The following is a 72,089-nucleotide window of genomic DNA, read 5'->3' on the forward strand; positions in this document are numbered from 1 at the left end:
ATTGACATCAGGTTTAGCATGTTGGATTTTGTTGGTAGGTAGCCTAGGTATAGTGATCTATGTACAGTAGGCCCTTTATATCTAAACATTCTGCATCCATGGATTCAACTAATCTTGAATTTAAAATATTTTTAAAAATTCAGATGTTTCAAAAAAGAAAAACTTGAATTTGCTGTACATAAACAAATATTTATACAGCATTTCCATTGTATTAGGTAATGTAAGTAGCCTAGAGATGATTTAAAGTATACAGGAGGGTATGCATAAGTTATATGCAAATACTACACCATTTGATATAAGGAACTTGAGCACCTGCAGATTTTGGTAACTGAGGGGGGCTTCTGGAACCAATCTCCTGTGGTTACCAAGGGACAACTATATTGATAGAATTGTTATTTTCTGGGTAGCTTGAATTAGTTTTTAAGTTTAAAGATTTTCTTTTACTTCTAAAAATGCTGATACAGATAGACCCAAGTAGGTTAAAAATCAAACTAACCATAGAAGTTATATTTTATAAATATATTTGATGAAATTTTTAATAACTCTTAGTGGGAAAGTGATTCCCTTATCTGGGATACAATGTATATTCAGACCTATGTCAGTCAGGAAGTTCAGAAAGTCATATTTCTGATGAAAGGCACATTTTCTTATAAAGGGGTCCATTCATAAGAAAGCTGAATAGACATTTTTCCAAAGAAGACATATGGATGGCCAACAAGAATAGGTGCATAAAGAAATGTTCAACATCACCAATCATCAGGGAAATGCAAATCAAAACCGCAATGATATATCACCTCACACCTATCAGGATGTCTATTATCAAAAAAAAAAAAAGACATAACTAGTACTAGCAAGAATGTAGAGAAAAGAGAACTATTGTGAGCTACTGGTGGGAATGCAAATTAGTATAGCCACTATGGAAAACAGTATGAAGTTTCCTCAAAAAATTAAAAATAGAACTATTATATGATCCAGCAATTTCACTTCTAGGTATTTACCCAATGAAAATAAAAATAGTAACTTGAAAACATGCACCACAATATTCATCACAGCATTATTTATGATAGGCAAGGCATGGAAATAACCTAAATGTCCATTAGAGGATGAATGGATAAAGAAAAGAAAGTATGATATATAGACATCTCTCTCTCTCTCTCTCTCTCTCTCTCTCTCTCTCTCTCACACACACACACACACACACACATACACACACACACACTGGAATATTATTTAGCCGTAAAAACAGAAAGAAATCCTAGCATTTACAATAGCATGAATGAATTTAGAGGGCATTATGCTAAGTAAAATAAAACAGAGAAAGTAACATACTATATGATCTCATTTATATGTGGAACCTCAAAAAAACATATATAAAACTCAGTAACAGAGAGAATTGGTGGTTGCCAGGGTCAGGAGAATGGGGGAAATGGGTGAAGGTGTGCAAAGGGTATAATTTTCCAGTTATATGATGAATAAGTTCTGAGGATGTAATTACACCTTGGTGACTATAGTTAACAATACTGTATTATACACTTGAAAGTTGCTAAGAGAGTGGGATCTTAAAAGTTCTCACCTCACAAAAAAGGTAATTACATGAGGTGGTAGACGTGTTAACTAACCTTATTCCAGTAATCAGCTTGCAAAATGTATACATATATCAAATCACCATGTTGTATACCTTAAACTTACACAATGTTATATGTCAATTATATCTCAATAAAACTGAAGAAAGGTAAAAAGGAAGGAGCTTGTTCAATATATAACGGGAGAAATAATAACTTGCGCTTCTGACACAGTCCTTGGATCAGACTGTCAGAGCCAGAGGTCTGATGCATAATTGCTTTATCACAGATACCAAACTCACCACTGTTTGCCCATGAAAGTCAGTGGATTCTGGCTACTCACATGAAAGCAGAGGATGGGCAATCTACTATTGACCTAAGGAGGCTGTATGAATGCAGTGATCAAGAAGAAAGCAGGAGCTGCAAGACTACCAAAACAAACAGCTTTCCTTCTCTCTGCAGGCATCTATGCAAAATGAATCATTCCTGAGATGGTGATCAATGTTTTATATTCTTCTACTCCTTCCAATAAAATTAAATTTACATACATTTAGTTACTTATGAGTTCTTACTACCTTCTCAAAGGATAGTTGACTATTTATGAACGTGGTCAGTGCTGTGCCTTTTACATCTCTTTAATGGCACTGAAAATGGTAAAAACATGAGACATTACTGTTTTTTTTTCTCCATTTGGTGGGCTTTATTTATCTTAGATGACCCTGGGGGTGGGAGGCTGTGATTTGACAAACAGACCCATTCCTGTCCTCCCCACTCCTTCCCTTCCAATGACTGGTAGAGGTGTGGTCCCTACAGCTTTTAACACAGCAGCCCCATGGGAACTGTGCTGTTCGTCAGCGGACACATTGATCTGGAGTGAAACTTACAGGATACAGGATAGAAGGTTATTGGCTATTCTGCCTCATAACTTTATGTAGTTTCATACCCTGTCATTTTAACTACCTGATACTGTTATTGAATCATGAATCACTTCCCTTGAATACTTGACAAGAATTGGATTCTGTTTAGATATTTCTAACATAAAATGGTGATGTGCAGATGTGTTCATGTTAATAAGTTGTCACTGAGCCTTATTCCTTGGGCTTTGTGTGTTTTGAGTGTTTGAGGTAATGATGTAAATGATATTAAAAACAAACAAAACCATGAGAGTCAAGCAAAATCTCAGTTCCCCTCCTTATCTGAGTGATCTAATCAAGATTGTTAATCTCTCTAAATCTCAGTTTCATCATCTGACAAATAACTAATTATCTGCCTCAGAGTGTGGTTGTAGGGATGAATCAAGTTTATACAGTTAAAATACCTAATGCTTAGTAAACACTCAACAAATGATAGCCACCATTAAATATTTTTAATTTCACATTGATATATCAATAATTGACAAGTACTACACAACCAATCTTCCAATTTACTAATATGTTGATAAATTAGTAAGCTCTATAACTTTAATTAATTACATGTTACATATGAATTCATTACATACTTTCTCAACAATCACCTAACTCAGATAAAATATAATTAAATTGCATTTTCTTAAATGTTCTCTTAGAAGATTGCTAGGAATAGGTATAATGTAGCGGAAACGAGAGATAACTAAGAATAGAAAGTAATCCATAGAGATGTTCAGGTATTTTCAACACATGAATCCCACAAATGCTCAGTTTTACAAAAGCCAACCCTGACTTAGAGCCCATTATGGTGGCAATACACACACGCCATTATAAATAAAATATCAATCTTCTAATTCCAGAATATGAGTTTGCTTCTGTATCATTTTAAGACATATTTTCATATTTTCAGGTACTAGATTTCAATGATAATAGGTTTTACAGGTTTTCTTTTTAATCTTTCTCTAATACTAAGTTTTTATTTAACATTATAAATAAATAATATAAAGTAGCATATATTATAATATTATAACTTGACTAGTTAAAACATACTGATGAATTTATCAATTTAATAAATGCATCCTAGGTAGTTTTTTAATGGATGCATTTTTGAAAATTATGAAAAATAATAATCCTTGTACAAATAAATGAGGCAGTTGGTATATTGATATTTTGATTTCTTCTATCAGCATATTGTCAGGCTTCCTTAACAGCCAACTGCTGTATTATTCCAGAAAAGGCTCCTTTTATTTGGATATCTTTCCTCCAATTTATGCAACAACTTAGGCATCTAAAAATATAAGACAAAATACTTGAATTTAAAAAATAACAATTTAGGAACAAGACAGATTAAGATGATGCACAAAAAGATGGACAGTTCTCCTGATCTGAATGAAGGAAAAAGAGACTTCTGAATCAAATTTCATTCCAGGAGGAGGACAAGGCCTTGCCTACACAGGAATTACACATCTTTGACTTTGGCAAAGAACAGTTGCCACTGATACAGACACTAGGCATTATCAGAGATGACGGACTTGGGAAAACATAGTTGCATGGGTTAAGAACAAGGTGACCAAGAGTGGCAGGGAAGAGCAAAGTGGGCATTCCTGATAACTTATTCTTTGATGAGTTTCATAAAAATAAATTTGTCTCTATCTCAGGAATACAGTTAAGTTCCTATAAAATATGATCTATGATCAATGTTTCAACAAATGAACTAAGATATGTGCTTTCCTGTCCAAGGCCTAATTGTCATAGCACAGTTGTGCACTCACAGCAAGACAGTCAAATGAGAAATGGTGGTGATGGGACCTGACAAAATCCACAGAGCTGGGCAAGCATGGGCACAAACTCTGAGGATGACAGAGTCTGGGAAAGCAGGGCATGGTGACCAAGGGATTGTGCAATCTCAAGCACAACCAGGGTAATTAATAAGTACTCAATTTCCAAGGAGCATCAAATGTGTCAACGGGTGGGTGAAAAAAGCAATGAGAGAATTTGGGGATAGTGATATCCTAACACCCAGATTAGAAATAGGTAAGAGGGAGGGCTGCTGGATCTTATGGACTCAATACCCAGGAAGGAAGAAAAGCTCCCATGGTTTACAGCGTCTGTGGGGAAGATGCATGATTTTTGCATAAAATATAAAGCAGTGATCAATAGAGAAGACCAGTACTATAAATTGAGGCATTTAGAGTGATTCTGGATTCAGGAAATCAAGTGCAATAAACCTATTTACTCTCTGCAGAGGGAACTGTGATGGAAGAGCCAAGAGAGAGCCCTTGAAATCAGAGAAAGAACAGATATTGCAGATGAGTTTTACAGCAAGACTGGCTCAATGACTTGCTGAGTCAGCATAGTTGAGAAAGGTGAGCCAATGCAAAGACTCAGCCCAGCTGAAAGGGATAGATTGAAATACTTTAAATTCTTTCCTAATTATAATATGTGCTTATCAAAGAACCAGGATATGGCCTATCTGGGAAGGTAGGTATGGAATCTACAGGCTGATAAATCCAAAGCAAACAGTGTAAATAATAGATCTGAAATGCCAAGGTCCTGTAAGCAGCAAGATTAGTAAGCTTATCTGTGAAGAAGCTGGAGCTGGCAGATGCAGGAAGACTGAGATATAAACCAATGTAGATAGTATGACAACTCCACACAGATGCTTTACACGGACACAGTGAAGACTATGCTACATCAGCTGAGAATACTGGATGCAACAGTGTCTTTATGTTAAGTTGGAGGAGAAAACACAAAGGATGCTGTTTCCCTGAAAGAGAAACAGAGCTTCAGAGTTTCAAGGGTTCTTCAAATAAGTCAAGGTAGACCTCTCAGATGAATATGTGGATTTGGCATGAATACATTCCGAGAAGTTGTTTAAGAGCTATGGCATGCAGATATTGTTCCTTCCCTTCTAAGAGCATCTTAACTAACCCGCCACAGGCTGCTTCTTGGTACACTTAGACTGTCACCTCCCCATCTTATAGTGAACTCAGAGCTTTACCACATTCTCAAGGTCAACTTCATGTGATACCTCTGTGTGTGTGTGTGTGTGTGTGTGTGTGTGTGTGTGTGTGTGAAGAAAGAAGCAAAAGAAAATGCTTCTGCTAGAGAAGCTAGAGAAAGAAGCAAAAAGGAAAAGTCCGAGTGAATTAAAGACTGCCAATGTATGTAGCATTTTATCTTCCATAATTTTTGACAATTCATTAATCCTATTTTTAGAACTGAGCTTGTATATTGATGGTTTTGGGTCAATATTAATGATCAGAGCAGCACAACCACACCTGGGGGAAGACTAAGAAATGACAGTGAAATCAAAGTGGGCACCACCACAGGAGCAGTTTGGACTAAAGAAAACTTCATTGTATTTCAATGGGGGGCTTATTTGTCACTTCTAATTAAAGCACTGAAAAAGAAGAGTAATTTTTTTCCAAACTGCTAAGCCCCCATATCCAGTAACACCATATTAATCACCATTTGAGAATATTGCAAAGTATTCAAAATTCAATGCTTCTTTTTCTCTAACTTAATGTGTGTCATTGTCCAATGGCATATTTATTTTGATCTACACCGGTATTTATCTTTGATATTTTATGTACTTCCTTAAAAATACAAATATTGGAGTTCCTGGTGTGGTTCAGTGGATTTAAGGACACCATGTTGTCTCTGTGAGGATGTGAGTTTGATCCCTGGCTCAGTGGGTTAAGGATTTGGTGTTGCCACAATCTGGAGCATAGGTCGAAGATGCAGCTTGGATCCAGTGTTATGGCTGTGGCGTGGGCCCCAGCTGCAGCTCTGATTCGACCCCTGGCCCAGGAATTTCCATATGCCACAGGTACAGCCATAAAAAGAAAAAAAGTGCAAGTATTATGAATTTCATCATTATGACTCATGTGTTACTAACCATCGAATGATCATTCAAGTATTCAAGTTCATCTTCACAGAGAACATTCTTCTTTAGAATACATGGTATGTCACCAAAAGTATACAAAAATAACAGATTTATACAAATGTAACAAAGAGGGGGACCAAGTAAAGTTTAGAAAATGAAGAGTTTATCTATTTTAAGATGAAATGTTAAGGGAGATGAGAAAAACATGAATGGTGATGTACCAGAAGGTGCTCTATTCCTTTAATTTAAAGTAATAAAATATGCATTTGGTGTAAAGGTGTAATTGAGAATGAGAAGAGGGTATTAGGAAAGAAACTGAGGCTGATATTATTTACACCTTTTAAAGAAACTGGCAAAACTTTGAAATGATTACTAAAATATACCCCATCTACATAACAGATACTACATACCAGATACTAGATCAGGATCCCTATATTTCCTGGAATTGGAGACAAAGTCTCCAATAACACCTTCAGAGAGAAAAATAAAAATAAAAATATACCAGGAAAGGTATATAGAACTTAATTCACATTAATGTAGACAGACAAGAAATAATTAGGACAGAAGCCCTAAGAAGAGAAAGAGGAGATTTCTATATCAAGTTAGATCTCACCTACTTTATCATTTTGTCCTAAGCTGCCCCAGATGACCAAAAACTCATGGGACTTGAGGAGCAATTTGAATAAGGGTGGACACATTTGGCAATAACTGGATTTCTTAAATGCAAATATGTAATGCTATTTATTCCTACATATTTATTATTCATTTTCACTTAACCATAAACAAGTATAAAATCCATTTCTGACATGAAAATGAATTTTGTTTATTTTACTTTTTAGTCAATACCTCTCACTGTAAAGTTCCTAATAGGGAGTCTAGATTGAGTAATTGCTGAGCTAGAACTTCTAACCATACAGAATTTGAATATGCAGCAATCACATTTTTATAAGCAATTTTAATGTCAGAAGAAGTTTATGATGGTTTCTCAAAGCAACATACATTAGAATTGCCTCATGGGCACAGGGTAAATTAGATTGAACCAAAAAAAAAAATCAGTGGAAAAATAGAATGCAAGTATATTTGGAAAATGTGACTTGTAAAAGTATTAATCTTTTTTTCCCAAGATTCATGTCAACTATTTTACTTGTTGGAATAATTGGGTGAGGAATTTGTAAGATGATAGATTTTATTTTAAGCTAACAAGAGGTTAGAATCATACAAAATTTCATAATAGCTCCCTTTTTATTGGCATGCACAAGCAATAGAATCAATATGGGCCTTTATTTTTTCAGATTGCCCTGAGGAATTCTTTCACTTGAGCCTCTTTGCTGTAGAAGGCTTGCACAGAATTAGCTAGCAGTGGGTCCCAAATTCCACCCAATCATCTCACCAATGGGTGTTGACTGGGATGATGTCTAGGTTGCTGTAACATTTAGAGAAAGCCTTTGACAGGTTATACCATGAAGCGCATACATGAGATTCAGATAATTTTTATTTCCGGATATAAGCACAGTGATCTATCCCGCTGTATATAGACTCAGTTCTGATAGATAATCTCTTAGGAAATGCTAAGGATTCTGAGTTCTCTGCTACATGTGTTTCCTATAAACCCTGAGGACATTAGGAGATACCTGTCATTCAAGCTTATTGATTTTGTTTTTTTAAATGTAAGATATCCCTCTTGATTAACAAGGAGAAATTAACTTAGGCCACCAAAGAGGAATGAAATAAAGAGTGGTCCACTGATATTATCTAAGTTCCCATTAAGATGAAATCCTCCACTGCCCCTGAGGAGCTTGGAGGCAACAGGGTGAACAAGGACAATCATGTTAACAGTGTCAACTCAGGTCAAGTCTTCTAACATAAAGAATATTCGGAAAAAAACAATAGCTTAATTTATGACACTAGACAACTTACTTTTCATCTTTAATCCCCAGCTTCCTTGTCTGGAAAAATCCAAGTAATGAGAGTGCTATTGTGAGGCTTAGAAAGATTCCAGTCAATGGTGCTTATATATATGAAAACCAACACAAATGTAACACACAAAGAAAAAAAATAGGTAAAATGTTACAAAGCAATAAAAGGTATAAATCTAAAAACAATAATATCATTAAAATACAGAACCTAGTGGTTAAAGAGAATTGAAAAAGTCTGAAAATGCATGTTTTCATGTCAGAATGAAATTTTCTTCATTTCTGATTTCAAGCCCAGGCTCACAAGGATACATTAGGTTGGAAGGTATGTGGTGGTAGAAAACTAAGTAGCATAAACTCACATGGCAAAGCCAAGGACAAAATCAGGATAATTTCCCCAACTACAAAAATAGAGGCCCATTAATCAAATGCTCAACAAATATTTAATGAATACCCACTGTATATTCAGCAGCGAAAATTAGCAGATCACTGCCTGCTCTAATTTTAACTCATAATCTATTGGAAGATGAATACAGTATTTTTTGTTGTGGACCTTATAGGGTTATGGGAAGAATAAAAGAAATTCTATTCTTCAGCTTACATCTGTGATTTAACATATGTGCTCTCTCTTTCATTTGGAATCCTAGTGTCAACCAGTGTGTCTTAATACCATATGGTGTGTGGAAAGAATGCATCTATGTCTCAGTAATCTACTCAATAGAGAAAAGTCAATTTATGGCTCTAAGATAAATCTAACACTGGACTATACAGTGTGTTGGTTTTGAGCTTTGCTATGAAAATTACTCTTCATTGTGAAAAGGAAAGAAAAACTTCAAAAAAATCTCTTGTTGAATTATAAATGAGAATAATTCATTTTCAATTATGTTCTTTTTGAATATAGTGGCTTATAGAAAGAACAAAAACTATCCACTTGGCTTACATTAGTCATTGATAAAATTAAATAGATCTATTTCAAAGTAGATTTTCCCACGGTATTCATCAGTAACAATGCAAGTCTTCTGGCTAAATGGTCACCAAAATTGTAAGATTGAAAAAGAAGGAAAATTATCCACAGCATAAATAATGGTTCTTAAAATGCAAAAGTTGAAATTAATTTCTTAGAATGTCATGAAGACAATGAAAAATTGGAGGAGATAGAATTTCATTAAACAAAAGCAAAAATTATCATTTAGTTGTTGAATGAAGCTTTCCAGTGGGATACTATTAATGCAGAGAAATGAAGGTAGTTTAAAAGGAAAAAAAAAAGTCTCCTTTGCAGATTTAGAGCATTCTTCAGTTACTAAAAGGTAGAAGAAAGGAGAAAAGAATTTCAAAGAACTAATGTTTAATATTTCACCCTTCCTTGGGCTTGTCATTTACATATATTTAAACCAGCTTTCTCCCATTGGAGGTATATATTGAGGGAGTTTATAGAAAATCCAAACTAAAAATTTATTTTTCTTTAGAAATATTTGGGAAAAACTAAGGGCAAAATAGGATTTTGACCACTACAAACAGAACTCAACTTATGTTAAACTTCAACCCAAGCAAAATCTAGAGAAATGTAATAAAGTAGACAAGTAAGCCAGATATCCAACTTGGCCCTCACTATCTTCAAGTCTTTATTCAAACTGTAACTTCACTAGAGGCCAATGGTGACTATATAATTTAATACTATAACTTGCCCCCCCACCCCCACCCCAGCATCTCAACCCCTTTATCCTGATGTTCTGTTTTCTTTATTCCATAGTATTTGTGAATTGAAACCATCAACATACAAAGAGTTTACCACCAGGACTGAGACCTGAGGCCCCAGTATGAACATGATACAAAACATTTTTGCCTCAGAAGATAAAACTGTAATCCAATAAATAACTTCATTATTTGCTTCAGGAAATACAAACTGATAGAATCTGACAGTTTGCCTATCTTGGCAGCTCTCTCTCCTATCAGGCAATGGATTGTTCACATCTATCAAACAAAAGTTTACTTTCTAAGACTCTCTTCTACCAATCCTTTTATATAATAGATTCTATACAATCCCTCCATCCAAGGATTCCCTACCTTGAAAGACACCGCTTAAGCCACATGGTTCCAGGCCCAAACATTATAACCACCCTTTATGGATCAGCAATTTTTTGAGACACTACCAAAATTGTGTCAAGATGGTATTCTCCCTACTGCAGTAGGTCAAAAAACCTTAACTTTGCTTAATCAACAGGTTTTCACCTGGTCTTTCGGAGAGTCAAGAGTCAATACAGACATCACCTTGAGACATAATATACATTATTTATTTATCATGTTTACTGTTTATTTTAAGCCTCTCTCAATTATGAGGTGAATTCCATGAAGGCAGAGACCTTGTCTACTTTGTTTAAAGATATCTTCAAATATCTAGTATAGTGTTTGTAATTTAGAAGATATCTGATTGTATTTTTGTTGACTAAATGAATAAAAGAATAAATGAATGACAGGCATGTCCTATAACATTCCACCCAATATTCTCATTCTTCTCAAGTACACTTGAAATATTCTCCAGAACAGATAACATGTTAGGCCACAAAACAAATCTTAACAAATTTAAGAAGACTGAAATCATAACAAGTATTTTTTTAACCACAATGGAAAACTAAAAATTAATAGCAGAATAAAAATTGGAAAAGTCATGCATATCTGGAAATTAAACAACATGTTTTTGAAAAACCAACAGGTAAAAGAAGAAATTTTTAAAAAAGAAAGAAATTAGGAAATATCTGAGACAAATGAAAGCAAAAATACAACTTAGCAAAACTTATGTGATGCAGTGAAAGCAGTACTAACAGGGAAATTTATGGTGATAAGTGCCTACCTTAAATAAGAAGAAAGAACTCAAACAACTTAACTTTATACCTCAAGGAACTCAAAAAAGAACAAACTAAGCTAAACTTTATAAGAAGGAAGGAAATAAAGACTACAGCAGAAATAAATAAAATAGAGAATAAGAAACAATAGAAAAATTGACAAAACTAAGATTTGGTGTTTTAAGAAGATAAAATTGACAAGTCTTTAGCTAGACTTATAAGGGACAAAGAGAAGATTCAAATAAATAAAATTAGAAATGAAAGAGGAGAGGAGACATCACAACTGATGTCACAGTGTAAAAACAGTCATAAAAGGCTACTATGAAAAACTATACTCCAACATGAAAAAGACAGTAAGTATGAACAGATCTATAACTAATAGAATCTGAATCAGTAACCAAAAACCTCTTGAAAAAGAAAAGCCCGGGGCCAGATGGATTCACTGGTGAATTCTACCAAACATTTAAATAATTAATGCCCATCATTCTCAAATTCTTAGAAAAAACTGTAGAAAAGGAAACACTTCCAAACTCATTTTATGATGCCAACATACTACCTAAAGCTAGACAAAGACATCACAAGAAAAGAAGACTACAGACTAATACCCCTGATCCACATAAATGCAAAAAATCTTCAATAAAATTATCAAACTCAATCCAATAGCAAAGTGAGAGGTTCAAACACTATGACCAGGTAAGATTTATCCCTGAAAAGAATGATTCAACAAGTGAAAATCAATTAATATGATTAATCATTAAATTAACAGTATGAAGGATAAACTCATTATGATTCCATCTTGTTAGATGCAGAAAAAAATCTGACAGAATTCAATGTCCTTTCATGACAAAAATTCTCAACAAGCTAATAAGGAAATTGCCTCAACATAACAAAGGTCATATATGGAAAGCCCACAGCTAATATCATTCTCAAAAATGAATAATTAAAGCATTTCCTCCATACAACATTGTAAATGTACTAAATGCTACTGAATTATAAACTTTAACATGGTTAATGGTTAATTTTACATTTTGTGAATTTTACTCAATAAAAAAAATCTATAGAAGGAAAAAAAAAAGATAAAGAACAAAGCAAGGATGCCCACTCTTGTCATTTCTATTAAACATAGTACTAGAAATCTTGGCCAGAGAAATTGGGCAAGAAAAAAAATGTCATCAAAATTGGAAAGGAAGAAATAAATTGTCTCTATTTCTAGACGACATGATCGTACATAGAGAAATTTCTAAAAACTCCATTGAAAAAAACTGGAAGGATAAATTCAGGAAAGTTGGAGGACATAAAATCAACACACACACACACAAAAAAAAAATCAGTTGCATTTTAACACACTAACAAAGAAGTGTCCAAAAAGGAAATTTAAAAAACTATATCACTTACAACAGCATCAAAAAGTAGAAAATACTAAGGAAAAACTTAACTAAGGAGATGAAGGATTATACATTGAAAACTACAAAACATTGATGAAAGAAATTAAAGACACAAATAAATGGACACATATGTGTTCATGGATTGGAATTCTTAATATTGTTACAATGTCCATAATTTTCCCAAAACAATACAGAGATGAAATTCCTATTAAGTTTCCATTAGGATTTTTTTTATGGATATGACACTAAAATTCAAGCAACAAAATAAAAAATAGACAAATTGAATTAAAGAGCTTCAGTACAATAATAACAACAACAAAGAACAATCAAGAGAGTGAAAAGGTAATCTATGGAATCAGAGGAGATATTTTCAAATCATATATCTGATAAAGGATTAATTTCCAAACTATATATGGAACTCCTACAACTCAATAGCAAAACAAATCAACAAAAACTAATAATTTTTAAATGGGCAAAGGAGTTGAATAGACATTTCTCCAAAGACGAAAAACCAGTATATGAAAAGTTGTTCAAAGCCACAACTAATCATCAGGGAAATAGAAGTTAGAGACACAATGGTACACCACTTCACACCTGTCAGGATGACCATTATCAAAAAGGCAAGCGTCAGCAAGGATGTGAAGAAATTGGAACCCTTGCATGCTACTGATCAGGATAAAAAACAGTATAGTCATTATGGAAAACAGTATGGACACCTCCCCCCAGGTTATAAATAGAACTATCATATTATCCAGCAATCTCACTTCTGAGTATTTATCCAAAATAAGTGAAATCAGGATCTCAAAAAGTTATTAGGACCCCCATGTGCACTGTAGCACTTTTCACAACAGTCAAAATGTGGGAACAACCTAAATGCCCGTTAACGGATGGTTAAAAAAAAAATGGTATATGCATACAGCAGTAAATTATTCATCCTTAGCAAAGAAGTAAGTTCTTCAATATGGAATTATATACATGAACCTTGCAAATGTTATGCTAAGCGAAATAAGCCAGTCACATAACTGCAAATAAGGCATGATTCCATTTGGAGTCATACTCATAGAAGCAGAGTAGAATAGAGGTAACCAGGAGCTGGGGGTGGGGGTGAAACAGGGAGTTGCTCTTCATTGGGGATAAACTTTCAATTACATAGGATGAATAAGTTCTAGAAATCAACTATACAACATTGTGCCTGCAGCTTACAATATTGTAACTTAAAATTTTGTTCAAAGGTTAGATCACATATAGATATTCTTACCACAATAAAATCAAGTTAAATTTAATTTAATTTTAAAAATTAATGAATGAGTAGACTGCCCACAGACTGTACTGCGAATCAGGGAGATGAGCAAAACACATAAGAGATATTGTCCTGCCTTACTTGTAAAACTTACCATCTCTTTATAATAGCACCTTGGACGGTGTTTAATGGGCACCAAGTATTATTCCAAATATATCCACATACATAATCTCACTTAAAACTCACAATGACTCTCTAAAGAGGGTGATATTAAAAACATGTATTAACAGATAGAACATCATGTGCGAGGAGAGATGCTGGTCACAGTGCTGGTCAGGACCCTGGAGCAACTAAGCAAACAAGCCCTTGCAGAAGCATTAGGAAGAGCAAATTTGCACTGAGGCCTTGAGAGAAAAAGAGTCCTTCAAGGGGCTTGAGGCCGTGGCTAATTATCAATCTGTGGAAGCATTTCAGTGTTTTAACAAATAGTATATAGGTATATATCAGCTGAGAATCAGCCCTTGAGATTGGCAATATTATCCCCATTTCTTAGATGAGGGAATGAGGCCCCAGAGAAATGATTGATTTGTCCAAAGTCACATAGCCATGCATCAGAGGAGGTAATACTGGAACTTAACACAGTCTGAAACCAGATCATCCACACTACTATGCTATACTGCCTCACATTTACAAAATAATAAATAGCTTTAAAAACAGTGAATGGTTATCCAGGAACTAATGGATTCCAGGCACTGTGGAAGGCAAGATGTAGAGGGATTTAAACATAAATTAAGCAGAATTTGAGAACAGGTAATGGTTCTAGCAAAAAATGCGAAAACTCAGGAAAGACCGTAACTAAGAGATAGAGATTTTTCTTCAAAAAATCAAAGGTGAAAATGTACTGTTTGCACATATTATCTGAATAATTGCTCCAATTTTCCATTATTTTGTATCAGAGGACAGTAGTTTGGAAACAGGAATTTGTGAAGTTTCCAGTAACATCCCCAGGGATGTGGCAGCAGTAGTTCCAACTGCACGTTGGCCAATTCTCTTTTCATTGTGGAAGTAGATGATTTGCCATGATTGGTGACAATTGCTAATGACAACAGGAAGAAACTGGTTGGGTCATGCCATGAACCCTCCTAAAGTCACAGTGGAGGAAAGCAGATAAAACACTTCCCACTCATTTTTTCCAGCCCCCAATCATCCCACAAGGGTACGCTTCATGGAGTTGTCTTCAACCACCTGGTACTGGTTCCCCATAGAGCTCTTCCCAGGATTTGGGTTCAAGGCTCCTGTAGACAATATTCATGTAAAATGGATCAGTATCACCCCCTAGAAGTAAAATATAGCCATTGCTTTCCATTGCTAGATTAAACTTTCCTTATTAAGTGGCAGTTTGGGTTTACTATACCCCTTTCAAACTGTTTTTAAGATGACGATAGGCTTAAGGTGATAATGACACTGATTTTCTTTCAATTAAAAGAGATTTGAAAACTACAGATGTAATTTCCATTAGTAGCTTCATGACTTCTTCAACATAATATCATTATAGCCAAAAGTTATAAAAGTTTATACTAATATTAAATAAGATAAAAATCAGGAATAGTAATTTCAATACGATGAGTCATTCGATCAACAAGTAGCAAACTGGAAAACAATACCAACTGAAACTGAGAAACTAAATCCCATAACACCAGCTTTCATTTCAAATGTTCTCCAGGTGGCTGCTAGCCAATTTGCCACATGAAAAAAGCCTGACACTTACTGGAAAACAGACTCCAACTATTAAAAAAAAAAAAAAAAAAGATGGGGGACACTCAGTAGAGAATACACAATGTTGTGCTAAAAGGCTATGTTATTTTGCCAGAAAAGAATTCAATCTGTGCGCGAAATACCTCTTCCCACGTCTTTTGATCTGATGTAGCACTTGTCCAAATGGATGGGCTCCCTAAAGGGAAAACCCATTTCAAACACTGAAGAGCTTGAACAAATGCGAAGCACTCAACCTCAGGCTTAAATATCCCAAATGGTCTCTTGCTGGTAACATGAGAAGAAAATCTGTGTTTCACTCAGAGAACAGCTTTCCTGGTTTTTCTCTTCTGTTCCATTTGTGCATTGATATGAAGATCAGTCATCGACTTGAATGTGATTTATAATCTTGATGCAAACAATGAGACATTAACCACTTTCTGGCCATCTAAAATTTGTATTCAGACTCTTCTCTTTTCAGGGTATAATCACAATCCCATCAGTATTCGAGGGATTTGTGCACACAGGCTGCCTCTGTCAAAATTGTAGCAAGTTAATGTATTCAAATATGGCTTGGTTGTGCAAATTATTGCCCTAGAAGGAAGATGTAACTTGGTATTTTGACATATGCTGTTTTATATGGAGTACAACATCTTTTTTCTTTTCTTTTTTAAAGTCTTTTGGTTTCAACTTAGTGGCTTGAAGATTTGGGAAATGAAATTAAACTTTAAAAAATAAAAGAGAAAAAGCACAGAAATGCTGATCTAAAGTTGCAAAGAATGAAAGGCAGAGACCAAAATAACTATTGTACTACTTACGTGCATACAAGAGGAATGAAGGTTTCAGTCGTGAGGAGTCTTTTCAAAATTTATTCACTTCCCAAGACTTAACAACATGTATTATTTCTTTCATCACTTTGCCAATTTTCTTCAAAGAAAATTATGACTTCAAACTCTTTACACATCCTGTAACCTCCATAAGCTTAGTTTACTCATGAGGAAAATGGGAATAACAATGCCTAGTTTGTGGGGTTATAAGAGTTTGAAATAAAGCATGAAAATCACCTAACAGTGCCTGGAACAGAACAGAACTCACCTCATTTATTATTATCCAAAAACTGTATCTGGAGGTACAAATTTGAAGAAAACACTGAGGCAGTTTTCATACAAATTCAGACATAAGAACATATTTTCTTGCAGATTCGAGGTAGTTGAAGAAAATGTTTAAACATTTATTTGAATTATCAAGATATACAAATTGTGTCGATTTTCCACTTTCCATGTCCAGATAGGGGTTTTGTGCATTATCTCAGAGTAATCCAGAGATTTTGGAAACTTCACCTATTGCCAAAAGCCCTCAGCAGTAAGTTTAACCCACCTTTTTATATAGCTGCTAATAGACTGTAGGACAAATGCCATTCATTAGTAGGGCTACGGCCTCAGATATCAAAACCCAGAGGAAGATAAATAAATATATAAATATATAACTATATAACCAATAACTATCCCTTATGTAAAGCAGTAAATTTGAAATGTATCTGAATGCAGAGTAACAAAACAATGTACCATTTTCAGAAAATATCTTTGAGTCATTATAATATTACTTTCTAGGACACCCTAAAAGAAATTGGATGAAGAATTTTTTCAGGGAAGAAAATAAAATCTGTAAGAAAGAACTTATCAGACAAATTGACTTTGCCTGATAAAACATGATGGAAGACAACATAAGAAAACGAATGTATATATATTTATACTGGGTCACTTTGCTGAACAGCAGAAATTGACACAACATTGTAAATCAACTATACTTTAATAAAAAAAAATTTTAAGGGACTCTGCCTTGGTAAATTTTTTAAAAAATCCTGGGTTTTGGTTTCTTGGAACAATCTTAACAGCAGTTGTTCAGGGAATAGGGAAATGTAATAAAAGCTTTTCTTTAGAAAAAGGGATGTTGAAAAGACTATATAATTGCCTTTTGTGTGTAGGTATTCCTAATCAAGTTAAGTTGTCTAAAAGCTATAATACACTGCTATTTATAAATGATTATTGAATAAAATTTGAGACCCCAAAATTGCAATTCTTTATATATATCCTAAAAATAAAATCAGAGCAGCAGCATGATGTTAGGGAATTTGTGCTGAACCAAAATCAGAATGTTTAGAAATCAGTTCCTAATAGGGCACTAAGCAATCCTGAGAGTCTCACTACTCTTGTCTATAGAATGAGAGGATCAGACTAAATTGGACTCCCCTTATCCCTTCCAGCTATAACATTCTCTGAATTCTTTACTATGTAATTCACCTTTGGTCCAGGCCAAATAATCATAATACAAACTACTATGTATTGCGAATATGTAATTATTTTCATTCCTAGATTGAGCTATGTTAATACTCCTGAATTATGTCACCAGACATAAAATAAGAGAGGGGGAAGCTCAGCTCCACAAACACTGGGATCAAGGATAGAGGGAAATAGAAAAGCTGTGAAAGAAAAAGGTACTCCAAAGGAAAGGGCACTATGGCTCAGGCAGGTTGTATAGGAATCACCAAAAGGAACATGTAATTGTCCAGAGGCAAGTCAGCTGGAAAAGACATATAAAAGGGAAATTCATACTTCTTTTGTACAGATAGATCATATTAGTCTTGCAAAGAGATCTTATTTGGTAGATATTAGGGAAATCTCAGAAATACTAAGTCAGAATTAGGCAGCAAGAGAACAGATTTGACTTTTTATTAAATATTGGGTTAGGCTGAGAACAAGCAAGCAAAGACTGAATAGCCAAAACATGGCTATTAAATGAGTAATCTAATCAATCTGGTAAGACTATTAGAGTAGCATCCTGTTCAGAGATCAGTTACTAAACAAAGCTAATTTAGGAGTTCCCATCGTAGCTTGGTGGTTAAGGAATCTGACTAGGAACCATGAGGCAGCAGGTTTGATCCCTGGCCTCGCTCAGTGGGTTAAGGATCCAGTGTAGGTCGCAGACACAGCTCAGATCTGGCATTGCTGTGGTTGTGGCTTAGGTCAGCGGCTATAGCTCCGATTAGACCCCTAGCCTGGGAACCTCAATAGGCCATGGGTGTGGCCCTAAAAAGACAAAAAGAGACCAAAAAAAAAAATCTCATTCATTGCAGTACATTCCCCATGTAATTTACCTTACATTTTTACATCTGAGTTCACATTTGAACTAGCTGATTGGTTGTTAGATTCAAGACAAATAATAGAAACAAGAGTTCTGAGAAAAGAAATACCTGCCGGTTACCCTGATGCCCAGAGTAATGACACTGAAATAGAATCAGAAGTCTGGTTGAGTTATAGACATAGAATCTTAAAGGTGAAAGTGAACTTAATGAGCACCTAATCCATTCATTTTATTTTACATAGAAACCCAAGTATCAAACTCCACACACTCAAAGATCATCTTTCTCTTGCATTTTTGGCCTTGACTATTAAGGTACTATAGCCATCCATTAACTTTTACTGCTGGTCATGGAAGTACCAAAGGATACCATGGGCCCCCCTCTTCCTTACCACAGCAGTGTAGCAGTGTAGCAGTCAATCTAGTCAGGAGAACAACTACTGTATTTGCTTGTTGGTTTAGTGGCCTGAGGAGGCTAAATGAACCAATCTCAGCTTCCAATTAAACTGAACTCTTTTTTAGTTTCCATTTTTATACCAGCAGAACCAAAAGATGCAAGAGACAGTATAAATTTTGTGAGAGGATTATTTGGGACAAAAGTAAATAAACCCCCCTTCTATTTAAATCCCTTGGTTCCTGGACTCCAGTATTCTAACTATGGAAAAATAACACTATATAAGATTGTTGGTTCAAAGTACATATTGCATTGTGTATGAAGTTTCTCAATTCTGTGAGTGTTATCACACAGGCAGCTTTGTAACTATGTATACAATAGGCCATTCCACTGTTCTGTTAAGCTACCTGTATTGTGGAATGAAGCTTAAATCCATCACCTCTATTGTTTTATTGCACAATAGCTTTGTTAGTCAAAAAGTAAGATTTTGTGGGATACTTTGAGGCATTCAGTTAGTCCTGGATGATGGCACTGGAAGGAGCCCTGAGGGCAAGAAAGACTGCCTTTTTTTCGTGGGTATAAACTGCTGCTCCTTCCAATGAGGGAAGAGACCCACTGTGATTAATATGCCACCTGGTGGCTGGCTGGTCTCCACCCTGTTATTGGCAGGCTACATACTCAGCAGTGATGATTGCCAGTTCACTCTTGGTAAAAGTAAGACTGTAATTTTGACCCTAAGATTAATAACTTCCATTCTTGCAGTCACAGTCACTTTTTTCATTAACCCACTGAGCAAGCACAGAAGAGCTAGAGAGAAAGACTGACTGACATACGTAGATAGATCATCTTGTTAACTGATAGCAAAAAGCCTCATTTGCAGGGTTTCCCTTTGGTAAGAACTGACATGTGACATCAATATTCTCTATGTCCCTGTATTACTCTGAGTTTTCCAGAGAGGCAGATAGATATATAGAGATTTATTACAAAGAATTTGCTCACAAGATCTTGGAAGCTAAATTCCACTATCTGGTATCTGCAAGCTGGAGACCCAGGAAAGTTCATAGTATAGTTCCCCTGCAAGTCCTAGGGCCTAAGAACCATGGAGGCCAATAAGTGTAAGTCATAGTCCAAGTGCAGAAGGTCAATGTCCCAGCTAGAAAACATTGGGGCAGAGAGAGCAATTTCTCCCTTCCTCTATCTTTTGTTCTAATCAGGCCTCCAATGGATTGGATATGTCTCACCCAACTTGGGGAGAACAATCTACTTTTTTCATTCTACCAATTCAAACGTTAATCTCCTCCATTTTAGACACACCCAGAATGAGTCTGTCATATAAAATTATCCACAATAGTCCCCATTAACTGAAACAGTCCTGTTCCAAGAATCCTATTCACATATTCTTTACCCAGGCCTTTTTGTCACCAATCCTCCAATCTTATGATTCCTAAGTTCCTGACCACATAACCAATTTAACAGTTAACCAATCTTAACAAACTGTTAACTGTCCTATTATCATGATAGAAAAATACCTTTGTCTAGCTATCTTTTTAGGCAGGGAAAACAAAGTGTTCTAAGTTCTGCCCACAGGGATCAGGGGACATTAATGCTAGAAGAGTTGATTCTTGGTTGTGTTAGCATATTGTTCAGACTTAGCTGTAAACAAGGGCACATATTTTTTTTCCTCTGTCAACTAGTCAAAGGGAATGCCCTATAGGTATAGGTTGAGGGACAAGAAGCAACGCAGCAAGAGTAGGGTCTTGAGCATCTCCTGCTCATGCCACTTAAATATGCTTTCAGGACATGTTTGAAACTGGTGGCCTCACATACCCCCTTCCACATGATGACACAGTTCTGCTGCCCAAGTATAATTCATGACTCTGGTAGCCTCAGGACACACAGTGAGCAGTGAGCAGTTTTGGTCCCATAGTCTTCCTCAAAAGATTCATGAATGGGAGTTCCCGTAGTGGCAGAGCAGAAACAAATCCAACTAGTATCCTTAAGAATGTATGTTCAATCCCTGCTCTCACTCAGTGGGTTAGGGATCCAACATTGCTGTGAGCTGTGGCTTGGATCCCGTGTGGGTATGGCTGTGGTATAGGTTGGCAGCTATAGGTCCTATTTGACCCCTAGCCTGGGAACCTCCATATGCTGTGGTATAGCCCTAAAAAGGAAGAAAAAAAATGCATGAAAGTTTTCCAAAAGCCCCCAGTTAATCCTTGGCATTCAGCTGCCCAAAGTGAAACAAGAGTATGGAAGACTACATGGGACATTTTAGGGGTGGAATCTGGAGTGGCATATATAAGACTATACCTATATTTCACTGCCCAAAACTCACTTTCAAGGGTTATTAAACTATCAGAGTGTCTGATAAATGTCCAAATGACCATAGTGTTCCCCCTCTCCACCCTCTCCACCCACAAACACAGCTCCACCAAAGACAAACAAAAGCAATTCAATTTATCAGCAGTTCTCAAAATGCGACCCCTTGGTCAGCAGCAGAAAAATCACCAGAAAACTAATTCCTAAGCCACATGCTGGAATGACTAAATCTGAGTTTCTAGGAATGAAGCTAAGCAATCTGCTTTAATAAGTCGTCCATGTGATTTGGAAGCAGGCCAGTGTTGAAGAATCACTGCTCTGGAAGAAAATGTGGTAGAAGACCAAACTTCACATTACCTTAGTGGCTTTTCATAACCCCCTTCTGGCCTCCCAGAATTAATAAATGATCCTATAGCCCAGTCAGGTCTTTATGACCTTTCCTTTAGCTATCATAACTCTAGGGGGAAGCCCTGTTAGGAATTCTTAAGCAAGGCTCTGCATCCTCTTTAAGTTTCTGCTTAGCGAGGGAAATAGGGTCTCCTTATGCTTCAAGATACATCACAGTCCTCCAGTGACAGCCACCAGGATCTGTTTTCTTAATGCAGACATGAGTTTAGACCGAGTTTAGACCAAGTAATAATATCTGTCATAGGTGGGATAATTTTAAAATCTAAAGATTCAAGGAGTAAAGTTTGGTCATCTGAAAGTGACACAGCAATAATCTCAGTTACTCTAAAACTTAATATTCAGCTGCCTTAATTTAAAAATCAGCCTAAATCATCCCCGCAATTTTTTTTAATTAAGTGTGGTCTCAAAGATCTAATGACTTGGAATTATATTATATATTTTGAAGCTGTGAGGATTACTTGTGAATATTAATTTGAATTAATTTTAATTTTTATTTTCTTTTTCATTAATAAATTCAACAAGCTAAAATTGACCTTTCATACTTAAGAAGCAATTAACTTTATTAAATTATGAATCTGCATGTTTTAGTTTGATAGCTAGATTGATATATACCTTAATTTTTCACTCAAAGGGCTAGATTTTCTGAGTAAGCAAATTATTCAATGGATATAACATGGGAATTAAACTGTATAAAGTTTTCAGAAATTTGTTTCTCAAACAGCCATTGACTAATTAATATTTCAGTGACACTGAAATATTGAGGTGATCAATTTTCAATCAGGAATGATTCACTACCCTATAATCTCATGTCTTCTACCTTTTAAAAAGATCATATGTATTGGTTATTTATTCCTGTGAAACAATTAATCCCAAAATTTGGTAGCTTAAAATAATAAATATTTACATTTTTAAAATATCTGTGGGTTAGGCATTCAGAAATGGCTTAGCTCAGTGATCCAACTCAAGGTCTCCAAGGAGGTGTAGTCAAGAAGTCAACCAGGGATCCAATTTCATCTGCAGACCTAATTAGGGAAGGATATGATTTTAAGGTAACTCATGTGGTTGTAGAAAGGCCCCACTTCTTTAGTGATTATTGGCCACAGGTCTCCACTGCTCCCTACATGGGCCTGTCTGTGACTTCTTGATTATTTTAACAACACATCAGCTAGCTTGTCCGAAACTGATTGATATGAGAGGGAGAGAACCCCATATGTACAAAAGCCACAGCCTTATATACCCTAATCTTGGAAAGGGCTTACCCTCACTTCTGCCAATAATGCTCATTTGCTACTAGTCACAGAAAATGAAACCAACATAAGCGTGTTGTGGAAGGGGTTTTCACAAGGAGAGGAATCCAGTTGGCGGCCATGTGGGAGGCTGTCCACCACAGCAGAACTGCAGGATTTGGCCAACTGAATATTCTTCATACATTAATCTTTACCTAAAATCATAGTTACATTATACAGTTCTTAAATGCAATGTAGTTCATGCTGAGGTACATTCTGAAAATGTACCTCTGAAAAGGTTTTTGTGAATAAACATTTGTTAATCTGTTTTTCCACATCATTTCTCCTTAGACTGCAAATTAATCAGGGGAGGTACTCCTTCTTATTCATGTTTATAGTTCCAGCTCCTTGAATGGTGGCTAAGATAGAAGTGCTTAGTAAATAGAACTGTACTTGTGCTGAATTGTCTTATATTTTAATTTTCAAGGTAGTTTACTTTTTTCTTATTTTTTTAAAATTAAGGTATAATTTACATAAAATAAAAACACAGAACTTAAATTTTATTTTGGTGAGTTTTGAAAATTGTATATACCTATGTAATCCAAATCAAGATATAAGACAATTCCGTTATCCCTAAAAATTCTGTGTATCCCTTTCTAGTCCTTTTTTCTTCTCCTTCCCCCCTCAAGCAATAAATTTTCAATTTCTGTCACCATACATTGGTTTTACCTGTTCTTGAAATTCATATAAATGGAATAATTTTATGCCAAGTACAACATATGCTTATACTTGATATTTTTGTTTACCATATATTTTTTGAGAAACATAGCATTGTTGCATGTATCAATAGTTCATTCATTTTATTGCTGTATAATATTCCAATGTTTGAGTATGCTTCAACCTGTTTTTCCATTTTTCTCTTGCAGGATATCTGGATTGTTTCCATATTTGGCTATCACAAATAGATCTGCTGTGAATAGTGTTTTACAGTTTTTTTTTTATGTGGACATATGATTCCATTTCTCACGTAAAGACCAAACAGTGGGATTGCTGGATACCATTGTTTTTAATTAATCAAAAGGCTTATCTCTCTTCAACATGTTTAAGAACTTAAGACCTAATTTTTAAAGAATAACAGCTATGTCAAATTCTTAGCAATAATGGAGAGCAAGCAGAAATGGACTTAGTTTTCACACTAAGTCTCTGGAGGGACTAAGAGCAATCGATGGCATTCCTTTGCACCAGGTTTGTATATAAGGCTATGAAATGAATTCTCCACACTAACAGAGAGGCCCCTCTGCAATGTGCAGAGACCAGGAGATCAGGGAGAGCAGGGACCTGAGAGAGAGCAAAGAGGGAACAAACTATGACAGCATAGACAGAGGTGCACCTGCTCTCTGTTCTATTTAGGAAGTAGACACAAGTCAGAGGTGGCTGTCCTTCAAATTCATCTTGCCTATATCCCACTTCTAGGCCTTTTGACAAATGTCTCTTTCTTGTCATCCATATGCTTCTTAGAACTCCATACAAGTACACACATTTATTCGTCTATTTTTCAAATATTTATTTGAGCATTTACTATTTACCAGGGACCATTGTAGGAGCTGGGAAAAAACAAAACATACAAAATTCTCTGCCCTCAAATAGCTAAATACATTTGTATATATATATGTGTGTGTGTGTGTGTGTGTGTGTAAGTAAAATCAATTTATATATCTCACTTGTATTCTGTTTTTTTACATAATGGATTAGAATCTTAATCTTTCAGTGCCTGCATTAGCATCTCTCACATAACAGGTGCTCATTATATTTTTGTTAAGTGTTTGAATGAATAAAAGTCCCAGAGTTTGGAGAATTAAATTGTGATTATTGTGTAATAAAGATTAGGTGAGTACAAAAATTAGGGCATTCCAGGAGGCTGTTCAGTAATATATCCAGTAATTCTGTACCAAATCCTTTTTGGAAGTAGGTAGGCTATACTACAGTTTTGCCACATAGTACCTGGTCTCAATCGAGCTTTTCCAAGAAAAGTTAGACCATATTAGAATGAAACTAAAAAAGTAAACTCGACTTAATATTGTCATATATTTTATATTGTCATACAATTAGTTGGTTACATAAAATTAAGTGGATACTAAGCTATTATATAGCTTAGTAACCGCCAACTGAAAATATTTCATACTTGGCTTGTGGTTAAACCTTTAGCATACATATATTTCTAGATACAAAGGGCAAATAGCATTTTACAAAATTCACATCTGGTTTTTTAGAACCCCATCTGAAAAATCATTCATCTAAGAAATCTGTAAACCCTGGGCTTGCAAGGTCATGCTGCTTTCAAAGTGAATGGAATCAAAGGGTCTAAGGAACATAGGAAATACTTTCAGTCAGGAAGACACCACATCAAGAGGCTATCACAAGTGACAACTGTAAGGGGATAAATCATCATTGCTGAACTAAGCTGCTTACACACAACTTTATTTCATCTTTTCTGATAATAAAAGTAATACTTGTTCAGTGTAGAAAAAGTATGCACATAAAATTATAAAGAAAAAAATTAAAATCACCAGACATAATCACTTATAAATGTTGGTCAACTACTTTCTGATATTTTTACGTGCATATGTTAGTTGAGCTCTTCTATATATAAAATTTTTACTATTTTTCATATGTGATACTGCTACATAATATTTTCTCCTAGTTTATTACAAATATCTCTTTACACATTATCTTATTATGACATAATATTTCATCTATTTTCCTATTTTGACTATTGATATTATTTTTTAACATTTCTTTTTTCATTTTTTTTAAAGTTTTACTGACATATAGTTGATTTACAAGGTTGTGATTAATTTCTGCTGTAGAAAAAACTGATTCAATTAGGCATGTACACACATCCACTCTCTTTCAGATTAATTTCCCACATAGATTATCACAGATTAGTATGTAGCGTTCTCTATACTTTACTGCAGGTCCCCATTGGTAATCATTCCAAATAACGTCACTGTGAATACGCCAATCCCAAACCCCTAGACATATTTTCTTTTTTTTTTTTTTACTATTTTAAATTTATGCAACTTCAAATATTTCTGAAATTCAAGGAATTTATTAGTTGTGTTGGTTTTTGGAGATTGGGTGGGTAATTCAGATTTTTTTACTTGGGGTTTATCCTCAGGAGTGAATTAAACAACATACATTGCCAATTACTATATAGCCTCATAAATCTGATATATAAAGAGATAGGATGATCCCTATCCCATGTATATAATATTCTTCGAAAACCAATTCCAGCCTAATGGACACCGATGATGTAACACCAGGATTTAATATAGATCCAGGATTTATATTTTCATGTTTTAATATATAATTTAACCCCACTAAATTCTATAATATTTTTTATAGATCTGTCAATATTCTATAAAAGGCAGTAAATATCCTCTTTCTGGTTCTTAGAGAACACTGCATTTTTTTCTAAACCTGATTTTTATTAGATGCAGAAACACTTCAAAGGGCAAAAGCTAAATGCTGAACTTTTAAATATTTCATCTCATTAACTTCAATTGTTTCTATTCAAATGAAAAGATATTTTCTCTTAAATCTAAACTAATTTAAAGTCTACTTTGTTAATATAGGTCCACATATGTCCCTGTTCAGGACACAATGAAACTACAAACCTGTCCTTGCAGACTGCAGAAAGCATACCTGCTGAAACTTCCGTTTTGGATTCTTAAACCACCCTAAGACTTTAAACAGAAGAAACTGTGAAGAGAGCACAGAAGGTATAAGAAAGGAGAGTTAATGACAAAATAAGAAAGACGAGCACATAGAGACATACACCTGGACCAAAGTCTTAAGATATTTTTTAGACCTAATTCCAAGAAGGTGAAGCAATGGGAAATACTTTTTTGGGTCATGTTTCCTTCCTACAACTTCATGATAGTTTTAATGCTTGGGCTTCAAGAATACAGGGAATCCATTTAGAACATGTGATAAAGGACTAAAATGTAGGAATCAAAAGCAAAAACAAACATTTAAAACAAACTTTCAGGACCAAAATGAAATGCTGATATCAAAACATGATTGATTATAGATAAAAATACCACAAATTACAAATTATTCTACCTAGACATGAATGAGTAATAATGAAACAGTTAAGGAAATTAGAAGCTAAAGCACAGTTGCATGACTTCAGGCAGATATGAAAGGTCTGGATGTCCCTTCAGGCAGATATGAAAAAGGTGGGCATCCCTAAGCAGTTCTTTTTTGGTTTTGGGGTATTTTTTTTTGCCCTTCTATTTCTTTTTTATTTTTAAAAATTTTATACAGTTTTTAAAGTTTCCTTTCCATTTACAGCTATTACAAAATATTGGCTATATTCCCTGTGTTGTTTAGTCTCCTATTCCCCTACCCCTATATTGCCCCCACTCAAACTGGTAACCACTAATTTGTTTTCTATATCTGTAAGTCTGCTTTTTTTTGCTATATTCACTATTTTGTTGTGTTGTTTTAGATTCCACATACAAGTAATATCACACAGTATTTGTCTTTTTCTGTCTGACTTATTTCACTTAGCATAATGCCCTCCAAGTCCATCCATGTTGCTACAAATGGAATTACTTAATTATTTTTTTAGTGGTGGTATTCTATTGTGTGTGTGTGTATATATATAATATATATATATATATATATATATATATATATATATATATATATTATACCTTCTTTATCCATTTGTCTGTCTAAACAGCTTTTTTAATTAAAGTGCCAAATGGACTCTTTGTAAGGAAACCATTCCACACCCCACTGTACCAAGGCAGAATTACAAACAGAATGAATTACAGTCATACCTAATTCTGTCTTATTCTACAATCTGAAGGAAGTTGCTTGGTTTTTCTTTTCTTTTTTTTTAATTTAATTTGACAGACATATACTGAGCACCAGCTCCAAGCTAAGTTCACTGCCAGGTACTAAGGATACAAAGATGGGTAAAATTTAATTTCTTCCTTCAAAGCATTTATTACCTAGTGCTATTTGGGGGCTTAAAATAATAGCTGCCCTGTGACTATTGGGGTACTATCATACATATTTCAGCAAATGTCAATCATTTTATGTTTTGGCACAGGCACAAATAATATGTCAATCCACACAGACAGTATCTCACTTCAAGTGCACAACAGCCCTGAATAGTGAGCATTGTTGTTCACAATACAGTTGATGAGTAAGTACAGACTCAAGGAGTCATGTGGCAAGTACCAAGAAGAGCTAAGATTCTAGGCAAAGCTCCACTGAGACAGTAAACCACAGTGCCTGAGATTCAGATAATTACCTCAGTTCATTTAGCCAGTGGACACAAGTTACCCTTCTGACACTGAAGCCATTGAAGTTGAAGATACATTGAGAAATAATGCAATTAAATAGCCTTAATCACTGGGACATATAAAAATATCATTACATCATCTCTTCAAAATAAGTATTTTATGTCCACATAGCACCTTCCCCACCATCCACTATCAGCTAAAGAATTTATTCCCATAGTCATCCCCCTCTTTCCTGTATTAATATGCCCCCAGCGCTTATTGTTTTATTTCTTGCCTCTTTTCACAACAACAATTATTCCCTTCCTCATTTCTGATTCACTTTCAACCATTCCAAGCACCAAGCTTCACTTGTTCTTGTCAAGAACCAATGGATACATTCAACAAAGCTGTTTATGCCTTTCTTGATTCACCTTCTTTGTCCATGACATAGCTGTGCCCAGTCTCAACGACAAAGCTTTAAAAACCCCAAAACTTCATGTTTAGAATTACAAGGGGACGCATCTGATTCGAGATTGACCACCATTATCTCCTTTCTCTCCCAAGACCCAAGCAAATAATGGTATAGAAATTAAAAATGTATAAATATCAAAAATTGAGAAAATAGGATTATGGGAGGAGCATCAATAGAGAATAGACTTCAAGAAACCTCTAAATAATGAGGCATAGGTGGAGGTATATAACAAAGGAAAGGGACGGAGGACGTAGAGTATTGACTGCTCACTGAAGGGTACACGGTGGAAATAAAACCACATTCCCTTCAGAATCCCAAGAAGCTCACCACTCAGAAATGTTAAGTACTTAGGAAAGCAAAGGTAGGAAATGACGCTGAAAACTGAAAGATAAACTGAGAGTTTGTATATAAAAGAGCTGATTTGACACCTAATGGTCAAAACTTACAGCTGAAACCTTCTCCCAGGCAATAAACCAAAAGATTCCTCCTTGAAGAAATTGAAAAACCCCAGAGACATTAGGTGCAGAGGCCCAGAGCATAACAGCCAGTTTTCCCCTCAGTCCTCTGAAATGACACCACAGGTAGAAAATCTAATCTATTACAGTGAACAGATAGCAGCTTTTTAGTGTTTCATTTGTAAATACAGACAATAAAAAGTTACCAGCTTTTCAAAGGAAACCTACTTTATAAAAAATAGAGAAGAGTTCCCGTTGTGGCACAGCAGAAACGAATCCGACTAGGAACCATGAGGTTGCAGGTTGGATCCCTGGCCTCGCTAAGTGGGTTAAGGATCTGGCGTTGCCGTGAGCTGTGGTGTAGGTCACAGACGCGGCTCAGATCTGGCACTGCTGTGGTTCTGCCTTAGCCTGGCAGCTACAGCTCCAATTAGACCCCTGGCCTGAGAACCTCCATGTGCTGTGGGTGCAGCCCTAAAAAGATAATCAATCAATCAATAGAGACTGAAATAAACTAATAGAGGAAATGTGACTCCAAGAAAACAAAGAGTTATTAATTCAGGGAATAAAATAAAACAAAATAAATATATAGGTTTTAATACTAGCATTTTCAGAAAGATAAGACAATAATAAATATGAATGTTATGGAAAAGTTATACCATTTCTTGGGAAAATATCATCACTCAAATAATAAAATCATAAATAAGGTGAATAAAACAGAAAAAAAATCTCCCTGAGATCAAACAATAAGTAAAGGAGATATAAGATATCTTTTCTGATTAGAGAGATAAAGGATTAACCAGGAAACTTTATACACACGCGCGCACACACACACGTGTGTATATATATATATATATATATATATATATATATTCAACAAAATTTTCAAAGATTTTTAAAAAGGGAGAGGAAGTTATTATATAAGTAATATTTAAAACTGAAGGACCTACCAAAGTCCCTGCAAATGAATGAAAATGAACTCAAACTGAGGCAAATTGAAGTGAAATGTTAGACTACCAAGAATAAAAAGATTTTAAAGGAATCCAGAGGAAAAACAGACACAACAAAGAATCAGCAGGAAAATGACAGAAGTATTTTCAACAGCAATACTGAATGTTGGAAGGGCATTGCTTCACAGTTATAAGGAAAAATGATTTGTAGAGCCTAGACCGCTACATCTATCCAAACTATTAATTACACACGAGCAGAATGAAAACATTTTTAGACTCAAAAAATATGCCTCCCACCCTTATTTTTGCAGGAAGTTATTTAAAAGGTATCCTCTGCAAAAGGGAGAAAATAAACCAAGAAGACAAGCAAATAAACCCAGAAAAAAATAGAGAAGAATAAGACTGCCTGGCTGGCAGTTGTGCAGCACATATAGAGTTCAATGGTGTAGATTGAAAAAGGGTGGGAGAAGACTCCAGGATCAAGGAAAAATGTGGTTGACAGGAACACCACCAGATATAAGGATTTGAAAAAACAATCATCATAGTGTGCCTATGAAGAAAGGCAAAGACTGTAAATTTTAAAAAAGGGTGATTTTGAATTCCTGAAAAAAAAAACCCACACAGGTAAGGAAATAGCATAATAGTACATGGTTTTTCAATTAAAATATTTATATAATCATAATAATATATACTGTTTATCCATTTTACAAAAAGTAGTACATCATGTGAGCAGGATAGAGGACTACGTAGCACTAGGCTATCTGGGAATTAAGAGACACTATTTAGATTAATAAAGATATGCTTGAATTAGCATATTACTAAAAGATATAGGAGTAAATAACAGAGTAAATAAGTGAGAGAGTGAAGACGTCACCTTTGGATAGTACAACTAAAGTAGGAAATAAATAAGCAGAGTCACTTTTTCTCCTTAAATATTGCTTGTATCATCATGCAGGTGTATTGTATTTTTATATAAAAATTATTTACTTTCCAAAAAAAGGTATGTAGTTTAAATAATCACTTAATCATATATTTACATAAAGTATATATCATGCCCTTCCATTTCCTACTTCTTTGCTCTCAATTGTCACTTGGCGAGCCACCAATTGAACTCTTGGTGGATATGGCTCCAGTGGAACTCACCTCAGTGCTAGGTAGAGACCTAGACAGTCAAATTAACAGTATCTGGTTCAGGGATCAAACCATAGCTCAGCTGGGGACAATGAGATCAAAGCCCAGAATTTAGAGAAAAACATGTAGTTTTTTCCATTAGGTGGAAAATTTGGAGCCAAATTTTTCATCTTTTGGTAAAAATGAAGCCAATATAAAGGAAATCAGAGCCTAAACATAGAGAGAGGCAAATTTCCTAGTAAACTCATAGGAGCATCTGCATACAGATGGGCCTTATTCAGAGTTTCTCATAGAATTCAGAAAGCCAATCAAATGCATACTTTGTTTAATAAAAATGTTTAACATCACAGAAAAATAATACAAGATAATTTTTCATATTTTAGTTTGATTCTTCCATATTCTTATAAAAATGGGATTTGATTTAGAGAAGGCTACATATTTAGAGATATGAGATTAAGTGGTATTTTCGTTTTTACTATAGACTTCTGTTTTGTGGCATTTTATGCTTACTTTTATAAGTTACAAATATTTTTAAATAGTAGCAATAAAAATTTTAAAGGAAAAAATTATGTAAGAGCTGAAAAGAGATAAAGACAAATCCAGGGAATCTAAAATACAAGCACAAGGGAAAGCACATTTTGGAATCCAGTGATCCTGGGAAACAGCAATAGTTAAAGAAATTCCTCTGCCTTTAGTCTTCCAGAAGATATCTTATTGCAAAGGAATGCCCTTCCACATGTAGCTTAGACCAGACTCACAGAGGCCCCCTTGTCTACCTATGACAAGGCAAGACATAGGCTGGTCAAATTCCCATTCTTTCCCTCATAAATAATTGGCTGACTGTTATGCCCCACTGATAATTCAGAAAAAATATTGGTTAAATTTCCATACTCCAGCCATTGGTTTTTGATTCACCCTCACCTGAGCTAGCATAGAACACCTTCTTAATAGTCCCTCCTGAGAATACACTAACCTCAGAGTAAAACATTCTCTGATCTCTGGTCTTTTCACCGCCACTCTCACTCATCCTATTTCCCCAACCTTGTTCTTTCTAGCCTTTCTTACTCTTTCCTCTAAAGTCAAAGCTCTCTCTGATTAACTAATCTTCGAGATGCTTCCAGAGTTTAGAGCCCAAGCACTTTCCCTGTTGCAATAGTCTCCCTTCCCCCATTACATTAGTCCCTTTCGTCTCTCTTGCAATAAAGTCTCCCCTTACCTAAGTCTGGTTTTGTTTTTATTTGATACTGCTTAGAAGTTGAAGGAGTAAAGATGACTCTAAGGAGAGACTAAAAATAAAACTGGAACGAAGTGACAAAAAGAAGACAGAATTGGAGTTCCCATCGTGGCGCAGTAGTTAACGAATCCAACTAGGAACCATGAGGTTGTGGGTTCGATCCCTGGCCTTGCTCAGTGGGTTAAGGATCCAGCATCGCGTGAGCTGTGGTGTAGGTTGCAGAGGCGGCTCGGATCCCGAGTTGCTGTGGCCCTGTTGTAGGCCAGCGGCTATATCTCCAATTCGACCCCTAGACTGGGAACCTCCATATGCCGCGGGAGCAGCTCAAGAAAAGGGAAAAAGACAAAAAAAAAAAAAGAATTCCTCAGCACACCTGGAATCAGCACCCAGACTGATGCTTAGGGAAAGAAGGGAAGCTTGCAAAATTATTGAGATTTCAAAGCGATGTCAGAAAAAAGCACACAGAGTACCCACTCAGAACAAAAGTCTCCTTGGACCTCTTGATACATATTAAGACTAGAGATAATGGTTCAACCCAGGATAGGGAAAGAAAAGGTAAAGCAATGGCCAAAGGAAATACAAAGCTAGGGCCTAGGGATAGACCTGTAGTCTATGAATGAGTGATTTCAGGTAGCATCTAAAAAGATACTGCACTGAATGTTAAAGCAACACCATTGCAAAAGCAAAATCCAAACTGTCAGTTCTTGTTGATCAAAATAACTGTCAATGTTTGCCTAGAAGGAGAGGTCCTTCTAGGCAAACATCACAACAGTAACCTTAATGAGATCTTCAATGTGTGCAGAATCTTAAGTGGTACAGGAGTAATAAGGAAGAACACCTTTCAGATTTGTAATCCTTATGATCTTATTTCTTGGTAAAAGTGGTGAAGCCTTAGGCATTGAAAACAAAGCTTTTCCTACTGCTCACTGAATACTGTTAAAGCAACTCTGCAGGAGAGTTTCTGATCTTTTGTCCTGGGGCACTAATTCAAGAAAAAGGGAAGTAGGGACCAACTTTTAATCATGTGCATTTGCAACAATCAAAGTAAACTCATGACTGTCATCATTGCTATCATCATTAGTATTAATATCCATGCAGCAGAACATTTGTTTTCAGATCTAGTGATTAGCCTAAAGCAGTAATTCTCAACTAGTAGGTAAGGAGACATGTTATTCTTTATCAGATGCACAAGTAGGGCAGATTGTTGTCATAATATATCTAATAATTCACAATAAGATACATCCATTTAAGGTCCTTATATCCTACATGTTATTTTATGTTCTTAAAGTTTATTATAATGATAAATTTTTTAAAAATCTATTTATTGCAGGTTATTTAAACTTGAATTTTTTTTTTTTTGGCCATTCCAGCAGCATGTGAAATTTCCCAAGTCAGGGATCAAGCCCACACCATAGCAGCAACCCAAGCCACTGCAGTGACAATGCTGGATCCTTAATCTGCCACAAGGGAACTCCAACATTTTGAAAAATTTTTTAATTTTTTATTAAATCATAGTTATTTACAATGTTTCTTCAATTTCTATTGTACAGCAAAGTAACCTAATCATACATATGTGTACATTTTTTTAATTCTATCTTCCATCATGTTCTAACTCAAAAGATTGGACATAGTTCTCTATGCTGTACAGTAGAACCCCATTGCTTATCCATTCCAAATGTAACAATTTGCATGAAAATTTTGAAATAACCATTGGGATTGGTTTTAAAAATTGTAATATATACATAAAATACAGTATTAATGTATTAAATCTTTTTGCTCTCAAGTAAATATATATATTGACATGGAAGGATAGTTGCCATATGTCCTGGAGAATACAAATCCAATTATGGAACCAGAAAAGACAGGCACATGGGACAGATAATGAACCATTAATTGTGATTCCCTCTAGGAAGGAGAATTATGGAGTAGAAATGTAAGAATATAACTTCAATTTTTATGTTTTCATATATTTCTGTATTCTTTTTATAATAAATGTTAGCTACTTTTATGGTTTTAAATTATCAATTTTGATCAAAAATAAATGTCTAGGAACACATAAATAAATGTCTAAAAAATAAAATAAACATAAACATAAAAATAAATAAATGTCTAGGGAAAAAAAAGAATCTGGGGAAGCCAGCAATAATAGAATCAAAAAACAACCTTTGAACTCTGCTTTAGTCTATGAAAACAAAAGCAGCTGGCAGTCATGATTAGGAAGAAACTATATCAAGGTTTTCCATCACATTTAGAAATGCTTTGCTTTTCTTTAACATTATTTTTTATTTATTACACCTCTGCTCATGCACATGCTTCATTATCCCATTGGACCTCACTTACAGAACACAGTTTCAAAGATAAAATTATGAAGAATTTCAAGAAGGCAACAGCAGAATTTCTTAAACATGGGATCCATATGATCATCTCAATATATGCAGGAAAAGCTTTTAACAAAATTCAACATCCATTTACAATTAAAACTTTCAACAAAATGGTTATAAAAGAAATATAACTTAACATTATAAAGTCCATATACGACAAGCCACAGCTATACACTTAATGGTGAAAAGCTGAAGCATTTCCTCTAAGATCATAAAAAAAGACAAGGATGACCACAGTTGCCACTTTTATTCAGCCTGGTATTTGAAGTCCCAGCTATAATAAGATGAAAAAAAAGAAATAAAAGAAATCCAAATTGGAAAGGAAGAAGTAAAACTGTCACTCCAGATGTCATGAGATATATATGCAGAAAATCCTAAAGATACAAAAAACTACTAGACCTCATCAATTAATTCAGTAAAGTTGCAGAATATAAAATTAATGTACAGAAATCTGTTGAGTTTCTATACAATAACAATCAAATAGAGAGAAAGTGAAATTAAGAAAATAGTTCCATTTGTAATCACATCAAAATGAATTAACTATCTGTGAATAAATCTAAAGAGGCAAAGAATCTGTTTTTGGAAAACTATAAGGCACTTATGAAAGAAATGGAAGAGAACACAAACAGATAGAAAGATTTATGTGCTCATGGATTAGAAGAATTAATGTTGTCAAAATGACCATTCTAGCCAAGGCAATCTACAGATTCAAAGCACTCCCCGTCAAAATACCAGTGGCATTTTTCACAGAACTATAACAAATAATTTTAAAACATGTATGGAAACCCAAAAGACCCTAAATAGCCAAAACATTGTTAAGAAAGAACAAAACAAGAGGAAACATGCTCCCTGATTTCAAATTAGACTGCAAAACAGTATGTTAGTGGCAAATAAAACAGATACATAGATAGTGGAACAGATGAGAGCACAGAAACAAACCCACACGTACAGGGCCAATTAATCTATGACAAAGGAGGCAACAACTTACAACAGGGAACAGACAGCCTCTTCAATAAAATGGCATTGGGGAAACTGGGCCACTATATGTAAAACAATCAAACTGGACCACTTTCTGACACCATATATAAAAATAATTTAAAATGGATTAAAGACTTAAATATAAGACCTGAAATCAGAGGCAGTACATAGACACTTAACATATGACATAGATCTTAGCAATATTTTTTGGATTTGTCTTCCCTAGGCAAGGGAAACAGATGCAAAAACAAATAAATAAATAGATTGATAGGACTACATCAAACTAAAAAGCTTTTGCACAATCCAAGAAAACTGTCAACAAAACCAAAAAGTTGCCTAGCAAGTAGGAGAAGATATTTGTCAATAACATCTTTGACGAGGAGTTAATATACACAATATACAAAGAACACTTACAACTCAACATCAAGCAAAAACAATCTAATTAAAAAATAGAGGACCTGAATAGACTTATAAGAAATCATACAGATGGTAAACAGGCATATGAAAAGATGCTTAACATTATTAATCATCAGGGAAATACAAATCAAAACTATGAAGTATCACCTCACACCTGTTAGAGTGGCTCTACCAAAAGGATAAGAAATAACCAGTGTAGGCAAGGATGTGTAGAAAAGAGAACGCTTGTGAACTGTAGGTGATAATGTAAATTGGTGCAGCCATTGTGTAAAACAGCATGAAGATTCCTTAAAAAATTAAAAACAGAACTCCCATAAGATTTAGTAATTCCACTCCTCTGAATATTTATCTAAAGAAAAACGAAACAGTAATTGGAAAATACATATGCACCTCTATGTTCATTGCAGCATTATTTACAATAACTAAAATTAACAATAGCTAAGCCTCATTTACTAGTGAAGCTAAGTGTCCATCAATAGATGAATGGGTAAGGAATATGTCATTTATATATACATACATATATGCATATATATGCAATAGAATATCATGTAGCTATTGGAATGAAATTATGCCATTTACAATAACATAGATGGATCTAGACAGCATTATGCTAAGGAAAATAAGAGAAAGACAAGTACTGTCTGAATTCACTTACATGTTGAATCTAATTTTTAAAAAATAAACAAATAGGAGTTACAGTTGTGGCTCAGTGAGTTAAGGACCCAGCTAGTATTCATGAGGATGCAGGTTCGATCTCATTGCTATGGCTGTGTAGGCTGGCAGCTGCAGCTCCAATCTGACCCATAGCCTGGGAACTTCTATATGCCACAAGTACAGACCTAAAAAGAAAAAAAAATGGACAAACATAAATAGAGTCATGAACACAAGAGAACAAATAGGTGGTTGCCAGAGAGGAAGGAGAGGGGGGAGGAGAAAAATAGGTGAGGAAGATTAAGAGGTATAAACTTTGTCACAAAATAATTGAGTCACAGTTATGAAATGTACACACTGTGAGGAATATAGTAAATAATTATGCAATATCTTTGTATGGTGACAGATAATGACTAGACTTATGATGATGATCATTTTGAAATGTACAGAAATATCAGATCACTATGCTGCATACCAGGAACTAACTTAAGTTCTGTATGTCAATTGTGCTTCAAAAACAAAAAAGCTCATAGAAAAAGAGATCAGATTTTTCACTATCAAAGGAGGGTGTAGAATTAGATGAAGGTTGTCAAAAGGTACAAATTTCTAATTATAAGATAAATAAGTACTGGGGATGCAATGTACAGCATGATAAAGGTAATTAACACTGCTGTACATTAAAAAGGAAAACTGCTAAGAGAGTGAATCCTGAGAGTTCTCATTATAAGAAAGAAATTTTTTCTAAAGAAATTTTTCTAATTCTTTAATGTATCTATATGAGGTGATGGATGTTTACTAAACATATTGTGCTAATCATTTCATGATGTATAAGTCACATTATTATTCTGTACATCTTAAATATACAGGACTATATATCAATTATATCTCAGTAAAAATTGAGAAAAAAATATAGGCCCTAGATCACCTGGAAAATACAAGAGGTCACCACAGTGCAATATAGAGTTTAGATGTGCATGAAGTATGGCAGGAAACAGGCTGGGCTGTCCTGCCCGGTAAAGAGCAGACTGAACTACAATCACAGTGGGTTGGAAATTTAATGCAGACCTATTTATCGTATCATTTGGTAATGCTGTTCAGTTTGTTTTTCAATAAACTACTTCATTGATAATGAGCCCAAAATGCATAAGTGCATGCTTACTTTTTAAATAAGGATTAAAGTGCTGTTTCTCAAGAAAATTGATGATACACATGTGTAATGAGTTTGTCAGTGTTTACATTTGTGATTATAAGACCACTGACTCTTTGAAAACCAGATGTCAAAATGCAAAGTCATGAATATCCACTTCAAAAGTTAATAGCTATTTTAAGAAAAATCACTCAAAGACAATAATTTAACATGTACATCTGTACCACTCTATCAAGCATAGCTTTTCATTATGATCAAAAGATTACACTTCTAAATTAATTTCACTTATTTTTATAAACCTATGAAATTATGAAATGATAGCTGTTAAAAAGATGGCTCCATGAACTGTAAAACTTTGTAAATAATTAAATGATGCCAGTTATGTATCAGTGTTATCCATATGCTACAAGCAGAAAATCAATTAATTCCAGTAATGGTTTAATAATTTCACACAAATCATGAAATCAAAATGAAGCTTTTGTAAGTTCTCTCTGTCAAAGATGAAATATTTGACCTTATTTTTAATCAATTTTACCAAAGTAAAATTTAAATATGAAAGGCCATCTATTTTAATTGTACTGATAATGAATTTTGAGAAATGCACACTTAGGTAACGACCACGCACATAATGAAGGCACAGGACATTTCCATCACCCCAAACATTTGCTATTAACTTTGGAAGTCAACTCCCTGGCTCCAAGAAAACACTGATCTGTTGTCACTACAAATTAGCTTTTTCTATTCTAAAATTTAATGAAATTATACAGTATATCCTCTTGTGTCTAAATTCTTTTGCCCAGAATACTTTTTGAGATTCACCTATGCTGTTGCATGTATCATTACTTTGTTCCTTTTGTTGCCAAATACTATTCAATTAGGTAAACATACCAATGATTTATTTGACCGTTTACCTGTTGACATTTGGGTGTTTTTGGTTTGGGGCTATTATGATTCAATCTGCCATGATTATTGTTATGAAGATCATTGTGTGGATATATGTTTTATTTTCTCTTGCTTAAATACCTAGGAGTGGGATTTGGGGGTCATATGTTAACTGTGTGCTACAGGTTATAAGAATTAGACAAAATATTTTCCAAAATAATACATTTTTATACTCCCACAAGGAATAAACAAAATTTCCAACTGTTCAACACCTTTGCCAACACATTAAAAAAATCTTGGGAGTTGCAGTCCTGGTGCAGTGGAAACGAATCCAACTAGGAACCATGAGGCTGCGGGTTCAATCCCTGGCCTCGCTCAGTGTGTTGCAGATCCAGCGTTGCTGTGAGTTGTGGCATGTGTCACAGACTCCGCTCGGATCTGGCATTGTTGTGGTTCTGGAGTAGGCCAGAGGCTATACCTCTGATTTGACCCCTAGCCTGGGAACCTCCATATGCTATGGGTGTGACCCTAAAAAGAAAAAATGACAAAAAAAAAAATCTTCTTATTGCAAGAAGTTTGTAGTTATAGTTCATTGATGACTAATTGTGCTTAGCATATTTTTATATGATTATTAGCCATTCTTATATATATTTTGTGAGGTGTATATTTAAATATTTTGCCAAATTTGTTTATTAATTCATCATCAAGTAAAAATTATTTATTATAAGTCCTTTGTCATATAAATATACTGCAAATGTTTTTCCCATTTATACTTTTTTAATGTCTCTCAGAAAACAAAAGATGTTTAACTCGATGAACTCAATTTATTAATTATTTTGTTTATTTATGACTAGTGGGGGTTTTTGCGTACTGATAAAAAATCTTTGTATACTCCAAGGTCATGAAATATTCTCCTGTTTATTCTTGTAAAAATACTATAGTTTTAACTTTTAATTTAGATATGTGCCCCACTTTGAGGTAACTGTGTACAGTGTGTGGAAGGGGTTGGGGTTCATTGTTTTCCATATGCATATTCAGTTGTTGAAAAGACAATAATTTCCCCTATTCCACTGGTTTGTCTATTCTTTTTCAAAATACCACAGTCTTGATAACTATAGCTTTATAATAAGTCTTAAAATCAAGCAGAATATGCCCTCTAACTTTGTTCTCTTTCTAAATTTTTTGGCTATTCCAAGACCTTTGCATTTTCATTTAAATACTAGCATCACTTGTCCACTTCTTAAAAAAAAAAAAAAATGCCTGCTGTGATCTTTACTGAATCTATCACTCCATTATCAGGTCTTCTTTAAGTTCTCTCAGCAATATCTTGGATTGCTTTTCATGAACATTCATATATTTTGTTAAATTTTTCCTATTTTATGTAATTTGATGTTATTATAAATGCTATTTTCAAAGTTTATTTTCCAAATGTTTATTGCTAGTATGTAGAAACACCATAGAATTTGCATGCTGAACTTTCATCCTGAGACCTGCATAAATTCATGTATTAGTTTTAGCAGTTATACTGTAGTCTTTAGGACTTTTTATATACATGAAAACATTTAGAATAGTTTTACTACTTCCTTTCTGATCTATATTTTATTTTACTTTTTTTTCTTTCTTTATTGCAAGAGAGTGAGCATTCTTGCCATGCTGCTGATCTTAGGGGAAAGTATTCAAGCTTTACCACTAAGCAAAAGTATGGTGTTAGCTGTAGATTTTCTCATAGATTATCTTAATTTTTATAAAATTAAGAAAATTTCTTTCTACTTAGCTGAATATTTTTATGATGACTTGGTGTGGTTTTTTGTCAAAAAATTTTCTACACATATTAAAATGATATTTTTCTCTTTTTTATGTTAATGTAATGTTTTACATTGGTTTCCAAAAATTAAACTTGTTTTCTGAAGATAAACTATGGTGTATGGTGTATAGCATATAATTTTAGATTTGATTTTCTAATATTTTTGTTAAGAACTTTTGTATCTATTTGATGAGGAATATCAGTCTATAACTTTTTATTTCTTATAATACACTGGTTTTAGTAATAAGTTACCCTTGTCTTACAAAATGAGATGGGAACTACTTCCTCTTTCTTTATTTTTTGAAAGTTAGTATATTACTGCTATTATTTCTTCCTTAGAATGTATATGTTAAGTCACCAAAGAAACAATCTATATAAGTTCAGAGCTCTCTTTTTTGGAGATGATTCATTATTAATTTAAATTCTTGAATGAAAATTGGACTGTATAGATTACCCTATTATCCTATTATCCTATGCCATAGTCACAGCAACACCAGATCATAGGAACATCTGCAAACTATGCTGCAGTTTGCAGCAATGCTAGATCCTTATTCCACTGAGCCAAGCCAGGAATCTAACCTGCAACTTCACTGAGACAGTATTGGGTCCTTAAACCACTGAGCCACAATGGGAACGTCAAAAATTTTGATTTTTATGATGTCCAATTTATATAATACATATATTTTTTGTTGTTTGTGCTTTTATGTTAAACCACTGACTAATCCAAAGTTACAAAATTTACACTTACATTTCCTCTACATCTTTAAAATCTTAGCTTTTACATTTAGGTCTTTGAACTATTTTTAGTTAATTCTTTTGTATATGCTAAGATATAAGGGTCTAATTTTTTTTTTCCTGTGGATGTCCACTTATCTCAGCATCATTTGTTTAAAAGACTATTATTACCACAGGGAACTATAACTAGTCACTTTTGATGGAACATGATGGAGGATAATGTGAGAAAAAGAATACATATATGAGAATATGTGTGTGTGTGTGTGTGTGTGTGTGTTTGTGTATGACTGGGTCACTTCGCTGTACAGTAGAAAATAACAGAACACTGTAAATCAACTATAATGGACAAATTAAAATCATATAAAAAATTTTTAAAGACTATTTTAAAAAAATTTTTTAAGACTATTCTTTCTCTGTTGAATTATCTCTCAGTACCACATCCTCAAGATTACTGTGGCTTTATAATCAGTTTTGAAATCGAGAAGTTGAGCCTTCCACTTTTCTTCCTTTCCAGATTGTTTTGGCTATTTCTGGTCCCTTGAATTTCCATATGAATTTCAGGAACGACTTGTCAATTTCTGCAAAAAACTCAGCTGGGCATTTAATAGGGGTCGAATTGACTTTAGATCAATTATGGCGGCTAATGCCATCTTAATTCATGAACTGCCTTTTTTGATTTTAGCTATCCTACCGATTATAGACAATATGCATTCTATAGATTAATAATGCTTTCTGCTAGGAAGAAATTTTTGCAGCTTAAAAACTGTACTACATATCAAGAAACTATTATAATTAATAAGTTCATCAAAAAATATAAGGTCAATATACAAAAATTGTCTTTCTATACAATGGCAATTAATAGGCCAAAAATGAAAGTAAGGAAAGAAATCCATTATACACCCAAAATAAATTAAAATGCATGTCCAGGAGTCCCCATTGTGGCACAGTGGTTAACGAATCTGACTAGGAACCATGAGGCAGCAGGTTCGATCCCTGGCCTCGCTCAGTGGGTTGAGGATCTGGCGTTGCCGTGAGCTGTGGTGTAGGTCTCAGAGCGGCTCAGATCCTGCATTGGTGTGGCTGTGGTGTAGGCCAGTGGCTACTGCTCCAATTCGATCCCTAGCCTGGGAACCTCCATATGCCTCAAGTGCAGAGAGTGTGGCCCTAAAAAAAAAGACAAAAAATAAATAAATAAATAAAACACATGTCCACACATAAGCTTATACACACAGCAGCACCATATATAATACAGAGGAGTGGAAACAACCTAAATAGCTGTCAAATGATGAATGGACAAATAAAATGTGTTATATCCATACAATGGAATATATCTTTCTTTGCATTTTTTTAGATCTTCTTTAATTTTGAATAATATTTTATAATTTTCACTGTATAAATTTTGCACTCCTTTTGTTAAATTAATTCATTAGTATTTTATTCTTTTTGATAGTATTGTAAATGGATTTGTTTCCTAAATTTCATTTTTGGTTTGTTCATTGCCATTGTATAGAAAGACAATTGATTTTTGTATATTGATCTTGTATTCTTTAACCTTGATAGCTTGTTTATTATTTTTTAAATGATTTTTATTTTTTCCATTATAGTTGGTTTACAGTGTTTTGTCAATTTTTTACTGTACAGAAAAGTGACCCAGTCACACATACATGTATGCATTCTTTTTCTCACATTATCTTCCATCCTGCTCCATCATAAGTAACTAGATATAGTTCTCAGTGCTAGATAGCCTCACACCAGTCAGAAAGACCATCATTAGTAAGTCCACAAATAGCAAATGCTGGAGAGGGTACAGAGAAAAGGAAACCCTCCTATAGTGTTGGTGGGAATGTAAATTGGTACAACAACTATGGAAAACAGTATGGAAGTACCTCAGAAAACTAAATATAGAACTACCATATGACTCAACAATCCCACTCTTGGGCATATATCTGGACAAAACTTTCCTTGTTTATTATTTATAAGAGTTTCTTAGTGTATAGTATAGTTTTTAATCAAAGTTGCACAAAAAATTCCTCCTAGCAGGAAGCACTATTAAAAAGAAATAAAATTTAAGTGAATAGTATCATATGTATTTGCTCATTCAGATATTTTGGGATCTTTAAGATAAATAGTATCCTTATGAATCTTAAAAAAAGTCATAATCAAACCAATGCATATAAATGGTTTTGCCATAGTTTTAAAAATATTAATTTTTGATACAGATGTCAACTGTCATTGCATGTCTTTGAGTGTCTTTCAGAAAAGCTTTCTTTGCTTCAAGTTCCAACACAGATTGAGAGGTCATTATTTCTCACTGACATGCCTTAGAAAACATTTAATAGTGCCTCATAGATGTCAGCAAGCTGACTTTTGTTATAAAGTAATTACTTTTACTAGATGAGGGAAATTCATCATGAATTGAGTTTTTTACAAATTGATTTACATTTTAGTACACTAAAACAACTCATTATTTAGAAAAATTTTATACTGAATCCATGTAGAGATGGAAAAATTATTATTAAAATTTGGTAAACATCCTCCATTTAATCCATGTTGCAAGTTAAGACTTTCATAAATGGAATTTTATTTACCACAAGGTATAATTTTAGTTTATATTGTCCACTGACATTTTAGTCACTAAGAATTCTAAAACTTTCTATAAATATCATTTAAGATTTGTTTGTCCTTCCACATTATTTTTTCTGATCTTTATATACATATATATAATACATATTAAAATAGTCAATAATAAAACCAGTAAATAGATGGTATAAGGAGGAAGACCCAACTATTACATTGACATTTTTCTCAAAACAATAACTAGCTGACAATAGATGGGCTTTCTAGTGAAGTAGTGAGCTCCCTATCACTGGAAATGCCCAAGTGACAGATTAAATCCCATCACACCTACTGTCAAGAAGACTTCAGCACTGTATGGAGATTTTTAAATATACAACTTCTAAAACATATATATATATATATATATATAAAGACAATAAATTTAGTGAGGTTCAGTTTTATGTCATCTAAAGTGCTTTGCGTAATTTCATGTCATCTACGAAGTAAAATTATAAGTCTGCACTATATATTTACCTATGCATAAAAATATACAAGTGCATTCTAATAGGGCCGTTACATCCCTACTGGGTAGAATTGATTGGTGAGTTTATGTATGCAGGTGGGGGTGTGTTGTGCAGTACATATAAAAAGTTAGAGGAGTTCTAGTAGTGGCTCAACAGTAGTGAATCCTACTAGTATCCATGAGGATGTGGGTTTGATCCCTGGCCTCGCTCAGTGAATTAAGGATCTGGTGTTGCTGTGAGCTGTGGTGTAGGTTGCTGACACAGCTCAGATCTGGCATCTCTGTGGCTGTGGTATAGGCCAGGAGCTGCAGCTCCAATTCGACCTCTAGCCTGGAAACTACCACATGCCATGGGTGTAGCCATAAAAGAACAAAAAATAAAAATAAAAAATAAAAATATAAAGTTATATGTGTATTCATAGACATCCTTTCTCATACTTTTATCCACAGTTCAAGATGCATATTACTTCAAAAAGAAAGACAACACTGGGAACACAAGATTTTATTTTAATTTAAAATAACTATCTTGTTTTCAAAAGAGTAAGAAGAAAAAACTTTTTTTCTTCATAAAGATAGAAACTTCTGAAAATTAGGTTTTAAAATAAAAATACTAGTGAACCTTAAAGCACTGCATTAAAAAGGATTATAAACAATGAAAGAAATTCACTCACATGGAAACTCAATAGTTCCTGATCTTAAACAGCCAAAATAGAAACCAGTTTTTTAACAAAGAGATGAAAACTGTTAAGAAGTCTGATTTAAGTACCACCAATGTACTCAACACTGTGAAAGAAATATTAATATAGTTTGGCCTTACATCTCCTGAACTTTTCACTAGATGGCAATGCATCTGTTCCAGCCTTAAAACAGAAAGTAGTGTCTTTAAAAGGATATTCAAGGAATCTGCAGAGATCCTGAGGCAGGACTGTTAAGCACAGACCTCAACACACGTGGGTGTTTGCTTAATGCTGTGTGCGTCACACACACCCACTAATGTTAATCAACACCATCTCGGAAGCATGGAGATTGAGGCTTCATTTAGTGCTAACAGCAGCAACATTTCAAAGACAACTATTACTGAAGACCAATGGACATTTTGGCCTGAAATATTGAGCTTTTACAAAAGCATTTCTTCCCTAAGCCAAGGCTTGCTTATCTGTTTACCTTTAAGAAAAAGAAAGTTGTCTTCATAGTATTCTTTAAAATGAAATGAGGAAGTGCAATAGAATAAGAAGTTTATCTGGGGTTTTGTGGGAGCCAGAGGTTTATTCAGATTTAAAAATGTGTTTTCTAGAGCTGTACTATCCAACACAGTAGCCACTAGCCATATATGACCATTTAAAATTAAATTAAATTTAAAATTAAAATTAAAGTAAAATTAAATACTTAGCTCCTAAATAACATAAGCTGTATTTCAGTGCTCCATACCATAAGTGAAATAGTGACCACATCAGATAGCAAAAATACAGAACATTTCCATAACAGTGCAAATTCTGTTAGTGCCATTTTAGAGAAATCAATGTGCTTATTACCTAGACTTCAGCTATGGAAGCCATACAAGGATAAAAGTTGAAAACATTATTAATTACATTCCTATAAAGCTCTATGTTTTAAGGAAGGGAGAAATATTTGGCCTTAATTATCTAAAGTTACTTTTCACATTCATTAGCTTTACTTGATCCTCCATAAAATTGTGTAACAGATAAGAAGAAACACAAGACAAAGGGCATCACACAGGTAACAATCAGGAAAGAAGCTCTCACCGAAAGTGAGATAGATGTTCTGAGCAGTTATAAGCACACACAGGAGTACAAGTTAGGAATTAGAAAGGACTTCAAGAACTAGAGGAGGCTGGAAACAGTTTATTTTTCCCTCATTATAAAATAAATTGTATGCTTATCCAAACTAAATTGACTCTCTGAATCTTCTGAAGACATACTGTAATTTTTCAGATTTATGTAACTGGAAATAATATGTGTGAAAGTAGCGATTTACTGAATAAGCTAAATTCAGGGGGGAAAAAAGGATAAACTTAATTTTTTCTACTCCTGACCCCTAACTTGATCCTCTCAACACTAGATATGATTTTACTAACATCTACAGCTTTTCTAATAACTTTTAGGCAACAAAAAGTCCTGTCTAATATAATAACATAGCTTTCAGTCTATCATCTGATTCAAACTTCCCCCTTCCTTCCAACAAATGGCCACTTTAGGGGCAGAGCTCAGCATTTCCCAACCTTGTTTTTTTTTTTTAACTTCCTCACCCCATTTCACTAGAGTGAATCTAGTCCCTCTAATTGGAACAGGAGAAGGCAAAGGAAACCAAGTTCAGAAAGTTCTTATTTGAAAGAAGCTAGGCATTTTGGATTTCAAAGTTTGGCTCTGTTTTTTGGTTTTGGTTTTTGTTTTGTTTTGTTTTTGTGAAGTGGATTGTAGGTTCTGAAATAATACCTATACTATCCCTGACCTACTACTCTTAGCTATGCTAAGACTCTTAGCTTCTAGAGCCAGCCACTGTCACCATGTCTACTTCATAATGAAACACATTGGTGCTCAAAACAATGATTTGGCACAAGACCAACAAAAATCTAACATCTTTCTTTTCTACTTCCTACTTATTAAGATGGTGCAATTAGAGTTCCCGTTATGGCTTAGTCGTTAATGAATCCGACTAGGAACCATGGGGTTGCAGGTTCGGTCCCTGGCCTTGCTCAGTGGGTTGAGAATCCAGTGTTGCCATGAGCTGTGGGGTAGGTCTCAGATGAGGCTCACATCTCGCGCTGCTGTGGGTGTGGTGTTGGCCAGCGGCTACAGCTCTGATTAGACACCTAGCCTGGGAACCTCCATATGCCATGGGTGCGGCCCTAGAAATGACAAAAAGAAAAAAGAAAAAGATTGTACAATCATTTCACCTGTTTATACTTCAGCCTTCCCTCATATTAAATATTTTAGGAATTGTTATGAGTTGTAGGATAATTATAAGTATGATAAATAAAATAGAGCATATATATAATGGGTTTATTTTCCTTTTCATCTGTTCTCTCCCTCTTCATGGCCTGTGCTTTAATGTTTTATCTAAAAAGTCATTTCCATATCCAAGGTCATCTAGGTTTTTTCATGTTACCTTCTAGGATTTCTATAGTTTTACATTTTACATTTAGGTCTATGATTCATTTTGAATTAATTTGAAGGGTATAAATTATGTTTATATTCTCTTTAAAATGTGGTGCTATATTGTTCCAGTACCATTTGTTGAAGAGACTATCTTTGTTCCACTATATTGTCTTTATTCCTTTGTCAAAATCAGTTGATTATGCTTATGCAGATCTATTTATTAGATCATTATTCTATTTCATTGATTTCTTTGTCTGTTCTTTTGCCAATATCGCATTGTCAAGATTACCATAGATTTATAGTCTCGATGTTGAGTAGTGTCAATCCTCTAACCCTGTTCCTCTACTTCAATACTATATTGGCTATTCTGTGCTTTTTACTTCTTCGTATAAACTGAAGAATCAGTTTGTTAATACACATGGGAAAAAAAAAGATTTCTGGAATTAGGATTGTGTTGAATCTATAGATCAGGTTTGGAATAACCAAAATCTTGACAGTATCAATCTTCCTATCAATGAACATGGAATAGCTCTCTATTTAGTTAGTTCTTTGATTTCTTTCATCAGAGTTTTGTAATTTTCTACATATAGATCTTGTACATATTTTGTTAGATTTATAACCGAGCATTTAGTTTTTAGGTGGAGAAAAAATGTTCACAGCAGCTTTATTTATAACAGTAAAAACTTTAAGCAAACTAAATGTCAAAAAGATAAACAAATTTAGCATATCTATATATTGAATTACTACACTACAAAAACTGTACCAAAAAATTAAAAAATGGACTATTGAGACAAGCAAAACCACGAATGAATCTCAAAATAATCATGCTGAATGACAGAAGTCAGACAAAAAAAAAGAGTACATAGCATATGATTTCATTTATATAAAATTCTAAAAAATGGAAATTAACATACAGCAACAAACAACATATTGATGGTGCCTGAGGAACACTGGGGAAGGAAGAAGAGTTGAGAAAAGTGACGCAAAAAACTGCAGGGTGTGATAAAATGTTGATTGTATTGATTATGGCGCTATTTTAATGGATGGGTATATATGTAAATGTGTATAATATCATAACTTATTGAATTGAATATGTTAAATATGCACAGTTTACTGCATGTTAATTATACCTAATAAAGCTGTAAGAAATAAACCAAAAAAATTAGTCCTACAACATGTTGATGTGATAACAAGCATGCTCTAAACCATATCAAAATATTTAGTTCTCAAAATTAAAAATGTTTTTGGTATCATGAAAAAAATTATCAAATATGTTTAACACAAGATCTCAACATGAAGAGACTTTTATCAAGAATGAACACTTGGAGTTCCCATTGTGGCTCAGTGGGTTAAGAAGCCAACAGAGTATCTGTGAGGATACCGGTTCAATCCCTGGCCTCACTCAGAGGGCTAAGGATCTGGCATTGCTGAAAACGGCAGCATAGGTGGCAAATGCAACTCAGGTTGTGTGTTGCTGTGCCTGTGGTATAGGCCAGCAGCTGCATCTCCAATTCAACCCCTAGCCCAAGAACTTCCATATGCCACAAGGGCAGCCTTAAAAAAAAAAAAAAAAGAATGAACTCATTTCCTGAACCCTAAGTCAAATTAAACTATTTAAACTTAACAGTGTTTTCATCATTTTCCTAAAGTTATAACATTTTATTGGGAAAAAATATTATTCTTAAGAAATCCAAATATGATGCTAGTGCTTTAGAAGTTTTAGACAGGGAGAATATTAGAGTTTAAATGGTCTTAGAAATAAGTTGCCCAACCTCCTCATTTTACTAGTGAGCCACAGATAAATGGTGTGCTCAACACTAACCGTAAAATTAGTAGCAGAAAAAGAGTTCCCATTGTGGCTCAGTGGGTTACAAACCCAACTAGTAACCATTGGGATGTGAGTTCAATCCCTGGCCTCCCTCAGTGGGTTAAGGATCTGGTGTTGCCATGAGCTGTGGTACAGGTCACAGATGTGGCTCAGATCCTGTGTTGTGGTGGTGTGGTATAGACCAGCAGCTGCAGCTCCAATTTAACCCCTAGCTTGGGAAATTCCATATGTCACAGGTGCAGTCCTGAAAAGCAATAAATAAATAAATAGATAGATAAATAAATAAACAATCAGCAGAATAACAGGAAAATCAGACTTACTCCTGATACTGCTTTTGCACTGCAACACATTTTGTCTTTTCTTTAAATCTCCTCTCAGTAAATGTAAGCCTCAAAAGAGTAAGGACTTTGAGGTCCTATGAAATGATGTTTCCTAAAGCCAAAACAGAGGAATTTAATAACCAGTCATTAATTTTTATTAGCTAAATAGTGATGCTTGCTCAGAAGTGGTGTGGCAAGATGATTAATATTAATTGACAGGGTTTTTAGCAGGTATTTAAATGTGTGATTGCATTTAATCCTTTCAAAAATAATGCAGGGGAAAAATTATTGCCTCTATTTTATAGATGAAGGAAACCAAGCCAGTAGGAGACAGTAAGCACAGTTTGCCTGATTGAAAAGTCTTATACTCTTCACAACATGGTGCATGGGTAAAACACACACATACACAAAAGACTCATTAGGGCCAATAGCAAAATTCTGGGTGTTAACATGCTTATAAATTTTAGACAAGCTAAAACATAGGAGTACTTATAATATCACAAGCATTGTGCTAAGTTGTTTATAGTTTAACACTATAGCTTAGTTATCATTGTTATCACCATTTCCCAGATGAGAAAGTGAGGCACAAACTTAACTTGTTTAAAGGCACATAACTAGGGAATGGCAGAATCAATTATAAACCCAGGAAAGTTGACTCCAGAGTCCATCCTCTAAACTACTACACTATACTACCACATAGACCAAGACAGTGATTCTCAAGAGTGTAATTCTCTGATAAGCAGCAACAACATGACCAAGGAATTTGTTAAAAATGCAAATTTGGGAGTCCCATCCCAGATCTACCAAATCAGAACCCATGGGTGTAACACAGAGCATGCTATATTTTAACAGCCCTACACACTGATTCTGAGAGATGTTAAAGTTTGAAAGTCATGGAACTAAGAAATGTTGCAATCATTTCTAAGATCTTAGATTCATCTTTTCTTTTTTTTTTTTTGTCTTTTTGCTATTTCTTGGGCCGCTCCCGCGGCATATGGAGGACCCCAGGCTAGGGGTTGAATCGGAGCTGTAGCCACCGGCCTACACCAGAGCCACAGCAACATGGGATCCGAGCTGCGTCTGCAACCTACACCACAGCTCACGGCAACGCCGGATTGTTAACCCACTGAGCAAGGGCAGGGACCGAACCCGCAGCCTCATGGTTCCTAGTCAGATACATTAACCACTGCGCCACAACGGAAACTCCAGACTTATCTTTTCATATACACACACCTAGAATTTTCTCTGAGCATGTATACACACTTAAAAAAAAAAGCAGACTGTACTATTTTGTAATTTATTATTTCTCTAATCAATATGTTATGAGAATTTTCATATACTGATAAATTTTTGAGACTAGAACATTCAAAGACAGCTTTATATTTGCTATGTACTCACTGTTTGTATCTCCTCCCAAAATTCTTATGTTGAACACCTAGTCCCCAATGTGACCATACCGAGGGTGGGACCTTCGAGAGGTGATTAAATTTAGAAGAGGTCATACAAGTGGATATCTCATAGAATTAGTACCCTTATAGGAGGAAGAGACCAGAGCCCTCTCTCTCCTCCATGTGAGGATACAAGAAGGCAGTAATCTACACACGAGGAAGAGGGTCCTCAGAAGATAGTGAATCTGCTGGCACCTTGATTAGAATTCCCAGCTTCCAGAACTATGACAAACAAGTCTTTTTTGTTCACGCTACCTCATCTGTGATGTTTTGTTACTACAATCTGAGCTAAGACAAAACTGTTCCATGCACATCCCAGAATTTGTTAATAAAATCTTTGTTGTATCAACCAGGAAGAGTCTGAGGTTTTACCCTACCTGTAAGCTAACAAGTTAGCCTATTTTTGTTTTATGGATCCTGTCAGAAGACATAAGACTCCTGGGTCAGAGAAAAAGAGTTTATCACTCTCAAAACAGTAAGCAACAGGACCAGCAGCACATTTGCATTGGTTCTTCTTGATCCCTAGTGTGTCATTGTTCTGGCTGACACCTGCACACACAGAAGAGAAACCCAGGGCCAAAGGTGCAAGGTTTTATGGAAAGCAACAACCACTGTGGTCATCAGAAAATAAACCAGTCACCTTTATCTTGAGGAATATGCTGTTTTATGGTAATGAGGCTATGGTTACCTAATTAATTGTCTATGTGACTAGCTACATAAACTGTTTAATATCACGAGACATAAGATTTGCTATCTGGCACACTTTGCAAGAATGTAATGGGACGGATGCTTGGAAACCATGGCAGAATGTCTCTCCCAACACTTGTTGGATATTTAAGCATTTACTTTTTTATTATTTTAAATAATGTCACAGTAAACCATATTGTACTTAAAATATATTTCTTGGTATTTAATTAGGATAAACCAGTATGCTTATGTTTTTGGTATGCTTAAAAACAACTGTATGATCAATAGTTTTGGGGGGTTAGACTTTGATAAATATATCACTTATGAGATTATATGAAAAAGCCAACAACAATTCTTACCAACAATAAGTAACTTTTTGTATGTTTAAAATATGGAAGATAAGATTCCTTTAAAATTACTTTATTTTTCATCATTTTAAATATATTGTACCACCCCCTTCTGGCCTGCAGAGTTTCTGCTGAAAAAGCAATAGATAACCTTAAGGGAGTTCTCTTGTAGGTTATTCATTGCTTTTCCCATGTTGCTGTTAATATTTTTCTCTTTATCTTTAATTCTTGTCATTTTAATTACTATGCCACTGCCTTGCTGTGTTCCTCTTTGGAATAATGCTACAAGGAACTCATGTTGCTGTTAATATTTTTCTCTTTATCTTTAATTCTTGTCATTTTAATTACTATGCCACTGCCTTGCTGTGTTCCTCTTTGGAATAATGCTACAAGGAACTCTCTGTGATTCTTGGACTTGGATGACTGCTTTATTTCCCAGGTTAGGGAAGTTTTCAGCTATTATTTCTTCAAATATTTTCTCAGGCCTTTCTCTCTCTCTTCTCCTTCTGAGACCCCAATCTGAACACAAATATTAGTATGCTTGACATTGTCTCAAAGGTCTTTTAAAATGGTTTCCTTTCTTTTCATAATTTTTTCTTTTTTCTCCTCTGTAACAATGATTTCCACTACACTGTCTTCCACCACACTGATCCATTTTTCTGCCTCATTTATTCCACTACTGATTCCTTCTAGTGTGTTTCTCTTTTCAGTTATTGTATTCTTCAACTCTGTTTTGTTGTTCTTTATATTTTATAACTATTTGGTTAAAACCATTAGTTCCTGGCTCTATGCATCCATTTTTCTTCTAAGTTTTGTTTATGTTTGTGATCATTACTCCGAACTCTTTCTCAGGTAGACTGCCTATCTCCACATCACTTAGTTCTTCTGGGGTTTTTTATTATTCCTTCATTTGCAGTATTACTCTGCTGCCTTATTTTGTCTGAATTTGTATTTTTAATTTTATGTTGGTTGTGGATTAGTTACATTTCTGATTTTTCTGCAGAAACTCTGCAAATCAGAAGGGAGTTGTATGATGTATTTAAAGTAATGAAAGGGGAAAAAACTACAACCAAAATTACTTTACCCAGCAAAGCTCTCATTCACATATAATGGAGAAATCAAAAATGATCAAAAGCTGAAGGAATTTAGCACCACCAAATCAGCTTTAAAACAAATGCTGGAGTTCCTGTCATGGCACAGAGGAAACAAATCCAACTAGGAACCATGAGGTTGTGGGTTCAAGCTGTGGCCTTTCTCAGTGGGTTAAGGGTTGGACATTGCTGTGAGCTGTGGTGTAGGTCAAAGACACAGCTCAGATCTGGCATTGCTGTGGCTGTAGCATAGACCAGCAGCTGTAGCTCCAATTATACCCCTAGCCTGGGAGCCTCCATATGCACAGGTGCATCCCTAAAAGGCTAAATAAATAAATAATGAAAAACAAATGCTAAAGGAGATCCTTAAGACAGAAAAGAAAAGACCACATCTAGAAACCAGAAAAGTACAAATGGTAAAACTCACCAGAAAAGCCAAACATACAGTAAGGTAAGAAATCATCCACATATAAACTAGCATGAAAGTTGAAAGACAAAAGCAGTAAAATAATTTGTATGCACAATAAGAAGTTAAAATATATACACAAAGAAATTAGATATAAAGTATGATATCAAAATTAGTAATAATGAAAGAAGAATAGAAATGCAGGGAATTTAAAATGCATTTGAAAATAAGAGATCAGCAACTTAAAACAATCACGTTTATATAGACTGCTACACCAAAACTGCATGGTAACTGCAATTCAATAATCTATAATAGATATCCAAAACAATTAACAAATTAAGAAATCCAAAAATTGTTAATTTGTTAACAATTAAGAAAAGAATGTACATGTCAATAATTACCATAAATGTATACAGATTAAATGTTCCAACCAAAAGACACAGACTGGCTGAACAGATACAAAACAAGACCTGTATATATTCCATCCATAAGAGACACACTTCAGATATAGAGAGACATATAAACTGAAAATGAGGGTATGGAAAAAGGTATTCTATGAAAATGGAAAGCAAAAGCAAAATGGAATAGCAACACTTATATTAGACAAAACATACTTTAAATAAAGGCAAGAGACAAAGGACACTACATAATCATCAAGGGTTCAAGCAAAGAAGAAGATATAACTATTGCAAAATATATGCAACCAACATAGAAGGACTGCAATATATGACAAATATGAACATATATAAAAGGAAAAATTGACAGTAATACAATAATAGTGGGGAACTTTAACACCCCACTTACATCAATGGACACTTCATCCAGACAGAAAATTAAACAGGAAACACTGGCCTTAAATGAGACATTAGATCAGATGGACTTATATGATATGTATAGAGCATTCCATCCAAAAGCATCAAAATATACATTCTTTTCAAGTGCACATGGAATATTTTCCAGAGAATATCACATGCTGGGCCACAAAGCAAGATTCAGTAAATTTAAGAAAATCATAATCATATCAAGCATTTTTCTGGACCACATTTGCTATAAGATTAGAAATCCAAGCCTGGCCGGGCCATGAAAAGATCTGCCTAATTCTCAGACGGTCTTCTCAGTCAAGCTGCCCTGGGGAGGAGCCTCTTGGGTTGGCAGCAGCCCAGCTAGCCACCCAAGTCCTCAGAGGGTGCCGAGCTCTCGCGAATCAGCTGCATAGGACTGCCAGCTCCAGGCAGGACCCCCTTACAGCCCCAAAAAGCTGAAACAAGCCTGGCCAAGCTGGGAAAAGATCTCAGACGGTCTTTCTGAGTCGGGCTGCCCTGGGGAGGAGCCTCTTGGGTTGGCAGTGGCCCAGCTAGTAGCCAATCCCTCAGGGGGTGCTGCACTCTTGCAGAACAGCTGCAAAGGACTGCCAGCTCTCTGTAGGACTGCCTTCAGCACAGAAAAGCTGCAACAAGCTTGGCCAGACTGTGAAAAAATCTGCCTACATTCTCAGGCCATCCTTCTGAGTTGGGCTGCCCTAGGGAAGAGCCTCTTAGGTTCTCAGTGACCCAGATAGCTGCTCCAGCCCCCAGGGGGTGCTGCACTCCTGAGGAACAGCTGCCCAACACTGCCAACCCCCTGCAAGAACCCCACAGCCTAAAAACACCAGAGCAAGCTCTGCATGACCAAGTGAAATCTGCTACCATCGTGGTGTGGACCTCCCAGTCCTGTCTGCCCTCAGGAAGTCCTCCTTTGCATCAAAGAAACACTGTTAGCCCCATCAACACTCCAGAAAAGCCACACTGCCTCAAAAAAGATTGACCAACAATGCCAGCCCTCAGGAACTATTCCACGGCAGTGACAAGGCAAACACTGCCCAGTCATGGAGAGTACAACTCCCTCAGGAAAAAGAAAACAACAAGCAAGATGAAGAAGCTGAGAAACCACCCCCAGTCAAACCAACAGGAGAACTCACCTCAAACAGTCAACAATGAAACAGATCTCGGCAGTCTGACAGACCTGGAGTTCAAAAGAGAAATAGTGAAAATACTGAAGGAATTAAGAGAAGATATGAACAGTAATGCAGATACCCTCAGAAAGGAACTAGAACATATAAGGAGGAGCCAAGAAAAACTAGAACATTCATTTGCAGAGATGCGGAACAGTAATGCAGATACCCTCAGAAAGGAACTAGAACATATAAGGAGGAGCCAAGAAAAACTAGAACATTCATTTGCAGAGATGCAAACTGAACTAAGGGCAGTAAAAACCAGAATCAATGATGCAGAAGAACGAATCAGTGATATGGAAGATAGAATAATGGAAATCACTCAATCCGGTCAACAGACAGAAAACCAAATCCAAAAACTGGAAAGCAATATAAGAGACCTATGGGAAAATATAAAGCGGGCCAATCTACACATAATAGGAATTCCAGAAGGAGTAGAAAGAGATAAGGGGATGGAAAATATATTTGAAGAAATTATCGATGGAAACTTCCCAAATCTAAAGGATGCTGGGTTCAAGATACAAGAAGCACAGAGGGCCCCAAACAAACTGAACCCAAACAGACCCACAGCAAGACACATCATAATAAAAATGGCAAAAGTTAGTGATAAAGAGAGGATCCTAAAGGCAGCAAGAGAAAAGCAGACTGTTACCTACAAGGGAACCCCCATAAGATTATCAGCTGACTTCTCTACAGAAACACTACAGGCCAGGAGGGAATGGCAAGAGATATTTAAAGTGCTCAAAGGAAAAAATATGCAACCTAGAATACTCTATCCAGCAAGAATATCATTTAAAATAGAGGGGGAAATAAAAATTTTTTCCAACAAACAAAAACTTAAAGAATACTGCAACACAAAACCCAGGTTAAAGGAAATATTGAAAGGGCTTCTCTAAACCAAAAAGAAAGGAAGGAAAGGGAAGAAAAAAGAAAAGAAAAAAAAAAGAAGAAGAAGAGGAAGAACTAGGACTGAGGAAACCACAATCAGAGAGCAGTCACTCAAATAAGCCAGCATACAGATTTAATCATGAACATGCTTCAAACAAAATAAAATTAAAAAGAAAAAATAAAAAAGAGTCATCAAAACCATAAAATGTGGGCAAGGGATGTTAGGAAGTAAATAACCCTTTTTGTTTGTTTGTTTGTATGTTTCTCTTCTTAATTTTAATATAGTAATGAAGTGTTTGAACTTACAGGACCATCAGGCTAAAACACACAATTATGGGAAGGGGTTAGCATACTTAAAAAACAGGGCAACCACAAGCCAAAACCAAATATCGCATTTGCAAAAAATGAAAAAAAAATACACTCAAGCAGATAATAACAGGAGACCATCCAACCAAAAAAAAAAAAAGAAAGAAAAAAAGAAAGAAAGGAAGAATGAAGAACCATAGAATCAACTGGAACATGAGGTTCAAAATGGCAATAAATAATCATCTATCAATTATCACCTTAAATGTCAAGGGACCGAATGCCCCAATCAAAAGACACAGAGTGGCTGAGTGGATAAAAATGCAAAAACCTTCAATATGCTGCCTACAAGAAACTCACCTTAGGACAAAAGATACATATAGATTGAAAGTGAAAGGGTGGGGAAAAATATTTCACGCCAATAGACATGACAGAAAAGCAGGAGTCGCAATGCTCATATCAGACAAAATAGACTTTAAAACAAAAGACATAAAGAAGACAAAGAAGGACACTACTTAATGATTAAGGGATCCATCCAAGGAGAGGTTGTTACTATCGTCAACATATATGCCCCAAATACAGGAGCACCCAGATACATACAACAAATATTAACAGACATAAAGGGAGATATTGATGAGAAGACAATCATAGTAGGAGACCTTAATACCCCCCTCACATCAATGGACAGATCCTCTAGACAGAAAACCAATAAAGCAACAGAGATCCTAAAGGAAACAATAGAAAAGGTAGACTTCATTGATATCTTCAGGACACTACATCCAAAAAAATCAGAATACACATTCTTCTCAAATGCTCATGGAACATTCTCAAGAATCGACCACATATTGGGACACAAAGCGAATCTCAATAAACTTAGGAGCATAGAAATTATCTCAAGTATCTTCTCTGACCACAATGCCATTTTAATTAGAAATCAACCATGGGAAAAGGAAAGAGAAAAAACCTACTGCATGGAGACTAAACAACATGCTCCTAAAAAACCAACGGGTCAATGAGGAAATCAAGAAGGAAATGAAAAGCTACCTTGAAACAAATGATAATGAAGACACAACCACTCAAAATCTATGGGATGCTGCGAAAGCAGTGCTCAGAGGGAAATTCATAGCAATACAGGCCTTTCTCAAAAAAGAAGATCCCCAATTGAAAACTTAACCCTCCACCTAAATGAATTAGAAAAAGAAGAACAAAAAAGTCCTAAAGTCAGCAGAAGGAAGGAAATTATAAAGATCAAAGGAGAAATCAATAAAATAGAGACTCAAAAAACAATAGAGAAAATTAATAAAACCAAGAGCTGGTTCTTTGAAAAGGGCAACAAAATTGACAAACCCCTGGCCAGACTCACTAAAAAGAGGAGAGAAAGAACCCAAATAACCAAAATTATAAATGAAAAAGGAGAAATCACAACGGATACAGCAGAAATACAAAAAAACCATAAGAGAATACTATGAACAAATATATGGCAACAAGTTGGACAATCTGGAAGAAATGGACAATTTTCTAGAATCTTACAGCCTGCCAAAACTGAATCAAGTAGAAACAGACCAACTGAACAGACCGATCACTAGAAATGAAATGGAAGAGGTCATAAAATCACTCCCTACAAATAAAAGTCCAGGACCAGATGGCTTCACAGGCGAATTCTATCAAACATATAAAGAGGAATTGGTGCCCATCCTCCTTAAACTCTTTCAAAAGGTTGAAGAAGAAGGAATACTTCCAAAGACATTCTATGATGCCACCATCACCCTCATTCCAAAACCAGACAGAGATACCACCAAAAAAGAAAACTATCACCCAATATCATTGATAAATATAGATGCAAAAATTCTCAACAAAATCTTAGCCAACCGAATCCAACAACATATCAAAAAAATTATACACCATGACCAGGTGGGGTTCATCCCAGGTTCACAAGGATAGTTCAACATACACAAATCAATCAATGTCATACACCACTTCAACAAAAAAAAGTCAAAAATCATATGATCATCTCAATAGACACAGAAAAAGCATTTGACAAAGTCCAACATCCATTCATGATCAAGACCCTCGCCAAAGTGGGTATAGAGGGAACATTCCTGAATATAATCAAAGCCATTTATGATAAACCCACAGCAAATATAATCCTCAATGGGGAAAAACTGAAAGCCTTCTCACTCAAATCTGGAACAAGACAGGGATGCCCACTCTCACCACTGCTCTTCAACATAATTTTGGAAGTCCTAGCCACAGCAATTAGACAAACAAAAGAAATAAAAGGCATCCATGTAGGAAGAGAAGAGATAAAACTGTCACTGTATGCAGATGACATGATACTATACATAGAAAATCCGAAGCACTCAACCCCAAAACTACTTTAACTGATTAATAAATTCAGCAAAGCAGCAGGATATAAGATTAACATTCAGAAGTCAGTTGCATTTCTGTATACCAGCAATGAAAGATTAGAAAAGGAATACAAAGATATAATACCTTTTAAAATTGCACCTCACAAAATCAAATACCTCGGAATACACCTGACCGAGGAGGTAAAGGACCTATATGCCGAGAACTATAAAACTTTAATCAAAGAAATCAAAGAAGATGTAAAGAAATGGAAAGATATTCCATGTTCCTGGATTGGGAAAAGCAATATTGTAAAAATGGCCATACTACCCAAAGCAATCTACAGATTCAATGCAATCCCTATCAAATTACCCAGGACATTTTTCACAGAACTAGAACAAACAATCCAAACATTTCTATGGAACCACAAAAGACCCAGAATCGCCAAAGCAATCCTGAGAAACAAAAACCAAGCAGGAGGCATCACTCTCCCAGACTTCAAGAAATACTACAAAGCCACAGTCATCAAAACAGTGTGGGACTGGTATCAAAACAGACAGACAGACCAATGGAACAGAATAGAGAACCCAGAAATAAACCCTGACAACTATGGTCAATTAATCTTTGACAAGGGAGGCAAGACCATCAAGTGGGAAAAAGAAAGTCTATTCAGCAAGCATTGCTGGGAAACCTGGACAGCTGCATGCAAAGCAATGAAACTAGAACACACCCTCACACCATGCACAAAAATAAACTCCAAATGGCTAAAAGACTTAAAGATAAGACAGGACACCATCAAACTTCTAGAAGAAAACATAGGCAAAACACTCTCTGACATCAACCTCATGAATATTTTCTCAGGTCAGTCTCCCAAAGCAATAGAAATTAGAGCAAAAATAAACCCATGGGACCTCATCAAACTGAAAAGCTTTTGCACAGCAAAGGAAACCAAAAAGAAAACGAAAACACAACTTACAGAATGGGAGAAAATAGTTTCAAATGATGCAACCAACAAGGGCTTAATCTCTAGAATATATAAGCAACTTATACAACCTAACAGCAAAAAAGCCAATCAGTCAATGGAAAAATGGGCAAAAGACCTGAATAGACTGTTCTCCAAGGAAGATACACAGATGGCCAACAAACACATGAAAAAATGCTCAACATCGCTGATTATAAGAGAAATGCAAATCAAAACTACCATGAGATATCACCTCACACCAGTCAGAATGGCCATCATTCATAAGTCCACAAATAACAAGTGCTGGAGGGGCTGTGGAGAAAAGGGAACCCTCCTGCACTGTTGGTGGGAATGTCAACTGGTATAGGCACTATGGAGAACAGTTTGGAGATACCTTAGAAATCTATACGTAGAACTTCCATATGACCCTGCAATCCCACTCTTGGGCATCTATCCGGACAAATCTCTACCTAAAAGAGACACATGCACCTGCATGTTCATTGCAGCACTATTCACAATGCCAGGACATGGAAACAACCCAAATGTCCATCAACAGATGATTGGATTAGGAAGAGGTGGTATATATACACAATGGAATACTACTCAGCCATAAAAAAGAATGACATAATGCCATTTGCAGCAACATGGATGGAACTAGAGAATCTCATCCTAGTGAAATGAGCCAGAAAGACAAAGACAAATACCACATGATATCATTTATAACTGGAATCTAATATGCAGCACAAATGAACATCTCCTCAGAAAAGAAAATCATGGACTTGGAGAAAAGACTTGTGGCTGCCTGATGGGAGAGGGAGGGAGTGGGAGGGATTGGGAGCTTGGGCTTATCAGACACAACTTAGAATAGATTTACAAGGAGATCCTGCTGAATAGCATTGAGAACTTTGTCTAGATACTCATGTTGCAACACAACAAAGGGTGGGGAAAAAAATGTTATTGTAATGTGTATATGTAAGGATAACTTGATCCCCTTGCTGTACAGTGGGAAAATTAAAAAAAAACATCAACTACAAGTAAAAAAAACTGCAAAAAAAGAAAATATAAACCAATATGCTACTAAGCAACCAATGAGTCACTGAAGAAGTCAAAGAGGAAGTCAAAAAACACCTAGAGACAAATGAAAACAAAAACACAATGACCCAAAACCATTGGATGCAGCAAAAATTGTTTTAAGAGGGAAGTTTACAGTGCTACAAGCTTACCACAGGAAACAAGAAAAATCTCAAACAACCTAATCTTATACCCAGAGCAACTAAAGAAGAAAAACAAAACCCAAAGTTAGTAGAAGCAAAGAAATCATAAAGATCAGAGAAGAAATAAATTAAATAGAAATTAAAAGAACAATTGAAAAGATCAATGAAACTAAAATAAACAAAATTGATACACTTTCAGCTGGACTTATCAAAAGAAAGGGTGGGGAGTGGGCCCAAAACAACAAAGTCATAAATGAGAGAGGGAACTTAAAACCAGCACTACAGAGGAGTTCCTGCTGTGTTGCAACAAGACTAACGGCAGGAATGCGAGTTCAATCCCCAGCCCAGTGCAGTGGGTTAAGAATTAGGCATTGCCATAGCTGTGGCATAGGTCAAAATTCTGGCTTGGGTTTGATCCCTCACCTGGGAACTCCATATGCCATGAGGCAGCCAAAAAAAAAAAAAAAAAACCAACACTACAGAAATACAAAGGCTCATAAGAGACTACTATAAGCAAACATACACCAATAAAATGCACAGTCTACAGGTGGACAAATTCTTACAATGGTACAATATCCTAAAACTGAACCATGAGGAAATAGAAAATATGAACAGACCAATTACCAGTAATGAAACAGTTTTAAAACCCTCCAACAAACAAAATTCCAGATGGCTTCACAAAAGAATTCTATCAAACATTTAGAGGTGAGTTAACACCTATCCTTCTGAAACTGTTCCAAAAAATTGCAGAGGAAGGAACCCTTACAAATTCATTCTATGAGGTCATCATCACCCTAATACCAAAACCAGAAAAAGCACACACAAAAATTTACAGGCCAATATCACTGGTAAACATAGATGCAAAAATCCTCAACAAAACACCAGCAAACCAACTCCAACAATACACTTAAAGGATTATACACTATGATTAAGTGGGATTTGTTCCCAGGTATGCAAGCATTTTTCAATATCCACTAATTAATCAGTGTGATACACTATATTAACAAATTGAAGAATAAAAACCATGTGATGCTCTCAATAGAAGTCATGAAAGATTTTAATAAAATTCAACACTCATGTATGAAAAAACTCTTCAGAAAGTGGGCACAGAGGAAGCACACATCAACATAATAAAGGCTATATATGACAAACTCATGGATAACACCATACTCAATGGTGAAAAGCTGAAAGCATTTCCTCTAAATCAGGAACAAGACAAGGAAGCCCACTCTTGATACCTTTGTTCAACATAGTTTTGGAAGTTCTACGCACAGCACAGAGAAAAAAAAGCAAAAGGAATCCAGTCTGGATAGGAATAAGTAAAACTTGTTCTTTGCAGAGCTCTTTGCTCTGTGATATCATGTATCATACATGAAATATCATGTATCATACAACATGATACCATATACAGTAAATCCTAAAGATTCTACCAGGAAATTATTAGACCTCATCAATGAATTCCCAAAGTTGTGGGACACAAAACTAATCCACAGATATCTGTTGAATTTCTATATACAACAAAATATCGGAAAGAGAACCTAGGGAAACAATCCCATTTATGATCACATCAAAAAGAATAAAATATCTAGAAATAAACCTGCCTAAAGAGGCAAAATACCTCACTCTGAAAATTATAACACAATGATGAAGGAAACTGGAGGACAAGAATATATTGAAAGATATACCATATTCTTAGGTTGGAAGAATCAATCTTGTTTAAATAACTATTCTACCCAAGGCAATCTACAGATTCAATGCCATCCATTTAATAGTGCTTTTAACAGAACTAGAAAAAAATTTTAAATGAGTATGGTAACACAAAAGACCCCAGGTAACTAAAGCAATCTTGAAAAAGAAGAATGGAGTTGGAGGAATATCAGGCTCCCTGACTTCAGACTATATTACAAAACTAGAGTAATCAAAACAGTATGGTATTGACACAAAAACAGACATATATATCCATAGAACAGGATAGAAAGCTCAGAAATAAACCTATGAACTTATGGTCAATTAATCTGCAACATAATAGGCAAGAATACATGATGTAGAAAAGACAATCTCTTCATTAAGTGAAGCTGGAAAAACTGAAGAGACACATGTAAAAAGAATTCAAGTAGAACATATCTAACACCACAAACACAAAAATAAACTCAAAATGGATTTAAAGACCTAAATGTAAGACCAGATAATACCAAACTCCTAAAGGAAAATATATGCAGAATATTCTTTGAAATAAATTGCAGCAAAATTGGGGGGGGGGATCTGTTTCCTAGAGTAATGAAAATAAAAACAAATTAACAAATTAACTTAAAAGCATTTGCACACAGCAGAGGAAATTGTAAACAACATGAAAAGACAACCTACGGATAGGAGAAAATATTTGCAAATGATGTAACTGACAAGGGACTAATTTCTGAAACATACACACAGCTCATAGAACTCAGTATCAGAAAAAGAAACAACACAATCAAATATTGGGTAGAAAATCTAAACAGACTTTTCTCCAAAGAAGACACATAGAGGCCAAAATGTACATTAAAAAGATATTCAATATTGCTAATTATTAGAGAAAGGCGAACCAAAATGATAATGAGTTATATCACCTCATACCAATCAGAATGGCTATTATCAAAACGTCTACAAATAACAAATGCTGGAGACAGTGTGGAGAAAAAGGAATCCTTCTATACTTTGGTGAAAATATAAATTGGTACATCCACTATGGAGAATAGTATGGAGGTTCCTTAAAAAAATAAAAATATATTTATCATATGATTGGCAATCCCACTCCAAAGTATATATCCCATGAAAACTCTAACTTAAAAAGATACATGTGGGAGTTCCCATTGTAGTTCAGCAGTTAACAAACCCAACTAATATCCATGATGATGTGGATTTGATCCCAGGCCTCACTCAGGGGGTTAAGGATCTGGTGTTATCATGGGCTGTGGTGTAGACATGGTTTGGATCCTGCATTACTGTGGCCGTGGTGTAGGCCAGCAGCTGTAGTTCCAACTCGACACCTAGCCTGGAAACTTCCATATGCTGCAGGTGGCGCAGACCTAAAAAAGAAAAAAAAAGAAACATATATGCACGCCAATGTTCATAGCAGCACGATGTATAATAATCAAGTTATGGACCAGTGAGATTATATGTAGTGGTCACTGAAACCTACTTTTCCATGAGTTTCCTGTTCATAAACTTTGCCTATGTTTCTTAGAGAAAATTTCAACCAGGAGGTAAGTTACTTTGGTGATGCAGAGCTTTGGGGTGAAGGTTGACCAGTTTGCATAGACAGTCCATATTCCTTCCAAAGGGAAAATAATGGGATTATTGATCTCTGCATCATAGCAATCTTGCAATATTGCTATGCTTTAGGAAATGATTACTATAGTACTAATAGTACCAGTAGTCAAAATGGTAGCAGGATCATATATTTGCTACAAATCTTGTAGGTATTGGGTACTCTGCTTGTTATGTATTATCTCATTTAATCTTCACAACAACTATGGAAGGCAAATTTTTTCTGTTATCTTTATTTTATGGATGAGGAACTTCAGCTCAGAAAGTTAAATAACTTGACTCAAGTCACACAGCTAAAAAGAAGCAAAGGCAAAATTCAAATCCAGTTCACATGACTCTAGAAGTCAGGATCTTAATACATTGACCCCAAGTATGTAGGGAAGTCAACGTAGTCACTTAGACTAGACAGGAATTACCATCAGTAATGAACAACTATGGAACTGGATAAGACCAATTTTCAGTAGTGATACCATGTGGCTATGAGAAGCCATAAGTAGAATACAGATGTAAACTTGCAATTATCTTATATCATTGACAGCCTTTGGTCTGAGAAAGCCAGCTGAATAACTGGGAATAGTAGGGAAGGGGAAAAACTCAAATGGAAGATGCTCGACTTCCTGCTAATAAAAACATATTATTGCTTGAATAATTATCTGGAAAAATTAAAAATATGTGATATATCACTACTCCTAGTTGGTGAAGTGAGTCATTTTTATATATAAACTAGTCTATAATGTATATTCATATATATTAGTGGATTGTTGATTTATAACTTCTTTGAGGAAGGTGGAGATGTTTGGAACATGGCCATAGCCTTTTGAGTTGCTGTAACAAATGGTAACTAGCCTCTCTGTAACACAGTACAAGAAGTACTGCCAACTACAAAGGATACATCTTAGGGCAGGGCCATTACTATATATATTTTTTTTTTTTTTTTTACGGCCACACACACAACATATGGAAGTTTCCAGGCTAGGGGTCAAATTGGTGCTGTAGCTGCCAGCCTATGCCACAGTCACATCAAAGCAGGATCAAGCCGAGCCTGCGACATACACCACAGCTCACGACAACACCGGATCCTTAACCTACTTAGCAAGGCAAGGGATCAGACCTGTGTCCTCATGGATACTAGGAGGGTTTGTTAATCACTGAGCCGTGATGGGAACTCTGATATTTATTATTTTTTTTACTTTACTATGCCACTTTGAATCAGAGATTATTCAGTGACATAACCTAGAGTAAGCTTTAAAATCTTTAGTTTTTTTCTATTCGTAATTATCTAGTGCTGATTTAAAAACATTTAAAACACTTTGCTTTTCCTCTTTGTTTGAGAAAGAACATGAGTTTGGAATAAGCTTTACAATTTTATTCATGAGATCTATCCATCTTTATATCAATAGTAACTGCTCAATTATAATTAATCATTTTAGAGAAGATGTTACTGCTTCTTATAAATCAGCCGCTGCTCCTAATTTTACAAAATGCATTTCAACGAATTCTCATCTATACTGTTGTCATATTTCCATTTTTTTAATTTCCTTCTTAAATCCTTAGGGTTGAAAAGAATCTTAGAGATTCTCCAGCACAATTTTAATGATAAGAAAATTGTCACTCAGAAAAGTTAAGGAATTTATTTAATATTTTCTCTTTTATTAGTAGCAGACCTAGAGCAAAAAGCCAATTTCTAGACCATTTCACTGAGTACTCTTACCACTAGTTATATAACTTCTTCCAAGAATCAGAATCAGAAAAAGCACATCCTATTTAAATTATGCATCCATCATTTTATTTTTTACTAAATGTAGATATATATAGATATATAGATATACACACACACGCACATATATACACACACATATATATATGGAAAATACAGAGACAGATATTGAGGATAGAGATACAGGTATAGATATGTTTTTTAGATATTTTAACTCTGCTTTGCCTCACTTTCCTCCTTTAGTTACTCATAGAAGGTAATCTCAATACTAAACTGGAGGAAGGGTCCAAACATTCCATCCTCAAAGGGTCATTTTGGTTATGGAAGCCTCTCCTTGAATGAGTGAAAAATAATTGATTATTTCATACAGCATTTTAAGTACAAAGTATTTTACAAATACTCTTTTGGGCCCTGTGGGTACTAGTGTGATTATAACACCTATACTGTTCTCAACACTTCCACTGCCTTGCATATCGTCATATATGTTTTGTTTATACAATCTTTCTCCCAAGTAAAAATTACAAAAGATGTGAATTGATGATGTCATATAGCATTAATGGTCCTAATTCTTTACCCCTTCCTGTCTTCACATCCTTTGCCATATGAATTTCCTCTTTCTCCTAAACCCTCATGAGCTGATCAATGGAATGTTAACAGGCATGATGGAACAAAAGGCTTGAAAAGAACTTGCACGTTTAAGCATGTTTTGTTTGGCTCTCTTGTGCCTCTGCATGCAATGAAAAGGACACGTCCAAGCTAATCAGTTTTCCCAAGGGTGGAAGATACTGAACCGACACATCCCAGCTAGATAAAGCATAGACCAAAGCTTCAGGTGACCCACATATCCATGAGAACAAATCATAATTGTTTCAAACCACTAGGTTTGTTTATTTTTATTTTATTATGGTAAGAACATTTACCATGAGGCCTACCCACTCAAAAAATGTTTAAGTGTACAATATATTATTGCTGATTATAGGTACAATGTTGTACAGTAGGTCTCTAGAGCTCATTTTAATTGAAACTTTATGCCCATTGGTTAGTAACTTCCCATTTTTACTTCTTCCCATCCTCTAGCAACCACCATTCTCTTCTTTGATTCTATGAATTTGCCTATTTGAGATTCTTTGCCTATTGGAATCATGCAATATTTTTTGTTCTGTGACTAGCTTATTTCACTTAGTATAAAGTCCTCAAGGTTCACCCATGTTGTCATATACGAGGCAGTTTGTTCCACAGAAGCTTGTGACAATAGGTTTACAGGATATAAAACATATCTGACATAGATTGAAAAAATGCCTATAAACTCTATTTTTTAAAAGAATGTTTTTTCATCTCCTGTGGAGTCATTTTTAACAGCCTATATTCTAAAGAGGGGTCAAAGATATAATACTTATGATAGTGATTAAGAACATGGCTGTGAAGTGAGATTGCCTGGCTTTGTCCCTTGCCAGCCAATGACTTTGAGTAAACTGATGAATCTCTCTGTCCAATTTCCTCATCTATAAATGGAGACAATAATAGTACTGATCTGGCAAAATACCTGTCATATAGTAAGTCCTCAAATAAGTTTAGCTACTAATAATCAAGTATTGTCTCACTGCATATTCTTGGAGTTGTGACTACTAGATTCTTTATTAACTATACAACCAACTTTCCTTTTTCAGCTTAATTTTTCACTTAAAATAGTTCTTGGCTTATATTTTAAAATACATCAATCTTTAGATGTGTGCTGAAACATAGTAAGTTTTTATTACCAAGATTCTCCTAAATGATTTACATTAATACTTAACTTCGTATGCATTTATGCTTCTATTTTAGGGACTCTTTCTTAACAAACTTCACTAAACTCATACCTAATTTATGTGAATAGTTCATGACTATTCAGACTTCTTGACATCATATTCATTAATTTATTCAACACTGATATCCCACGGCTTCTCTTTTTTTATTTCCTTTTTCATTTTGCTAGAGAACATCCTATAGTAATTTATTTTCTCAGAGGGTCAATTTCCCATGTTTGAAACTGCCTTTATTTTGCCCTCATACTAGAAAAACAGTGTGCCTAATAGAGAATCTAAGACTTAAATCCCTTTGAATTTTATAGATGTTGCTCTTTATTTTCTAGCATTATAACAAAAACTAGTATCATTATGATTTTCCTTCCATTGTAGATCACATCTTTTTCATCTCTAAACAATTATAATATTTGTCTTTCTTTTTGTGTCTCATAAATTTGTCCCTGATAGTCCTAAGTGTTTTTTGGGTTTCATTTTGGTTTTTTGTTGTTGTTTTGTTTTTGTTTTTGTTTGCTATATTATTTTTCTGTATTCTATGTCCTTTTTTTTTTAGACACTTAGTAGTTATTGAGTATTGACTCTGTAGGAAAGTGGAACTGCTAGATCAAAGGGTAAATGCATTTTAAATTTTAATATATGTTTCCAAACAAGATCATAAAGTTGTATTACTTCTACATGATATTCTCATTAATACTAAAATCCTCAAAACAATCCAATGAGGTAGTTGCTATTATTATTTATATTTTACAGATAAGGAAACTCAGACATTAAGTGATTTAAGTAAAGAGAGATTAAATGACTTGCCCTAGGGCACAGAACTAATAGCATGACACCAGGACTCAACTGCAAGTCCACATTCTTAACTCCTCTGCATGCCTCTGCTTTGTGTTACCTTTAGCCATCACCACTATCCATTTCCAGAATATTTTTATCCTCCTCAACTGAAACTCTGTACCCATTAAACACTAATTCCCCACTGTCCCATGCCCCTAGCCCCTGGCAAGCACCATCCTACTTTCCATCTCTATGAATTTGACATTTATAGGTACCCAGTATAAGTGGAGCCACATAGTATTTGTCCTTCTGTAACTATCTTCTTTCATCTAGTATAATATTCTCAAGGTTCATTCACATTATATAATATGTCAGAAATACCTAACTTTTAAAGGCTTAATGATATTCTATTGTATGTAGGTATGTATATGCCTTTCCTTTATCCATTTGTCCATCCATGGACTGTGGATTTGTGTCTACCTGTGGGTTAATTGTGAATAATGCTGCTGTGAATATGGGTATACAACTAGCTGTTCTGTTAGAGTCCTTGCTTTCATTGTTTTTGAGTATATACGCAGAATTGGAATCTCTAGATCATAAGAAAATTCTATGTTTAATTTCTTTGAGGCATTGTCATATTATTTTCCATAGCAGCTTTGGCATTTTGTATTCTCATTAGCAATGCACAGGGTTCCAATTTTCTTACATACTTGCCAACACTTGTTTTCTGGGTTTTCTTTAAGTCTGAAGACAAATGCCTTCTCTCAGCTGAGAAAAAAAAAAAGTATTCTCCTATCATTACTTTGATTATATGATTCCTTCCATTCTCTCTAGTTTCTTCTTATAGGTCTTTTACTAGGTAGATACTGGGGTTTCTGAACACCTTTCACGTCTTGTAAGTATTTATACCTCACACACTGAATGACATCCTTTCTTCCAAGATTCTTCCACAATTTTCACCTCTGTCTTTTAGTGCTACATTCTGAGAAAACTTCTTGGCTTGATCTTCCATAAAAACTGATTTGATATTCAAACATTTCTGTGCTACTAATCATTTTTTAATTGAAATTTTTAAGCAATTTGTGTTATTTCAGCAGTTGAGGAATATGAATTTAGTCATATATTTTGATTTTTTTCAATTCCTTTTGTTTTGTTTTGTTTTGTTTTGCATTTTTAAGGCTGCATCCATGGCATATGGAGGTTCCCAGGCTAGGAGTTGAATCAGAGCTATAGCTGCCAGCCTATACCACAGCCACAGCAACATGGGATCCAAGCCATGTTTGCAACCTACACCACAGCTCACGACAATGCCAGATCCTAACCCACTGAGCAAGGCCAGGGATCGAACCCACATCTTCATAGAAGCTAGTAGGGTTTGTTAACCACTGAGCCATGACGGGAACTCCTTCAATTGCTTTTTAGCTGACATCTAACTAATCCTTTCTTAAGACAATCATTCTCTCTGAATTTCATGAGGTTCTAAAGAGTTTGCTCCAGTCTGGGGTCTTAGTCCTTTTGTCAATTGGCTGAGAGCGAAAACCTAAATGTGATCAGTCTGCTAATACTATTGCTTCTGCCACTGACACACAGAGACACTTTTGAAAACTATCCTTTCCCCTCATCCTGTAGAGGAATAGGTCCCCACACAAGTTTCACTGATGCACTAGACATAAACTCCAAAAACAGGGCTTTCAGCTTACATTCAGGCTTAATCATCCATTCTTTTCTGAAATTCTTGGATCATTTTTACAATCATTACTCTGAACTTTTTCTTAGGTAGATTGCCTATCTCTATGTCACTTAGTTGTTCTTCTGGGATTTTTTTCTTGTTCCTTCATCTGAAATATATTCCTCTGCCATTTAATTTTGTCTAAGTTTATATCTGTATTCTTATGTGTGAGGAAGGTTAGTTAGGTTTTTCAACCTTTGAGAAGTGCCCCTCTGTTGGAGTTATCCTATGTGTCCCAGCAGTACACTCTGTCTCTCACCTAAGGACCAGGGACCAGCTGGTCCCAGGGTAGCTTCTGACCTGTGTTTGTGTATTTACTTCTTCAATCTGAAGGATCATAGTTTTCGTGCTTCTGGTGTTTTCCCCTTGGTGGGTGAGGCTTCTCCAGAGGATTACACAGACTTTCTGGGGAGAAGGGCAGGTTTCCCTACCAGATATACCAACCAACTGGTGGGTAGATCTGGGTCTCAGCCCTCTGGTGGGAAAGACTGTGTCTGGGGCATGTCTAGAGGTGGCCGTGGGCTCAGGAAGTCTTTTAGCAGTCTGTCTTTTGATGGGTGGAACCGAGTTCCTGCCCTATTGGTTATTTGGTCTATGGCATCCCAGCATTGGAGCCTACAAGTTGTCAGGTGTCTTCCAAGCAGATGTCTGCCTCCACCAAGAGTTCAAATAGGTGAACATTCCCCAATATTTTTTTGCCACCATCTTTTCTGATTCTAGAGAGAGCCACAGCCACCCCTCACCTCTTTCAGATCCTCCAAGACTAGCTGATAGTTCTGACCTAACCTTCTATAAAGTCACTGTTTTGGCCCAGGGCCCATTGTGCACTGAGACCCTGTGAACATCCTTCAGGAGTAGAGTTTATTTCCCCCCATCCTGTGGAAATCCTGCATTCAAGCCCTGCTGGCTTTAAAGCTAAATGCTCTGAGGGCTTCTCCTCCTCATGCCAGAATCCTAGGCTGGGGAGCCTGACATGGGACTTAGAAATTTCACTCCTTTTGGAGAATTTCTGTGATATTATTATTCTCCAGTTTGTGGGTTACCTACCCAGGGGGTATGGGATTTGATTAAATACCCAGAGGGTATAGGATTTTATTATATCATGAATGTTCCCCTCCTATTGTCTTTTTATGCTTTTCCTTTGTCTTTGGATGCAGAATATCTTTTTGGTAGGTCCCAGTCTTTTTGTTATTGATGGATGTTCAGTCATTAGTTGTGATATTGGTATTCTCGTG

This window comes from Phacochoerus africanus, chromosome 1, assembly GCF_016906955.1.
Source record: "Phacochoerus africanus isolate WHEZ1 chromosome 1, ROS_Pafr_v1, whole genome shotgun sequence".
In the NCBI taxonomy this organism is placed as follows: Eukaryota; Metazoa; Chordata; class Mammalia; order Artiodactyla; family Suidae; genus Phacochoerus; species Phacochoerus africanus.